The following is a 68997-nucleotide window of genomic DNA, read 5'->3' as shown; positions in this document are numbered from 1 at the left end:
GTTCTCTCTACAGAACTTTGTCATATGATAGAATGTCTATGAACCGTCGCAAACCTCTGTTGGACTTGCTTGTTATAGTTTCTCTTGAGTTGATTACATTTCAGAACGGAAAATAGGCTAACAATTTGTGTTCTTGACAATTGTAGATACCCTTCTGCGTAGTTGTGGGGTGGATCATGGGACAGCCAATGGACTTGAATTTTCAACTGTTCGAGACTGCCACACTTTTTATTACAGTGTTAGTCGTGGCATTTATGTTGCAGGTTTGTGATCATTTCCTTGTTTGTCTTCCTTTTAACTGTTAAGAGTTTCTCTAAATTTAACCAAGAACTTATTTGGTCCCCATCCAGTCTTCCTATTACATAATCCGAGATGAATTGTGATGCCTTTTATTTTGTTTCTGTTCAACTGTACGATATGACTAAGTGTTTCTTAGTTGCTGTTTTTTGTTTACATTCAATTTTGCTCGATGTGAGATTCACTGCCTTTATCTTTGTAGGAAGGGACGTCAAACTATTTTAAAGGCTTGATGCTTATTCTGTGCTATCTCATAGTTGCAGCCAGTTTTTTTGTACACGTCGATCCTTCAGAAGGTGAGTCACAAGAAACTTACTGAGTTATACATTTTCCCAAGCGTTCTTACCTGGGAAAAGTCATCTTTATTCAAGAGCATTATGGGCCTTTTTATTGTATTGTTCTTTCCTGAATACGTAGCACACACAAGCGATATCAGCCAGTATATGTGAAAGTAGACGGTTAAAAGACATGCTGAGTGCTTTTTCTGTTATTGTATCTGCTTTTCCTAGTTGTCTTGTAAGATAAATTCCTTGCTGAAATCGAAACTGATTGACTAGCACATCAGTTACATTATTGACTCGATTTTCGATTAACATATTTGTTCTTAAGTATCTGTTTTTGGGATTCGTTGCAGATGGTAGTTAAACGAACCATTGGAGTGGCGGCAGAGCATGTAACAGTCTACGTAGTATCTGCGATTCTTCGTGCAAAAAGGCATTAGGAGATATACAGGAAGCTACCCTTCCACGAATCATCAAGCCATGTGATCCGTTCAATTTTGTTTTATTTTTTGTTCTTGATCATGTAATGGAAAATCCATGTGATCTCCCAGAGCATCAAAAGTTTGGAAACTTGTTCAGCTTTGTATAACAGAGCAGTTTGATTCTCTTCAAAGGCATGAGCATTCAGCTGTAACCCCTTGTTTTTCACTTTAGCTATAGCTTTTCACAAATTTTGTTCCTTGATATTAGGTATTCCTTCTATCCCTATTTGATTTTCTCTCTTTTGTGTCCTCTCTGAATAAGTTTCAGTCTAATCCGTCTTTTTCAAGATAGTTTTGTTATTGACAAAGAGAGATTTAAAACTACTCGAATCTACGAAGAAAAAATTGAATTTGGATGCAAGAAGGCTAGCACGCTGCTCATTAGCAAGTGTCGAATCAACTCTTAAAAAGAAAATTCTAAACTCATAGAGTATAATTAACAGAGTTGAGAGTTTGAAAACCAAGTTAATTAAAACAATTTATTTTCTCTCACTTAAGTTTGAATTTTCTTTTCAGTAATTCAGATTATATTGTAAATCTCTTAGAACAAAGGAATTTCATAAAAAATACCAGCAATCGACTCCTCTTCTGCTTGTTCACTTCGAATAATGCAAAAATTCAACAATTCTATGCGAATTCCTATTTTTTCCTTCATGTTTTAACTGGGACAACTTATTTTTTCCCTTAAAAAAACCATTGTTTTTAATAAATGGATGTATCATAAAGAGTTGTGCTAGGAAAGATTTCACAGCTTTATCGGTAGGTGGTGCAACTCAAACTCAAACTAGGAGAAATTTTTTATAGGATTGATTGACTCGAACAACTCTTTAAATATAATTATTGTGAAATCGGATTCTACTAAAATATGTAAGATCATATTTTTGTGAAAAGTTTCTTACGAACATGTGGCATTGGCAGCTCCACTACGAATGATTGGTTGGACAACTCTCTTCAACATGTGGCATTGGCAGCTCCACTACGAATGATTGGTTGGACAACTCTCTTCAACATGTGGCATTGGCAGCTCCACACTGGAAGGAAACAACCGTGAGATATGGAAAAGGATCCTCGCCGGATCCTTTTTCTGGGGATCTTAGGAATCCTGTGATCGTGATCGTGTGGTCAGTTTTCGTTAGATACTATTTATATTTAATTTTAAAATTTTCAATTTTGAAATGATTTTTGAACGCACGATGTACGATGAACGGTCACGATTACGGAATCTCTAGGATCCTCAAGAAAATAATCCTTTTCCGTGAGATATGATCTTGCTTTTAGACCATCTCCAAAGGAGATATCAAATTTTGAACCTAAAATTTAAATGTGAAGGCTTACGTGGCACTATGACATTTTTTAAACTTTTGTTTTCCAACTGATATGTCAAATTTTAAACATAATATAATAATTCATATGTATTTTCTTTGCATTGGGAATGAAAAGAAACAAAAGAATAATGCTTTAAACTAATAAAAAAAATTAATAAAAAGCATTTAATAATTAACTAAGAAAATTTGAAGGTTCTTTCAAATTTGGCAGCAAGGGGGAGATATGTCAATCCATGTCATGCCACATCAGATTGGCTTCTCAGTTGGAAAACATTAATGTTGTCTTTTGTTACTGTTATTACTGATTTGGACAATTTAACATCTTATTTGGAGACGCTCTTAGTGGTTTAAATCGTATAATTTTAGCGACAGAGCACTTATTTATGTGAATGAGAAATATTAGGGCTTAAATATGCATAAAAGCATATGGTAGGGTAAGCTTTTGTTTGCATGTCATGGAGGTGGGATTTTGTTCAAGATAGAAAGACCTTATATCATGACATGGATCGTCTTGTTGCCTATCAGGAAGCGTTAAAAACTTGGGCACGTTGGATGGACAAATTGTTGATACTGAGAAAACCAAAGTATTCTTCCAAAGTATTTCACTGGGTCATTGAAAGTAATTTAAATCCGTTAAGCATTAGTCCCACATATTGATAACTTTTGAGCTATACAAGGAGAAAACCCACCCTTCTATCAAAAGGGTATTAGTTCCTTTTGTTTATGAGATTAGAATTTAGAATCTCCTTCAAAATTAAACAATAATTGTTGGATCGATATACATGTCTAAAGTAATGCACTACTCACCAATGTTATATTATTCATTGTGCATGAATGATGTGACAGTTTATCATTTATCTAGACTCACTTTTGAACCTTATTTATTAACAACAAATAAAGTGTTAAGAGATGTAAATATGATAATTCATCATTTTATGAATAAACTTGGTATGAAAACTTTGTAGCTTGTGTGCTTATGTTAATCAGCTTGTTACTAATCAAAATTAATGGTATTAATTTTGTGATTAACATCAGTGCAAGTCATTGGGGGTACCCGGAAGGGAGGAACTGCACATCAGAAAGAGAGCCACTCGTAGAAGAATCCGAATTCTCGTCATATTCTATTTGTGAGGATTTTAGGGATCTGTGAATTATATCAGTTCATCTACATTGTGCGGTCAGAAATCATTTTAAATATTACATGAAACGGTTTCACCGCCATCTGACATCTCGATCTCATAATACATTGTCATGCAGAAAAAAAACTTACACATGACAATGCATTATTAGAAAAGAGATATCACGTGACAATGAATCTGTTTCATGTAAGTTAGGCAGTACGGATTGAATTATCTAGATTTCAATACAAGTAGATTTTAATATCTGACAAACAAATATCATACCAATCAACTTCCATATACGTTCAAGAATGTAGTTTTCTTTTCTAATCATGTAAAGTTAAACAAATTATTGGAGTGTGGTCTTATATTTTTCTCTATAACGAAGTATTTATAGATGAACGAGATACAAGATTAACTTAAAAACAAGAAATAAAATCAGTTTTAATTAGACAATTAAACCTAAATCCAGAAAAGTAACCTAACCAAGATATTATCTCCTCTCAAAAAACAACAAAAAGAGGAAATGGGCTGCAACTAACCAAACTATAACAAAAAAAAGCCAATTAGGCCCATTCTACTCATATTGAATAAATAATATTTACATGCGCAAACAATAAAACTCCCGCGGGTGGCGTGTTGGGCATATCGCTTCTCAGCAACATTTTCGGAGGTCTCGGGTTCGAGCTCTGGCAGCGCCTCCTTCTACAGCCTCTCCTTCATTTTAAAAATTTTCAAGTTTCAACCAGGTACGTCTGTTTACCTTTTTAATTTCAGTCAATAAATTCTGATTTTTATATCTAAATTTCTTAAACCTGTAAAATTGAATAATCAATTGGGGATGATTATGTTAAAATTAGGGTTTAATTGTTCCAGTGAAATTTTTCTGATCAAACAATTTCTTAACGATTTTTGAACAATTTTTAAATTATGGCGTTCTGCAATTTTGTTATTTCTCCCAGATTTCGCCCCTCCGCCGTTACGATCAAACAACACGATGAAATCCGCCAATGTCAAAACCCTAGATTTCACCAGGCAACCCTTTATCGAACCCAATACGCACCGTACAGTTAAGGAACTGAAATTTATCGTTATGTCCCCGGCAGAGATTATGAAACTGGCGGAAGTTCAAATCTACATTGGCACATATTACAACTCCGGTTGGAAACCCATCGAATGCGGCTTACTGGACCCGCGGCTAGGCCCGGCGAGCAAGCGGTTAATCTGCACCACTTGTGGAGGGAACCACGTCAAGTTCCCGGGGCATTTTGGGTATTTGGCCCTCGCCCTCCCCGTCTACAACGTCGGGTATCTGGGCACGGTTATGAACGTCCTGAAGTGTATCTGCAAGAATTGTTCTGGGTTTCTACTGAAGGACGAAATGCGGGTGGAGTATTTGAGGAAGATGAGGAATCTAAAGGATCCTATGAAAAAAATGGAACTGATGAAAATTGTGGTGAAGAAATGTACTGCATTGTGTGCCGGTAATCAGCGGACGGAGTGCTGGAAATGCGGGTATGTGAACGGGACGGTGAAGAAGGCGGTTGGGATGATCGGCATTCTTCACGACCGTTCGAAATTTGAAGATGTGATGGATGAGTTGAGAAAAACAATGGCGGGGACTAAAGTCTCTGCAGCGGGGTTGAGCGTGGAAGCTATGTTAGACCCCACAAAAGTTTTCACTTTGTTGAAAGAGATGAGTGATAAGGATTGTGAGGTGCTTTATTTGTCTCCTAGGTCGGAGAATTTCTTGATAACCACTTCTAGTGCCACCTACTGTGATTCGCCCTTCAGTTTTGGTTGGGGGAGAAGTGAGCAACGAGAATGACATTACGGTGAGGTTGAAGCAGATCATTCAGTCGAATGCGCGCCTTACGCGCGATTTGTTTGATTTGAGGCTGGGGTATGCCCCCAGGGTTAAGCGGAGTTGGGATGAACTTCAGGTTGAGGCTACACAGTATATAAATAGTGAGGTTCGTGTGCCTTTCACGATGCAAGGTGGGAATCCGTTGAAAGGTTTTGTGCAGTGGCTCAAGGGGAAGCAAGGGCGTTTTCGCGGGAATTTGTCTGCGAAACGTGTTGAATATACTGGAAGAAGTGTTATATCTCCTGACCCTAATCTAAAAATCAATGAGGTTAGAGTCCCCATTGAAATGGCTCAAATCTTAACGTACCCCGAATGGGTTACATGTCATAATTGAGAAGTTGAGGAAGTGTATGTGTAATGGACCTCATAAGTACCCCGGTGCCAGATCTTTGCATCGTGATGGTGAAGAATTCTCCTTGGCGATTACGAGGATCAGTAAAAATCTGGCTGATGGACTCCAATACGGTGACATAGTTGGACGCCATCTAGAAGACGGTGACATTCTTCTTTTCAACAGACAACCAAGCCTGCATAGGATGTCTTTCATGTCTCATTGGGCTAAGGTTATGCCTTGGAGGACGCTGAGGTTTAATGAATCTGTTTGCAATCTGTATAATGCTGATTTTGACGGCGATGAGATGAACATTCATGTCCCGCAAACAGAGGAGGCGCGGGCAGAGGCTGCTCTGTTGTTGGGGGTGGAAAACAATTTGTGCACACCCAAAAATGGGGAGATCTTGGTTGCTTCAACTCAAGATTTTCTGACATCCTCTTTCCTTATAACGAGGAAGGACACATTTTATGACCGTTCATCATTTTCACTCATGTGTTCATATATGGGGAGTGGAATGGATCCAATTGATCTTCCAACACCTGCCGTGATTAAGCCAGTAGAGTTGTGGACAGGAAAGCAATTGTTTAGTGTTCTCGTACGCCCGAATGTAAACCTGAGAGTCTATCTGAATCTAATTGTCACAGAGAAGTCCTACACCACCACCAAGACCGAAGATGGGAGAGAAATTGAAGCAATGTGCCAGAAAGATGGGTTTGTTTATTTTCGTAACAGTGTGCTCATAGCCGGGCAACTTGGGAAGGCTACATTGGGAAATGGCAACAAGAATGGACTTTACTCTGCTCTTCTCAGAGACTATAAACCTCAGGCAGCTGCTGCTTGCATGAATTGCTTAGCTAAGTTAAGCGCGCAATGGATTGGTAACCATGGATTCTCAATTGGGATAAGTGATGTTCAGCCAAGTGGCAATTTGCGCGAAGAGAAAGAGAAGATAATTAAGGAAGGCTACGAAAAATGTTATGGCCAGATAAAGTTGTTCAATGAAGGGCAGCTCCAACTTATACCAGGTTCTGATGCAGCATAGTCGCTTAAGTCGGGGATAACTAGTGTATTGAACAACATCAGAGATCAAACCGGAAAGTTGTGTATGCAAAAGCTGCATTGGAGAAATAGTCCCTTGATCATGTCCCAGTGTGGTTCTAAAGGATCAGCCAAAAATATAAGCCAGATGATTGCTTGTGTTGGCCAGCAATCTGTTGGTGGTTGTCGCGCCCCCAATGGGTTCATAGACCGAAGCCTTCCACACTTCCTTAGTGGTGTAAAAACCCTTGCCGCTAAAGGGTTTGTTGCTAGCTCATTTTACAGCGGCTTGAGTCCTACAGAGTTCTTCTTCCATACAATGGGAATGTGAGAGGGGCTTGTGGATACAGCTGTGAAAACAGCTGACACTAGGTACCTGAGTCGTAGATTGACCAAAGTTATGGAGGATTTATGTGTTCAGTATGATAAAACAGTGAGAAATGCGAGTGGATGTATACTTCAGTTCTGTTATGGAGATGATGGTATGGATCCTGCAGTGATGGAAGAAAAAGATGAAGCTCTGTTGGACTTGCCCCGATTGTTTCTGAAAGCGAAAGCCACATGTCCTGCCGATAAAAATAAGTATGTGTCTCCTGATTAAGTGTCTGAAATAGTGAGAAGAAGGCTTTCTGAACCAGATATGACTCCTGAGGCCGGGTGCTTTGCCGGTTTCAAAACTTCTTTGGAAGAATTTTTGGATGAGTATGTAGAATCATTCATAAAAAACATGAGATATTTATGTTTAATGATGATCAAATCCCTGCTTGGAAGGAGAAGATTGTGCAAAATATTGCGGGTGTTACTTCTAGACAGTTGGAGGTTTTTCTTGATACTTGCATTTCACGTTACCATTCGAAGAAGATTGAGGGCGGAGCTCAAAGTATTTGCGAGCCTGCGACGCAAATGACATTGAAAACTTTCCACTTTGCTGGAGTTGCAAGCATGAACATTACACTCGGAGTCCCCCGAATCAAGGAAATATTAAACGCGGAAGAACATCCACACGCCAATCATCACTGCAGCGCTCGAATGTGATACTAATGAAAAATCTGCAAGGGTGGTAGCAGGGCGAATTGAGAGCACAAGTCTCGGGCAAATTGCTAAAAGTATACAGATTGTAATGACTGCAAAATCAGTGTCTATAGTGATCACGCTCGATATGTCCATGATTCAAGATGCGTACTTGTCTATGGATGCTAATATGGTGAAAGAATCGATTTTACAAATTCGGGGAATCAAACTGAAGTCAGAAAATGTTAAGGTTTTGGGATATCAGAAAATTGGAAGTTTTTCCTGCAGAGACTGACAGGAGCAAACTTTATTTTCGCCTTCACAGCTTGAAGAACAGGCTCTCATCAATCACACTAAGGGGCATAAACACAATCAAGCGTGTCATGATTAACAACGAAAAGGAAATGAAAACCAATCATAAGAAGTACAAGTTGTTCGCCGAAGGCAGAGGGCTTCTAGAAGTGATGGGGACTGAAGGAGTAAACGGATGCAGAACCACAAGCAATGACGTTCTGAAAGTGCAGAGGACGCTTGGGATCGAAGCGGCACGAGTCTGCATCATTGAGGAGATAAAGAGCACAATGAAACAACATGGGATGAACATAGACTGCCGGCACATGATCTGCGTTGGGGATGTGATGACATACATGGGGGAAGTGCTTGGGCTGACGCGATTTGGAGCGAAGAAAATGGAGAATAGTGTGATTACATTGGCGTCATTCGAACAGGTGGCGGATCATCTGTTCAATGGCTGTGTGAATGGGAGAGTTGACGCAGTTAGAGGAGTGAGTGAGTGTATAATTATGGGTGTGCCAATTTGGGTTGGGACTGGAATGTTCAACATTAGATAGGGAGGATTTTCTGGTTCTGGAGCTCATGATTCAAATGTAGAACTGCAGTATGGGCTAAGCTAGGTGGTTCCAATTACTTGAGTTGAAGAAAGAATGAAGAAATTATGATTTTGTAGAACATCTCATTTCTGTTTTTGGGTAATTTGAATTTCCTTTCTTTCTTTTTTTTTTTGGTAGTTTAAGGGTTCGTTTGGTAACTAACTCGTTTTTCTGTTTATAGTTTTCACATTCTTTTTGTTGCAGTCCTATTGGAATAGGAATATGATTGTGTAAATCCTAATAGATATGTGAATGTATCTTATATTCCTATTAGGATTAGATTACCTATTAAATGTTGTAATCCGAAAGGGTAAGGAATTAACCTTTCCTACTACTATAAATAAAGGCATAATGGGGTGGAATAACACACACCCACAATTACACATCTCTCTCTTTCTCTCTACTATTGCCGCACCTTTCTCTCTCTCTATGGCCTCCATAATTGTTCAGTAAATTATGCCTACAACACGTTATCAGCACGTTCTTGACGCTGCGCTAACAGGAGAGTTTGATATTCAATCAGGGGAGTATTACATTTTAATCATTCTTATTATGATTAATTTATTATTTTATTGAATTGATCTACATGTTATTGATTCAATTTATTTTTTCTTTGTTGAACGTGATACAACGCATTGAAGATGCAATTCCGGCTTTCCGAGAAGGATCTTCTACAAATTCAAAGGCTTTTGTTGTTTTCTGCCAATCAGGTACGCTTAAAATAAAGTAAGATATTTGAAACAACTATGAAGCATGAAAACATTCCCAATGATGCATGAACCCCCTATGTTTATATTTTCCTTCCGATATATATATATATATATATATATATATTGTATATGTTCATATATTTGTCAATATATATATATATATATATTTGTTTCATGCATTGCATAATTAAATTGTTATGTGGAATATGTGCATCAAAGTATCAAATTAAATTAGAAGCAATTCTAGGGTTTCTTAAACCCTACATATGTCGAAAAAATTTGGGAATGGTATGGCACCATCCTTTGCGGCACAAACTAGGCAGTAGCCCTTGGGGCTTTGCTGCACCCACATGGACCTTTATTGCAGCTTTGCTGTGAGCATATACAAACCCCAGGCCTTTGGTCTGGTTGGGTTATCTCAGGTCCGTAGTCCCCAACCATCAAGGAAGCATGCATCTTTCCTTTTTGAACCTCCATCTGCTCTCGGCCCATGCCAGCAAACTGTCATGCTTGCTGGGCTACTGTCCGACGCGCACTAAAGCTTATAGCCTGCTCTGGTATCAGCCCATATACATGGGTTTGGTCCTTGCATGATGCCAGCCCACTGTGGCTGGGCTCCCGTGCATTAACAAGCCAGAAAATTTGCTGGGCTTTGTCCTGTGCCATCCCCAAGGCCCAACCTTGAAACCCAGTTGCGGCTGGGGTTTCTTCCTCACCCCATGACCTAAAGTTCACACCTGAGGCCATTTTTTGGGCCATGCTTTTTACTCAAGGTACCCCACTCGAGCCCAATTATCTCTTGGGGCAATTTTTTTCGACCTACATGCTATTATTTTAGCATTCTAAATAGTATTAACCCGTATGTTAATATTATTTAGTTTTTACAATCGACCCTATTTGGTCCCAGTCTATTGAGTTAACTAAAAGTGACATGCAGTCCATTAATCTGATAATGAATCCAAAATTATTGACCTGAAGATCACGTTTGGACATTAACGATTCAATAATTTATTTTTAAACTTTGAATCGTTGACATATTTTCGTAGTAACGAAGCTCTCACACTTGAGTACCCTAAGAACCTCAAATCCACTACACTTAGTTGTATATTGCATTCTGTGTTTCTTGTAGGAACCTCTCTTTTATGAACTAAACGTTCATAAACTAAATTGAACCTATAGTTTCAAATTTAGTGCCTTTGAAACCCGAAGTTTTCGTAAAACAATACACCCATGAAAACCCGAATTCTTCATGAAAACCATGTCTTAGAACTCGAATGTTCTAACTTTGATGCTTATGGATGATTTATTCCCATAACACCAATCACAATCTTGTTCCCTTCAATTCAATGGATTGTCGAATTGTCACAAGTTCGATTTCCCTGATTTGAATGTTTATATTAGAAACCACTTTATGTGGGTACAAGACGTGAATCTCTACTTGACTATCAAGAAGCTGAGAAACCATTATAGCCAACAATGGCAAAGAAGAGCTGAATAAGCCTTCGCCATGATCGTCATTTGTAGACTTGTGCCCGAATCATTACAAATGGAAATACCTCATGAACAAGAATTCCATGGCTCTTTGGCTCGCTTCTATGGACCGTTTAATCATGAAAGACATTGCCTGAAGCACACCATGATTACGTCCATGAATGAGTACAATTTTGAAGTTTATAAATCTGATCAAATTTTGACTAGAGAATACTTTTCTCGTCCTTCATGTTTCTAACTCACCCCTGAAGTAGCAGTGTAGAAAGAGGAAGTTTACCAAATTCTCAGATCTGATTACTACCACAAATGTGAGAGAAAGGTATGGACCCGATTCGGCTGGAGTCTACCGAATGGCTCGACCTAGTTCGGTTAAAGCCTAATCGAATGGTGATGCACTGCTTTGGCAGGGATACACTGAATGGCATACTCTCTCACAATCCAATTTGGAGTTTATTTTTACAACTTATGGTAGAATCAGGGCCTGCCAAGGTGTGGCATCATGCCCGAAGCGTGATCCTTGGCACCTAAGACCTAAAACTTCCAAAATAAGGGATAATATTCCTAAACCTTAACCCTGCATAATCTACTTCCGTCTTTATGAAATAAATCATTGGTTATGCACCTGTCTGTGCCCTTACCAATGTTGTTAAGGAGTACCATTCTAATAGTCAATATGTGAGACTAATTTTGCTCTACCAAACATAGTTGGAAAAGCAAAATTTTGACATGGACGGCCTTGTTGGCCGAATCCACCTTAGTAACTTTGGTTTACTTTGTGAACATTTTTCCATGTTCTTGGATTCAAGTTTGGTGTATGTTTTCCTTATGGATAATCTTATTGATATTGTCCTCGAATATGAGTTAATTGAATCATGTTTCTTAATACATGTGACCAATTCAATTAAACACGTGATTAGGTAGGAATGTGGGAAAGTTAGTTGTCTAGATGAATGTGTACTACGCATACTAACTTTACACCTAAATCACATCTCTAACAACAACTTCAGGTCTATCCAACCTAATTAAGAGTATTAGCACGCTCCTCGTTGTATGAATGGTACTGCATCACCATTTAAGGGACCTTAAATTCTCCCTGACGTTGAGTTTTTAAGGATATTCGAGATGAAAATGATCGTAAATGAACACTGAAGAATATAGAGTGAAATATATTTGCACAACCTCTAAAAATGAGCCTGAAGCTTTGATTTGGGGCTAATGGGTTGTCTTCCAACTTGGAATACACCATATGTGGCCAACCTGGAGCCTAGTGATTGAGTAGTTTACTTGTTTTGGCACGACCTTTTGGGACACTTAGGTCGAACAATGATGCTACAACACATTTCCTTATCTGAAGTAAGGATAATGTGCCTACAAGCACACTTTGCCAAGCATACTTATTAAGGAAATTGATTTTCTATATCATTCCTCGCAAAGATACGACACGACTCTCTTTTCACAGTGGATTCAAGGGAATATATGTGGACTAATCTATCCAAAATGCGGACCATATAAATACTTATGGTTTTGGTTGATGAATGGACAAACTGGTCACATGTTTGTCCATACACATTACTGCTAAACCTCCTGGCTAATTAAGGGTTCACCACCCTACTTATCCCTTAAAGTCCAGGAGACTGGATAATGCCGAAGAGTTTATATCAACGGTTTTCGATAAAGTATTGCATGTATTTTGGGTTTCTAATTGAACACTGAATTCCCATGTTCACTCCAAATAGCCTCGCCTAGCGATCATAAAGCACAAATTTAAATGATCGCCCGAATTTTGGTAAAAGTACCAAGTTTTCGATTTCTGCCTAGGGTTATGCAATCCTTATATGCAGTTATGTTGATTCGCCTTGAGGCCTATTGCCACCCAACCTATATGACATTATAGTTGGTTACTGGGTACAAACCTGATGATTTTCGTATTTACGCATTTGGATGTGCATTCCATATGCCAAGTTGTGCTGCCGCAACGTACCAACATGGGTCCTCAAAGAAGGATGTGTATCTTTTATCGATCATGATTCTCCTTCACACTAGCTCTCTTAGAACCCTTGCACATGATCTCTTTATCGCTCATTTGCGGATTGTCACTTTAATGGGATAGTCTTCCCGCCATTAGGGGGAGATAAGAACATCAATGTTCCTAGATGTGAACACGAAAGATTCCTTGAAACAAGAAACCAGAATAACGTGTACAAAATAATATTTTTGTGTTTATGATTTTGGGGTTACGATCTCTCTCAAATTTGGTCCTCTGATTCTATCTTCGTAGGGTGTAGGTTTGTGGATGAGTTGTTGATCCAAAGGGCCGTCGGGGCTTGATCTAAGGATGAACAGTTGATGAACGGATCTTCAAGGGGCGTTGGGCTTGATCTTGAAGAATGGGTGTATGGATTTCTTCAAGGGGCTTTTGGGCTTGATCTTGAAGGTTGATGGATGAGCAGATCTTCAAGGGCTTTTGGGCTTAGTCTTGAAGAACGATTGGATGTGTGGATTTGTTTGTGCTGTTGATCCAAGGGGCCGTTGAGGCTTGATCTTAGGATGAACGATGAACAATTTCTTCAAGGGCCGTCGGGGCTTGATCTTGAATAATGGTTGTGTGGATTTCTTCAAGGGCTTTTGGGCTTGATCTTGAAGGTTGATGGATAAGCGGATCTTCAAGGGCTTTTGGGCTTAATCTTGAAGAACGATTGGATGTGTGGATTTGTTGAGGTTGTTGATCCAAAGGGCCATTGGGGCTTGATCTTAGGATGAACGGATGAACACTTTCTTCAAGGGCCGTCGGGGCTTGATCTTGAATAATGGTTGTATGGATTTCTTCAAGGGCCTTTGGGCTTGATCTTGAAGGTTAATGGATGAGCGGATCTTCAAGGGGCGTTTGGGCTTAGTCTTGAAAAACGATTGGATGTGTGGATTTGTTGAGGTTGTTGATCCAAAGGGCCGTTGGGGCTTGATCTTAGGATGAACGGATGATGAATGATGAACACTTTCTTCAAGGGGCCGTCGGGGCTTGATCTTGAGTTGGTGGGAGTTCTTCAAGGGGCGTTTGAGCTTAGTCTTGAAGAACGATTGGATGTGTGGATTTGTTGAGGTTGTTGATCCAAAGGGCCGTTGGGGCTTGATCTTAGGATGAACGGATGATGAATGATGAACACTTTCTTCAAGGGGCCGTCGGGGCTTGATCTTGAGTTGGTGGGAGTTCTTCAAGGGCCGTTGGGGCTTGATCTTGAAGGAGGATTTGACGAAGAACGAAGAGTGCTTTCTTGATCCTTCGGGATTTTCTTGAGAGCTTTAGAACTTTAAGGCTTCAAGGTTTTGGTCCCCCTTGATGGGGAGTATTCTCTTCCATTTTTGGAGTAGAGAAATGTATTTGTGAATTGGTTGATGCTTGATACCTTGATGGAGAAGCCTATTTATAGGCTTTGAGAATGAATCACCACCACAAAATATTTTTTTCCTTTCCAAGCACCATTGCCTAATTTTCCCACTTAATGCAATATTGAAATTGAAGTGGTGTAACTTATGGCCTAATTTCCCACTTAATACCATTTTAAACTTGAAGTGGTCTAACTTATGGCCTAATTTCCCACTTAATGCAATATTGAAATTGAAGTGGTGTAACTTATGGCCTAATTTCCCACTTAATACCATTTTAAACTTGAAATGTGTATGCTTTGTCATTGCCCAAATGAGAAAAACTTGCTTTGATCCGTAATGGATTGAAGTGTGCTTGCCTTGTCATTGCCCAACATGAGAAGAAAAACTTGTTTTGATCCTCAATGGATTGAAATGTACTTGCCTTGTCATTGCCCAAAATGAGAAGAAAAACTTGTTTAATCCTTCAAGGGTATTTCTTCCTATTTTGTTGAGTCACACGCCATGTGTACAATTTGTACAACACGTGGCGTATGCCATGTATGCCTTGACACGTCAAAACTTTAATGCATTGGTGAACATTTTTTTTTACTGAAATTTCGATGTCTACAAATGCCCCCACTTCAAGGCGCGTCGTAGACATGTGCTTGTCACGTGTAGAAGATGCGTTTTGAAGTCCCTTAATGTAGATGTCAACCCAAGGGCCGTCGAGGCTTGATCTTGAATTGGGCTGGAAATTTCTTCAAGGGCCATTGAGGCTTGATCTTGAGTTCGACTGGAAGATTTTCTGGTTTCCTCCAATCGTTGATTTTCCTTTGTGCTACTCTTGAACTGGGCAGCAGGATTCTTTTGGTCTCCCCCGAAGGTCTGAGCTTTACTCCTTTTTTCTGTTTCTTTGTTCAATCTCTCCAATTCGTATTGAAGAGGGTTAGAGGATAGCTCAGCATATACAGTTGTTGCTTGTCTCCACATGCTTTAATGTATCATTTTCACTTGCCTTACTTGCTCCCCTTTGCAGAAGTGGTCCCTTCTCTGGAAGTGTATCAACCGTTGAAGATGACTACTCGAGAGCAACGCTAGGTAAGCAACCAGGGAATAGATTCCAGGCAGTTGGTTCCAGATCGGAAGACTGATTCCAAGTGCCGGCTGATTGCTTCTTTCACTTTGCCATGCGAGTAAGAACAAGGACAAAGGAAAGGACATGGAGAAGGCATGATATGAGATACCTTTGCTTTTGAAGAAGCAGCGAATGAATCAGCACATATATTTGTTGTGCTTGTCTCCACATGCTTCGATGTATCATTTTTACTTGCCTTACTTGCTCCCTTTGCAGAAGTGGTATTTCCTTATGCAGGTGTGGCATCTTCTCTTGTAGTATTTGTCCTCTGATGCAGGAGTTGAATGCAAACCTTGCATTTGAATGGACCCTCACTTCTTGGTGGCAGCGCAAGTTTGAGTGGAGGTTCCGACATATTGCTTTCTCTGTCCTTGTCTCGGCAGGTGAGAACAAGGGCAAAGGAAAAGACAGGGAAAAAGCATGATATGAGATACCTTTGCTTTCGCCCTTGATGATATGAGATACTTTTGCTTTTGAAGAAGCAGCGAATGAATCAGCACATATATTTGTTGTGCTTGTCTCCACATGCTTCGATTTACCGTTTCCTCCTGCCTCATCTGTATTCCAGGCATCTGGTATCTTCTTTGGGGAAGAAGAAAAAAATTGAGTATTTCGAGAGGTTTTGCTGGGAGTGCGCCCTCAGAGGTGAGGAAGAGTTGGGCATTTTTTTTTTTAGGTCTGCCTTGCCATAAAAGATGAAGGTCGACATATATAGGGATTTCCCAATAGCAAGTGGTGGTTATGTTCTTTTACCCTTGTCGACAAACGTCTCTTCGATTTTTTAACAGGCGTCTCTTCGATTTCTGAGCTAGCGCCTCTTCGAAAAAGTAGTCACGGGTGCGGCTCTGTCACCACGCTTGTTGGCAAAGGCGCGTAGTTGGGATGATAACCTTCACGTGTTTTCAACTTTGTCAGAGATCTTTTGACAAAGTTGAACGCGTTATCTGAAAAGCCGCGAAAGCGTCGCCGAACTTCACGCAGGAAAATCCGATTTTTTGAATCGGTGGTCGTGTAGCCTTGGCTTTTTATAGAGGTATCGATCACCTCCAACATGCACACTTTGAAGATCGCCCGTCTGTGAAAATCGTCTTCGGCCCTTTCTGATTTTACTCCATCCACCTTTCTCTTTTAACCTTTTGACAATGGCTAACCCGTCTAACATTTGCTTAGATTTGAGTCTCAGCAGTGATCCGAGTGCGCCGCGTCAGGTAAATGTATGGTGCCCTTCTTTCTTATCTTCTAATGGTCCTTTGACAGGTGAAGATTCTGTGATGAAGGACGCAACAACAGCTACGATAGTAGCTAGGAACTTCCTCACTCCAAAAGATAGCAGGCTGCTTTCAGAACGGTCCGATGAGTTGGCCGTTCAAGAGTCCCTAACTCTCAGTGTTCAGTGCGCAGGCTCTGTGTCCAACATGGGCCAACGCCTACTTGCTCGATCCCGCCAAGTGGAATCATTGATGGCGGAGGTGGAAACTCTTAAGCAAGAGATCAAACAGCTTAAGCACGAGAATAGAAGTTTGCATGTGCTTGCAAATAACTATTCGACGGGCATGAAGAGGAAGCTTGATGAGCTGCAAGAATCCAGTGGTCGAATTCAAAGTGACCGTCAAAGTGACCGTCAAAGGCTTGCTGCTTTCTTCCAGAGGCACCTTTTTCCTGGCTCATCTAGCGTTCCACCAAGTATTGAGGCCTCTTCTTTGATGCCTCCCGCTTCTGTAGTTTTCCCAAGTAGTGGGGCTTCACGTGAACAACATTTATGAAAGCTCCATCTTTTTTTTTTTTTTTTTTTTTTTTTTTTTTTTTTTTTGTACGCACTTGTAATTTCTCGGAGATCAATGAACATGCTTTATTTTATTTAGTGTATTGTGCTAAATACAGATAAAACATATACATCACCAAGATGTGTTATTTCCCTTTTTTTTTTTTTTTTTTTTTTTTTTTTTTTTTTTTTTTTTGATGATGTGACTGTACTTGAAGTTTTGAAGTTTCAAGTTGCCTACGTACCCTTGGTTGAGGAGGGATCAAGTCATGACGTAGTTCAAATGAGTGATGGTTTTTTTTTTTTTTTTTTTTGATGATTTTGCCGTACACAGTTTATGCTCTTGCGGGCCAGGAGCTTGGTGCGTTTGTTTTAGGGGTAGTAGCGCTTCAAAAATCTGCCGTTGATGGGGCCGATCTTCAACCCGTCTTCTGCCATGATTAAGTAGGCGCCATTGGTGTAGATCTCTTGTATTACGTAGGGTCCATCCCACTTTGATGTGAACTTGCTTTTTGTCTTATGAGTTGTAATGATAGGCCTACGCAATGCCAGCACGAGATCTCCGGCTTGGAAAGACCTTGGGCGGACTTTCTTGTTGAATGCCTTGGATAACCGTGCTTGGTAGCATTCCAAGTGTTGTTGAGCTTCGAGCCTTCTCTCATCCAGCGCTTCCAACTCCTGAAGGCGCAACTTTGCATTTTCTTCATCAGTCAAGCCTTCTTGTATAGCCATCCTTAGTGAGGGAATTTGACTTTCGAGCGGTAGAACAGCTTCTACGCCATATACGAGAGAATAAGGTGTAGCTTGGGTAGGAGTCCTATGTGTAGTCCTATATGCCCAAAGTGCTTCACTTATTCTTTCATGCCAATCTCTCTTTGTTCGGCCGATTACCTTTTTCAGGAGGTTGCACAGCGTCTTGTTGAATGCTTCTGCGAGGCCGTTGGCCGGAGCATGATACATGGAAGACTTGTGCTGCTTGAACTTGTATTTGTCGCAAAGCTCGTCCACGAGTCGGTTGGAAAACTGCTTTCCGTTGTCAGTGATAATGTAGCGAGGCACCCCATATCGGTGGATGATATGCTCCTTAATGAAACGAACAATAGTTTCCTTTTTTACTTCCCTTAAAGGGATGGCTTCAGCCCACTTGGAGAAGTAATCTGTTGCAGCTAGGATGTAAGCTTCCCCTGCAGATGACTTTGGCGTAATTGGTCCTACAACGTCCAATCCCCATGCGTCGAACGGCCATGAAGCAACTGTAGGGTGTAATGGTTCAGGCGGTTGATGTATGAAGTTGGCGTGGAATTGGCAGGCTTGGCACCTTTTGGCATGTTCCAGGCAGTCCTTCACCATGCTCGGCCAGTAGTAACCCATTCTTTTAAGCCGGAAATGTAGCTTTGGTCCAGACTGATGTGCCCCACACACACCTGAATGTGCTTCTTCCATGGCTAGATTAACTTCTTCCTCACCTAGGCATCTCAGGAGCACTCCTTCAAAAGAGCGTCGATAGAGTGTTCCTTTGTAGTAAAGGAAGCGAGGTGCTCGTCGACGTATTTCGGAACGGTGTCTGAGATCATCTGGAAGCTTTCCGTGCTCTAAGTAGTCGATCAGCGGCTGTCTCCACTCTTCAGCATCGACTGGAAGTACTGAGATGACATTTGTATCATCTAGTGACATTTCACTAACGAGCGGAATCACCCATCTTTGGCAAACTGGCACGTCTGCAACTTCATCTTTTCCTAGTGTCATACTCGAGGCTAGATTGGCGAGAGCGTCTGCCATTTGATTTTCCTTTCTTGGCACATGTTCTAGTGTCACAGCTTCGAACTTTTGTAGCAGTTGGGTCGCTAGCCGAAAGTATGGGACGAGATCATCTTTCCTCACCTCATATTCAGTTAAGAGTTGATTGATTATGAGCTTGGAATCGCCATATACCTCAAGAGCTGTGATTTCCATGTTAATCGCCATTTGGAGCCCGATGATCAATGCTTGGTACTCAGCAACATTGTTGGAGCATAGCTCATTCAGTTGGAAGGAGTAAGGTAGTATTTGCCTTTGTGGCGACATGAATACTACTCCTGCCCCCGCTCCGTCTGCTCGTGCGGATCCGTCGAAGAACATCGTCCATGTTGGGAAGATGTCGATGTAGAACACCTCCTCGTCAGGCAAGTCGTCTGAGATTTTCCAATCAGCCGGGATTGGATGATCGGCAAGGAAGTCTGCTAGCGCTTGTCCCTTGACGGCTTTAGCTGGGACGTAGATGATCTCATATTGATTAAGAAGCAAAGCCCATTTAGCGAGTCGTCCTGTCAAGACTGGCTTAGTCATAACGTATTTGACAGGGTCGGCTTTAGCAACCAAGTGGATGGTGTAAGCATGCATGTAATGTCTGAGTTTCTGAATGGCAAACACCAAAGCGAGGCACATCTTTTCTATTGGGGAATAGTTCAACTCAGCGCCGGTGAGAGTTCGACTGAGGTAGTAAAGTGCTCCTTCTTTTTGGGATTCATTCTCTTGTGCCAAGAGTGCTCCGATTGAACTTTCCTGAGCAGCAATATACAATATGAGTGGTTTCCCGGGCACAGGTGCCCCCAGGACAGGTGGACTTGACAAATATTTCTTTATGCTTTCAAAAGCATTATGGCATGCTTTGTCCCATACGAATGGAACATCTTTCTTCATAAGGCGACTAAACGGTTGACAACGCCCTGCGAGGTTGGAGATGAAGCGTCTGATGAAGGCTAGCCGTCCTTGTAGACTTTTCAGCTCGTGCAGGTTTCTTGGCTCGGGCATGCTTTGAATGGCCTTGATCTTTGATTGGTCTACTTCAATACCACGGTGCTTGACGATGAAGCCGAGGAATTTTCCAGAGGTGACGCCAAACGCACACTTTAACGGGTTCATCTTGAGGTTGTATTTTCGCAACCTTTCGAACACTATTCGCAGATCCTTCAAGTGGTCTGATCTTTTCTTCGTCTTAACCACCACATCATCTACGTAACATTCTACGTTTTTGTGTAGCATGTCATTGAAGATTTTCTGCATTGCGCGTTGATACGTAGCTCCAGCGTTCTTTAGACCAAAGGGCATCACCTTGTAGCAGTAGATACCTTTTGGAGTACGAAAGGCTGTTAGTTCCTCGTCTTCGAGGGCCATGCGAATTTGATTGTACCCAGAAGAGCCATCCATGAATGATAATGCCTCATGGCCAGTGGTTGCATCCACCATGATTTCAATGATTGGCAAGGGGAAGTCGTCCTTTGGGCAAGCATCGTTGAGGTCCCGGAAGTCTACGCAAACACGTATTTGTCCTGATTTCTTAAGGACAATGACGATGTTGGAGATCCATTTGGGGTATTGCACTTCTCGAATAAAGCCTGCTTCGATTAGCTTGTCGATCTCGACCTCGATTTGTGGGATAAGCTCAGATCGATAGCGTCTTTGAGTTTGCTTTATCGGTCGTGTTCCAGGCCTGACCGCAAGATGATGAACAGCGATGATAGGGTCCAGGCCGGGCATTTCTTTGTAGGTCCAGGCAAAGACGTCTTTGTACTCTGACAACAGCTGATAATACTCCTCTATCTCATTTGTACTTAATAATGCACTTACGAAGATAGGCTTTGGTTCCTTGCCTGTACCTAAGTTGAGTTCCTGGAGATCATCGACCGTGGCTTGCCCCCCATCTTCGAGCTGTGGTGGTGCAGCAGTGACATCTTCCTCGGGGATTTCGTCTTCTTTACCTTCTTGTACCGTGATGTGGAAAACATCTTGGATCTCCTCTTCAGTGCTGTCTTCTCGAGCTTGTCGGCATAAGGATTGTCTGGTGTTCTGGGAGAGGCGTTCCTCACAATCTTCATAGGAAGGAGCCTTGACCGAGTAATTGAAGAAGTCTTCTGGGAAGAGGTCGCACATTGTGATGGGGATGGACGATCTTTGTGTCGAAATTTCCTTATCTCCAACACTTTCACATTGTTCTGGAGGTTGACAAGAGCTGTTTTGCCCCCTTTCCGACTGATAAACTTGTGGGCAAGATGGTTGCTTCTTGTCCAATTTCTTTGAAGCGATCTTCGAACTGCATTCCTCACAATCTTCATAGCAAGGAGCCTTGATCGAGTAATTGAAGATGTCTTCGAGGAAGAAAAGATCCCGCATGAGCGATCTTTGTGTTGTAATTTCATCATCCTCAATATTTTCGTGTAGCTTTGAAGGTTGACGGTAGCTGCTTTGCCCCCTTTCCGATTGGTGCACTTGTGGAGAAGACATATGTTTCTCGTGCAGTTTCTTCGGAGTGACATGAGTCCATCCTTCAATTTCACTTGACTTGGAGCATGCCCCCAACAGTCGAGGTGAAGACTTTGAGTCGAAAGAGCCAGAAGTGACATCTTTCTTAGGGATTTCATCTTCAATGCCGTTCTTTTGGGTTTGTTGGCATGAAGATTTGCCAGTGTGGACGATGATGCGCCTCCTTACCTTCAGTGGTCCTTTTGTGTCGACCTCTAGGATTGCTTGGCGCTTCATCCTTGAAGGAATCAAGCTTCGAACGTCGCCTTTTTCTGCTAACCCATCGAACTTTTCTTCCTTTGGTGTTGTCTTCCTCTTTCCAAAAGGCTTCTCATTATCTTCAAATCTTTTCGAAGCTGATCGTCGCAGAGGAGAGAAAGTTGTGTTGCTTTGTTTCTTAGGCTTTAACAACCTTTCAAAAACAGAGCTTTGGGATGTTGGCGCGTTAAGCCTCTTGAAGACAGAGGTTCGGCCTTGATTACCAATGCGATTAAGCACTGAAATTCTGGAGCTTGAATGGCTCATCCTATCGAAGACCGACGTCCGAGGGGCGGGTTTAGGCTCTTTTTGGTCTTGTTCAATGCTCACGCTGATGTGTTGAGCGCTAGCTTTCTTCACTTGGCTTGAAATCATCACGGGTGCATTTGGTGTGAAGCCAAGTCCAGCTTTGTTGTTGTCAACTCCGTAACCATGCTCCTTCAACTTCTTTTGAGTTTTGGTGAGGTTACGTTCTTTGTCATTGACAGTGTTTGAAACCCTCTTTCCAGCCGCCTCAGAAAAAGCGAAGTCGTACCCGGCCTTTGACATGAGTTTGTAGGCGTTTGGGTCGAAACCTTCCTCGGTCCTCTTGGTTGGAAGAAAGCTTGATTCCACCTTCTTTGGTAGAGCTTTTATGAAGCCTTGTGGTAGTCTTGCGGCCTTAGCACCCCCTAGCTGTGTCAGAGGCAAAACTGCATTCGTCTTGAGCAACTTTACATTATCTATGTGCCACTGTGTGTCGGCTTTTCTTGTTCCAGTTTCGAATGGAGATTGACCATTCTTTCTTCTTGACATCGGGATATACCGGAATATGGGTGCGTTCGGTCCTTCTGACGGCATCCTACTCCCTTTGGTTGTTGCAGGTTTAGCAAACTCGTCATCGTCTTTGCTTGAAGATGGCACGGCCTGCTCTTTTTGCTTTTTAGGCATGGCTTGCCACTCCTGCTTTTTAGGTGTTGCTCTGCCCGTGGATTTGATCTCTTCCGGAAGGGCTTCGGGTACCATCTCTTCATCCATGTAGAACTTGGCATCTGCAAAGTGTGATTCGGCTTCGGTGAATGGCTTGGTGTCACCTTGAATCACCTTCACTCCTTCTCGGTAAAATTTTAGGCATTGGTGAAGAGTGGACGGCACTACCCCATTTGCGTGGATCCAAGGTCTTCCTAAAAGCAAGCTGTAGGAAGTTCTTGCATCAATCACGTGGAATATCGTGCTTGATTTGAGCTCACCAATGGTCATTTCTACTCGGATCATGCCCATCGCCCTTTGTCCTCCTTGGTTAAAACCCTGGATCAGCAGACGGCTCAGGGATAGTTCATTCACCTTGATGCCGATTATGGTCATTGTTGATTTTGGCATGATGTTTATGGCCGACCCACCATCCACAAGCATACGATTGACTTTATATTCCCTTACGTACCCTGAGACGAAGAGAGGACGGTTGTGAGGCTTTGATCCCAGCAGTAGGTCTTCGTCAGTGAAGTTAATTGCGTCATGGGTGGCACAACATGTGGCACATTCATGTGGCTGAAGCTTCGAGCCTTCGTCGTTACTTTCTCGCACTTCGTGGTCGCCGGGACCTGCCAGGACTGCTGCTAGTGCTCTTCGTATCTTTTTTGGCAATGGTAGCGCTTCCTCGATGCTAAAGTGTGTTGGTAGACCTTCTTCGGGTGTGAGGGTATTTTCTACCTCAGTGGCGATAGCTTTGCCTTTTGAGGGCTTTTCTATTTCTACTTCAACCATGTGACAGGCCACAGTAGTGCACTGTTGGAAAAAGTCATTCGGGAAGTATTCACGCAAGGAAACGGGAATGCGTGGCTTCTGCTCCGTAGGTTCTCCAGCATATGTTGTCTTATCATGCTTTATGTTTCTTTTAGGCTTCGCATTGTTGCGGCCGTGGTGATTTCTTCTTTGTTCCACCTTTGGCTGTATGACTCGTGGTCTTGGTTTCCTTGTCTTTTTGTAGGTTACCAATATCCATCCTTCTTCATCATCAGCATGTGCATCTTGGTCGCTTCTCTCCAGTGATGGTTGTGTAGGAGGTGCCGTGCAACTTGAGCATTCACGGGAACGGTCAGGTGTCGTTTGGAGAGGCACAGGATTAAACGATCCAAACGCAATTGTAGTGGTATGCGTTGCGGCCGTGTCCTCAAGGTCGAGCTCAATTTGCCCTTGTTGTGCTAGCTTCATGATGAGTTCTTTAAGAACGAAGCACTTGCCAACAGGATGGCTCACGATACGATGGTACTTGCAGTACCTAGGATCGTTTGTGCGATTCATTTCTTCAGGACGCTTGCATTCGGGTAGCTCAATCACCTTTTTTTCCAGCAAGTCATCTAACATGGCAGCCATGTCAGAGTCAGGAAAAGGGTACGTTTTCTGTTCCAACTCTCTCAAAGTGCTCTTGTATCTGTCTTGGGTGCGAGAAGGCTCACTTGTCTTTATCTCCTTCGCTTTCTTCTTGGAGGAGATCTTGATGGGCGCTGAGGAGGTCTTGATGGGTGCTGAGGAGGTCTTGATGGGGGTAGTGTTGACGGTGAAAGCTTCCTTAGCGGGCTTCTTCCCAGTCTTGTCTACATTTGGGGCGAATACTTTATCCTTATTGAAGTTAGTAATCGGCTCCTTTTTCCCGTGATTAGCGATACTCAGCTCCATGTCGTGGGAACGAGTTGCTAGTTCTTCGAATGTTCTTGGTTTTATGCCTTGGAGGATGTAATGTAACCCCCAGTGCATGCCTTGAACGCACATCTCAATGGCAGAGGTTTCAGAAAGCCGATCTTTGCAATCCAGACTTAAGGAGCGCCATCTATTTATGTAGTCGACGACAGGTTCATCTCTCCATTGTTTCGTACTGGTCAGCTCTAGCATGCTTACAGTACGACGAGTGCTGTAGAAACGGTTGAGGAATTCCCTTTCTAGCTGGTCCCAACTGTTGATAGACTCAGGTTCGAGGTCAGTGTACCAGTCAAAAGCATTACTTTTCAGCGAACGCACGAACTGTTTGACGAGGTAGTCTCCCTCTGTCCCAGCATTGTTGCAAGTTTCAATGAAATGGGCGACATGTTGCTTCGGGTTGCCTTTTCCATCGAACTGCATGAACTTTGGGGGCTGATAACCCCTTGGCATTTTCAAAGCATCAATCTTCTTGGAGTAAGGCTTTGAGTACAGTACGGAGTCATGCGAGCTTCCTTCGTACTGTGTCTTGATAGTGCTTGCGATCATCTCCTGTAGCTGCTGGATAGAGAAAGATCCCATGAATGCCGTTGCTTGGTCTAGCTTCGGCTTCTCTTCAACATTCTCCGCTGGTGGCTCCTCTTCTTCGTCGACTTCTTTCTTTAATAGGCCAACATTTGGGTCGACTTTCACGTCGGGCAGCGCATCTAGTTGGTTGACAAGTGCGGCAATCTGCAAGTCCTTCTCTTCCACAGTCCGTGTGAGCTTTGCGATTGCTTCATTCATCTGAGCTAGCTGCTCCTCGATTGAAGTTGCTCCAGTGGTCATGACTTGCATGGTTGTACTGCCGCTCGAATCAGCGTCGGAGAGTAGGGACTCTGAGTATTTCCTCGGGCTTTCTCCCCTTGATGCCCTTAGCGAGGCTAGGGTGATCACAGGCTCGTACCTCAGGTGCTCTTGTTCCTTTGACAGAGTTAATGCAGGGGCGGAAGCCGCGGCAAACAGAGCTCTTGCCTTACTTCGGGTTACGATGCCCGAAATATCACCACTTGCGGCGATGATGTTCTTGTTCTTTGCTTTGATTGCAGGAACAGCTTGATCCTTTCTTGATGCCATTTGCGTTTTTCGATGATTTGAGGATAGAGATGAGAGGTAGAGATGTCCCACTGGGCGTGCCAAATTTGTGAACACGAAAGTTTCCTTGAAACAAGAAACCAGAATAACGTGTACAAAATAATATTTTTGTGTTTATGATTTTGGGGTTACGATCTCTCTCAAATTTGGTCCTCTGATTCTATCTTCGTAGGGTGTAGGTTTGTGGATGAGTTGTTGATCCAAAGGGCCGTCGGGGCTTGATCTAAGGATGAACAGTTGATGAACGGATCTTCAAGGGGCGTTGGGCTTGATCTTGAAGAATGGGTGTATGGATTTCTTCAAGGGGCTTTTGGGCTTGATCTTGAAGGTTGATGGATGAGCAGATCTTCAAGGGCTTTTGGGCTTAGTCTTGAAGAACGATTGGATGTGTGGATTTGTTTGTGCTGTTGATCCAAGGGGCCGTTGAGGCTTGATCTTAGGATGAACGATGAACAATTTCTTCAAGGGCCGTCGGGGCTTGATCTTGAATAATGGTTGTGTGGATTTCTTCAAGGGCTTTTGGGCTTGATCTTGAAGGTTGATGGATAAGCGGATCTTCAAGGGCTTTTGGGCTTAATCTTGAAGAACGATTGGATGTGTGGATTTGTTGAGGTTGTTGATCCAAAGGGCCATTGGGGCTTGATCTTAGGATGAACGGATGAACACTTTCTTCAAGGGCCGTCGGGGCTTGATCTTGAATAATGGTTGTATGGATTTCTTCAAGGGCCTTTGGGCTTGATCTTGAAGGTTAATGGATGAGCGGATCTTCAAGGGGCGTTTGGGCTTAGTCTTGAAAAACGATTGGATGTGTGGATTTGTTGAGGTTGTTGATCCAAAGGGCCGTTGGGGCTTGATCTTAGGATGAACGGATGATGAATGATGAACACTTTCTTCAAGGGGCCGTCGGGGCTTGATCTTGAGTTGGTGGGAGTTCTTCAAGGGGCGTTTGAGCTTAGTCTTGAAGAACGATTGGATGTGTGGATTTGTTGAGGTTGTTGATCCAAAGGGCCGTTGGGGCTTGATCTTAGGATGAACGGATGATGAATGATGAACACTTTCTTCAAGGGGCCGTCGGGGCTTGATCTTGAGTTGGTGGGAGTTCTTCAAGGGCCGTTGGGGCTTGATCTTGAAGGAGGATTTGACGAAGAACGAAGAGTGCTTTCTTGATCCTTCGGGATTTTCTTGAGAGCTTTAGAACTTTAAGGCTTCAAGGTTTTGGTCCCCCTTGATGGGGAGTATTCTCTTCCATTTTTGGAGTAGAGAAATGTATTTGTGAATTGGTTGATGCTTGATACCTTGATGGAGAAGCCTATTTATAGGCTTTGAGAATGAATCACCACCACAAAATATTTTTTTCCTTTCCAAGCACCATTGCCTAATTTTCCCACTTAATGCAATATTGAAATTGAAGTGGTGTAACTTATGGCCTAATTTCCCACTTAATACCATTTTAAACTTGAAGTGGTCTAACTTATGGCCTAATTTCCCACTTAATGCAATATTGAAATTGAAGTGGTGTAACTTATGGCCTAATTTCCCACTTAATACCATTTTAAACTTGAAATGTGTATGCTTTGTCATTGCCCAAATGAGAAAAACTTGCTTTGATCCGTAATGGATTGAAGTGTGCTTGCCTTGTCATTGCCCAACATGAGAAGAAAAACTTGTTTTGATCCTCAATGGATTGAAATGTACTTGCCTTGTCATTGCCCAAAATGAGAAGAAAAACTTGTTTAATCCTTCAAGGGTATTTCTTCCTATTTTGTTGAGTCACACGCCATGTGTACAATTTGTACAACACGTGGCGTATGCCATGTATGCCTTGACACGTCAAAACTTTAATGCATTGGTGAACATTTTTTTTTACTGAAATTTCGATGTCTACACTAGAGAACGGCGCGAATTTGTGTGGACGTTGCCCACTATGTCTCATCTCAATCCCCATGCTGCACAAGTGTGATAAGCAAGTGCGATGAATTCTAGTTTTCATAATGTTGCTTCAGACGCATTTCTCTGATCTAGCTAAAGTGACGAGATCATATATCAACTGCAAACATGCCTACAAGGATAGACGTACATAATGGACGTCGAGTCAACATCCCTGGAGGATGTGCCGCCTCTGTTGGACGGTTTAAACACCACTGTTGGACAGTCCGGTACACTAGCGAATAGCCAATCAATCTGTCTTGGCCTGGAGCACAACAAATCATTCGGTTCGTAGGATTCACTTCTCTAGAAGATGAAGACACGACACAATAATGAATCTAAACTCGATCGCTGTCTCAAATCATTTCCATCTCATGAGATTAATCCGGATTACTCCCGAGACTTAAAGTTCTTGGTTCAGTATACTAGTTTGGATGAGCTAAATGGAATTGAAATGAGATTATCATCGATGATATTTTCACTTATATGGTAACTACCGACATAAATGAAAAGCGACCATATCGAACTGTGTTCCATTGATTAAGTGGCAACGTAGAACTGATTGGACAACTGAAATTACAATTCAAGTCAAATAAGTGTGTATTAAACCTGCTGTTCCTACACTACCCAAGGTAACCCTGTTGTGTTACAAGTGGGAAATGAAGCGTTATGAGATGAATGAAATAGTGTGATATGATGCACGCCTTACGGCATAAGGTTTCTCTCAAAACGTCATGTGATTGATAACAGCATTATGAAATGTGGTTAGTGTTTTCTCCATGGGGATATAGATATGGAGATTTACATGTAAGTTCCCGAAGAATTACATGGATTGGTTCAAATAGTTTTAAAACCACGAAACACCATGTTAACTCGTTTTAAGGCATTCACTTGCAATCTGATGGATGTGGTATACCCGTGTAAGTGATTATTTGATCAATCAGGGATATGAATTATGCCCTTGCATGTTAAACTATGAAGTCTTATTCTAAATTGCTAGAGTTACAGTTTATGTCGTTAACACGAATCTCACTAAGACTCTGGAAGAGCTTGAGAAAACTACCTTGTACCTGAAGATGGAATTTGCGATGAAGGATCTTAGGAAAACTCGTTTATGCCTTGACCTAAAGTTCAAGCATTGTTCTGACGATACCTTGGTCTACCAGTCGAACTACATCCCGAATGTGTTACTTTTGAGTATACCTTTGATCGTCCATACTTTATATGCAAATGAGACCCTTGAAGAAGTTATGGAATCCGAAATTCCATATCTAAAGGTCAAATTTGCGCTTCATTGTACTTAGTTCATTGTATTTAGACAGGACATCTCCTTTGATGTTGATCTTGGTAAAGATGCAACACCACGCCTACACGCAACCATTGAATTGGTATTAAAGACATACCCTGAAGGTACTACGAGGGCAAATCCCAACGCATCTCGAGTGGATCCAACTCCCTGATCCTTGAAATGATGCTTGCCTTGTTGTTATGCTGACATAGGTTACTTATCAAACCCACATAAGGTAAAATTCTCAAATGGTTATGTCTTTATTGTTAGGGATATCGCAATATCTTGGAGGTCCACGATATGACCTTAGTTGCGAAATCTTCGAATTGTTTCAAGACTCACCTCACTTCACTACGCCACAAGTGAGACATGGTTAGGAGTTCTTTTTAAGCATATTCGAAGTACTTGTTGTGTTTTCATCCCTTGTTGAGTCCCGACGACGATCTATGAAGACTATGCCGCATGTATCCACCCAACCAAGTCATGATACATCAACAAAGTCAACACCAAAACATATTGCGTCTACATCTACATCAGCAGAGCATCAGGAGATTGAAGTCATGCAAGCTGATCCCAGACAACCTTGCCGACCTCTACACGACGTCACTGCCGAAGTCAACCTTCCAGAAGCTTGTCCGAGGAATTGGTATGTCGAACTATCATATGCAATGCTTGTAGTTCTCATTTGGAATTAAACTCAGGGTGAGTATCCAGAAGTATACTCACTTGAGCTTAATGTACTCTTTTTCCCTACGATTAGGAGCTTTTTGCCCACTGGGTTTTTGCTACCTAACTAGGTTTTAACGAGGCACCCATCCTGGGCTGATCATACCCTTGAGAGCTTTTCTACTTGTGTTCAAAAGACATATAGTTTTGACTTAATGCAACTTCTTACTTTTCTCCTTAGTCTATGGGTTTTTCTTCCACCTGGGGTTTTACCATAGCAAAGGTTTTGTGAGTTTTATTTTTTATGCATTCTTCCGTTGATTTGAGACTCGCATTCGCTCATTGTGTCAACGATTTCATCAACTATACTTGCTTCATCACTAAAAACCTGATGCGCCATTTACTTGAGTATTTACATACTCAAGGGGGAGTGTTGCAATCCTATTGGAATAGGAATGTGATTGTGTAAATCCTAGTAGATATGGGAATGTATCTTATATTCCTATTAGGAGTAGATTACCTATTAAATGTTGTAATCCTAATGAGTAAGGAATTAACCTTCCCTACTACTATAAATAAAGGCACAATGGAGTGGAATAACACACACCCACAATTACACATCTCTCTCTTTCTCTCTGCTATTGCCGCACCTTTCTCTCTCTCTCTCTCTCTATGGCCTTCATAATTATTCAGTAAATTATGCCTACAACACTATAATTGTTTTTTTTAGTTTTTTGAAACACACATTACTGTTAATGCTTGCATTCTCTCTTGGAGATGACCTTATCAGTTATTCTCCAATTTGTTTATAACATATCGTTACCGTAAATATCACCACTACAAAAAATTATTCAATTCGGCTATTATTTAGTCATCTAAATGTATCTATTAAAGTATCATTATCACAGCAAGCCTTAGTCATCTAAATGTATTTATTAAAGTATCATTATCATAGCAAGCGTCAAGTTCATCGAATGTAATTATTAAGTTATAGTCACATACCATGGACTTGAATTGAACATATCAATTATCAAGTCCTATGAATGTAATTATTAATGTAGTTATTAATGTGATATTGTACTATATAAGTGCAAAAGCACTTATGATTCAATCAAGGAAATATATTTCAACGGTTCATTATAAGGGTGTGTATTGGAAGGATTAGATTGGAAACAACGTTTCTACTTTTTGTTCTGAACTTTCAGAATCGGATCGCAATTTTCAAATTCAAATTTTCGGCATATTCAGAAAATTTAGAGTAATCTCGGAAATTTCGGAACAAAAATTTGAGATTCATTCATTTAGTGAGTTTTTTTTTTTTTTTTTAATGTCGAAATTGAGTTTTTGAATATCCTTTAATTTTTCCATACATGCAATTTATTGTTGTTTCTTAATATTTGGCAAATTTTCAGCATTTTCAAAAAAATTGGAGTAATCTCGGAAATTTCGGAACAAAAATTTGAGATTCATACATTTAGTGAGTTTTTTTTTTTTTTTTTTTAATGTCGAAATGTACATTTAGTGAGTTTTTGAATATCCCTTAATTTTTCCATACATGCAATTTATTGTTGTTTCTTAATATTTGGCATATGCTTATGTATAAATTCAATTAATTTGGAACTAATATTAACCTACAAGTTGATTACAAAATATATAATTTGAATAAATAACTATAAATAATCAAAATATTTTGGAAGTTTTTTTTATCATAATAAGTTCGCAACACTTCATAAAAATATTAGAATTGGAAATTCAAAGTTTTTGTAAAATACACAGATTAAAAAATTCTATTGTTGGAATCGAAAATATTATTCAACCTTACATCCGTAGTTCATCATAATATGTCACTTAGTACTTACAATGTTGATTTTTTTGATACATTTGAATAACTAAACGATAACCAATTTAATAAATATTTGTATAGATGATCTTCGAATGAAGATTAAAAGAAATTATTCGAATTTTTAAAATTTCATAATAAAAATACGTTATTTGTAAAAAGAGAATGCAAGTATTATCCATTTATACAAGCTCGATTTCAAGTTATTTGGTGTAAGTAAACTTGTCATATTCATTGCCACACAAACTTGCCGACCATATTGATGCGCAGAGACAAATAGCTGCATAGTCTCATAGACTCGTCTCCTTGTAAAGAACTGTAGCATAATTAGTTAAGCGCATTCATTCCGTATTTTAGGTTCTTTATATATGATTCTCTTCTTCGATATCGCTTGTCCTCGCATATGTATATATAATATAACTATATAAGTAGAAGTCAAACTTAAAAATTCTGTAGTCAAATCACAAATCCAGCTGGTAACTAGTGTTGTCATATCACAATTAACATGAACTCTTGGCTTTGTTCTAGACTTGTATATGTATGACCTTTGTGAACCAAAGGAGGAGGAGCCGCCTCCATTGACGTCCCCAAACGGCGGCTACTTTGTCACGATGCACCCTCACAAGTCAGTCGCAATGGAAATGGATTCTTTCTTTTTAATCTACTAAGTTTAGGAATTCAAACCATTAAAATTTGATTAATCGAATACAAAAAGAGGCTCACTTTAAAAGTTATAATAAATTTAGCCGTTGAATCAAATTTCAATAACTCGGATTTCCGAACTTGATAGATTAGGAGGAAGAGATCTGGAGCGGATCCCCTTCCAATCACAATATTGGAGGTGTTTGTTCTAAACTTGTATATATATAGTTATACTGCACAAACCCTTGTGAACCGGAGGAGGAGGAGCCGCCTCCATTGACGTCCCCGCACGGTGGCTACTTTGTCACGACGCACCCTCACAACTCGGTCACAATATTGGAGATGCTTATCAGCATCATGCATGCGTGCTTTCAATATGTTGTCTATTACCATACAGACAATGCTCGAATGGGACTTGTGGCCCACGTCGATGGTACCAATATTGGTCGGTCGAACACATGAGCGTGCCGGTGACTCAAGTTATTAGAAGTAGAAGTAAGAGTGGATTTATACCCACAATGAATATTTGATTTATAATTATTTCATGCATGTGTAAACGATATAATGATTAGTGTATAATTTTTTTATGTATAAATAACTGATACTAACATAATTCTTCACAAAATACAACGGTTTATATACGAAAGTCGGGTCCTTATATTTTAGACTTTGCGGGTCGTAATCCGAGTGCTTGTTTTATAGGGCTAATGGTGATAGTTAAGTTAACCTAGCTTGGAGGGCATGTAAAATGCAGTACCCTAGTGACTTAAATAGACATGTCTTGATGCATGACTCAAACACTCGTCCAAAAAATTATTAAGGACAGAAGAACAAGGGCGAACTCACCATGGGACGGTGATAGATAAATATTTTAATACAATACATATCAGAGTCGTCTCTGACATTTTGAGCCATGATCAAACTTAATAAAGAGGCCCTCTTTATTTGAAAAAATAAATAATAATAGTTTTCTAGACAATAAATTCATGCGAAATTCAACAATAAATATTCAAACTTAATTGAAATTAACATCTCATTTTTACTAATTAAATAATCTCCAACTGTCATGAAATTATGATTTATGGTTCATTTATGAAAAAATGGAATACGACTGAAACACAAATATGAAAATACATTTGTATTTGTGGAAGAAAGTAATACACATGTTTGGTTTTTATTGTTAAAGAAAATAATACACAGTTTTTTTATTACTAAAGAAATTTTTAAGTATAAGCTTTCCTTAATCAATAGAGATAATATCATAATATGATGATGTTCTTTTAATTAAATTTTTTTTGTTATAAAATCAATATAGATAATATACATATGTGATATTGTTGACCCTAAAAATTACAAAGCCTACGTGGCGCGCAGGTTGAGTAACTAATGAGCTAATTACATCTTTCAGTTGATGCGGGGGCGTGCCAACTCGTCAGCCAAGCTCGGCCAAGGAGTAAAATTTATTGATGTTGTGTTGAGCCCGTTGCTGACTTCTTTATCTTGCGACTGCGACCGAGGAAGGAACACGTCTCGGCCTTCGGATTCTCAAGCCTGAAGACAAGGCTGCTAATTCTGCGAAGTTCACAAATCGTTGGCGCTGGATTTGGTCACAATGATTATATTCGTAAGAGTATAAGCGCGTCGAATCGACTCCAAATTATATGGACACAAGTACTCAAAAGAGATGTATGCCTTGATGGTAAATGTGGTTCGACCGTCAGAATGCCGAACTCTGAAACTCACTTGTGAGTATCCAATATAAAACCACTCGACGTTCGATGTGCTGAATGGGGCAGCTTGTAACACCTTACTTCGCCGAGAAGGCTAATAAGATGACCTCTGCCAATAAGGATTCGAAAACCCTTCTCGACCGAGACTTGGATAGGTAACCAGTCGGCCTCGACACAGTGCTGTTTATCCAAACTGAAAGTATTCCTTGGTCGGCTGATTTTACGGCAACAGTGTTGTTTATCCAAACTGAAGGTGTTCGCCGGTTGCCTTCACAGTGTTGTTTATCCAAACTAAATGTGTGCTGGCGGAAAAAGAAAATAAAAAATCTTAAGATGTTTGAGAGGTTTGCGCAAGGCAATTGTGTGTTGAATTAGAGAGAGCCTGAATGATGCACTCTGCTTTCTATTTATAGCAACAAACCCTCCTTACGATCGAGTTGAAACCACACTCGGATTAGGACTCCTTATTCTGATCTGACTCTATCTCGACCAATCCTACTCTTATCAGGACTTTGAACTCACCCCCTTTTTTAGGCCGTATTCATTGCCCGCCGAGAATCCGTATTGCATTAGGACCCCTTATCGCACTAAAACTTCGACCCATCACTCCTTCTTGCAATAGGACTCGACCACCTTCACTAAACGACCCAGGACCGCCAGGCAACCTATAGTATACTTGAAAAAATCTTGGGCCGAACATAAATCTACGCTTGATCCAATAATATTATTTTGGACCCATACATATATATAGAAAGATCATAATTTTGGCCTCTTTAAAAATTCGAAATCATGTACCGCTGCACCTTGCATCTTTTGCACACTCTCAATTCCCGCTCTTGTACGTTCTAGACTAGTGTTTCTGCAAGTTGTTCCCATCCCATTCCATGCACTGCTTGATTGATTCGAACGCGTAGAATTTAATATAGGATGTTTATTTTGACATTCTGTCGTCACGTGAAGAATATCATAATCAAGTGGCCACTCCTGTCCTGTTCTGCTCTGCTCGATTGGGATTCGAAGTTAGAACCGATAATATGAATATATATATATATATATATATATATCTCTCTCTCTCTCTCTCTCTCTCTCTCTCTCTGTCAATATGTGCTGTGTTCATCGAAGACTTTGACTCAGGAAATGTCATAATTTATACGAAAAGATCGGATTTTTATAATAAAAATTTAAATATAAGCCACATGTTTGTAATAATACGCGAAAAGACAGATCAAGCTAATCTGCTCTCTCCCTCCGAGTTAAGCACATCTTTGCGATACAAAATCTTCTGTACTTAAAATAAATACTAGCACATATTTATAAATTTTAATAAATATTGACTCATATTTATAATTTACTCACAAATTATTCTTCATATGCCTTCAATTATAGAACGATTTTTTTTTCTAGAAATATACGAGTCAGTATATTAGGTGTCATAACATAAATAAATTTTTCTTTTTAAGTATTCTTTCACTTATATCATAACCAATGATGTAGAATACCGTATTCTTAGTACCCTAAAACAACACTCACGATCCTGCACCTGATTAGAAAATGATATGGAGAAAAAATCCATCTTTTGGAAGCAGACAAATTAAACATGCCAACTGATTTCCAGACTTCATACTTCATTTTCTATTATTGATAGTAATGATCCTTATTTCACTTGTGGTGGTGGTGGTGTGGATAATAAATGCTACAATAAACTCTCAACCAATAACCGTATGCATTCTCATTCTATTACATAAGTTAGATGTAAACTTAACATGATTTTCAATTGTTACAATGGATTTTTAGTCCAAACATATCAAACTTTAACATTTATAAATATAAATGAAGAACAGTTACTAAACAATATACAAGAATGATAATGCAGAGACATAAATTAACCACATCCAATAGGCAGAGACATAAATTAACCACATCCAATAGTAAAATGACACTTGAATTATATGTTCAATATGACGGTTTTACGGTTGGCGTCATAAACTATATCACATGATTACCTTAAGGAAATAAGACGTAAACTGCTCTAAGATAATTGGGCTTTTGATGCCATTAACGGACCATAGGCTCTCTAGACCCCCCCACCCCCCCCCCCCCCCAAATTGTACGAGTCATGGGCTCTCTGGGTCGCACATGACATACATTATGGACTCAACTACCCATAATTTGTCCTACAATTGGACCATATCCAGTCCAATGATGGCAAGACGCCAACTTTCCAGAGTATTCCCTTGGACGTCCGGCGCACCTTGGCTCCAACCAACAGGGACTGTAAGGAATACTAGTTGGCAGAATTGCTATGACTGACATGCATCATCAAGGATTGCCTAGTATGCTTTACAGCCTCTCCTCCCAACTGCCTACTAGGGTTTCTTCCCTACAAACCAAGTCAATCAGAGGAAGCAGTAATAGCCACTTACTACTCAAAGTTCTCTTTTCACTATACTACTTTTATGACTTAGGCATCGAAGGTCCTTTGGCAGACACCCTTCCCCTTTTTCAAGATGTTCATCAATTAGGATAGCGGTTTTTTGCCCTTTTGTAGGTTAAATTTCGTCAAATCAACCGTGTATGAAATTCGCATTCACAAATTATATGAATGAATATCTTTCGAAAAGGGGAACCGTGTTTTCTTCTCGAAAGCAAACAAACTAAGTCTAACACCCTAGGTCTAAATGGAATAATTTCATTTTGTTTGGCAAATTGGTTTTACGCCATGTTTAGTGGCAAAGATGACCATTACATGAGAATACGATGGAATAAACTTCATTCATGATTAATCCATCTAATTCGTTCAACGTGGACAAAATTTGAAATTCAACCTTCATTTCTTCCCTTAACAACATACTTTAAATTCATTAAGTTTTCCAATCTGATATAATTCTAGGCATGCACCAAACATGAGAGAAGCGGGAAAGCATGGCTTGTAAAGTCACTAGTTACCAATTGAAAAGAAACAGAAGAGTACTGAATAACTTAATTATTAAGTTAATTATGTGTTCCCTTCCTCCCATCCAAATTCCAACATGGTTTCCCATCTCACTTATACTTTTTTATTTTCACATGCTTAAAAAAGAAAAAGATGAAAAAAAGAAAAATATCTTTCTGGTAATACAAAAGTCCACAATGTCCACACGCAAAGATGTATTTGTATGAAAAGGACAAATGGTCGCATATCAAACACCTTAATATTATTGTTGATTAACATAATGCACTTTAATCTAAATTCCCACAAACTCTCTCTCTTACCTCTGTCCAGTCTCCTCTTCCACTCTCCACGCTCCTCTCTCTCTCTCTCTCTCTCTCTCTCTCTCTCTCTCATTTCTTCATTTCTCTGAGCTTCTTCAGGAGCAGCTGCAACTCAGAGTTCTCTCTCTCTCTCTCTCTCTCTCTCTCTCTCTCTCATTTCTTCATTTCTCTGAGCTTCTTCAGGAGCTGCAACTCAGAGTTTGAGCCAAATATGGAAAGCCATCAGCTTTCATTCCCAACGTTGCTTCTTGCATGTCTCATCTGTTCCTCCACAGTTTTGTTCTTTGCAACTTTTGGTCAGTCAGCCACCACCGCCAAGCTTCACACTCAAGACGGTAACCTTAAAAACTTCAATTTTGCAGTCCTATTTTATTTTATAAAGGCGATATTCTAAACTACACTAATTTATTGAAAGTGAATTCAAACTCAGGAATAATAACTGACGACCATTTGGATTGAGTTCATTTCAACTAATCTGAGTTGTTCTGCCAAATAATCAAATTGGCTATCAACTCAGCTTAGCTAAATTGAGTTCTTGTAGTATTCAAGTTTTCTTCATTGCATTCATTAATTTAATTGGTTGGTCTTTTGGGGAAGAATTAAATTAGTTATAGAGAGAGATTTGGAAGATTAACTAATTATATTTTTTTCTCAAATGATTTTTAATTACGAAAGATTGTAACATTAATGTAAAATGATGTGCTAGATATCTGTTAATTTGCTTTTGCTGCAGTGAATGTGTTGAAAGTGATAGGGAAAAAGTTGGGGAAGAAAGACTGGGATTTTGGAAAAGATCCATGTACAGGAGAAGGGAATTGGACGATCCCGATTAGTAGGGGGAAGAAAGGCTTTGACAGTGCTGTCAGATGTGATTGCACCCTCAACCACAATTCCTCTTGCCGCGTCATCAGAATGTACGTCTCTCTCTCTCTCTCCCCCTCTCTCTACCTTGACCTGTAAAACGTTGACTGCACACTGTACTCCGATTGCTGTTCTGTTTACGTTGACTGGAGCCCAAGCATTACTACGCAAGCATTCTGATTTTGACTCATCCTCAATTCAGTTCCTCAAATTATCGAAATTACGGATTAGTAAACATGTCATAAGCCGATCAGTAACTAATTATATGTGAAGCCTTAATGCATGGTCATGAACTGCAACTAGAATAATGTTGTCGGTGGGAGTCACTAGTTTGTTAGTTCTTTAATCTCGTAAGAAAAAAGAAAATTACACTGTTGTGTTAATTCCAATGAGGTAAGTTGCAGCTAATCTTCTGACATGCTGCTACCATGATTTTACTTATCAGTGTCACTTGGCTACATTCTTGCTAAATAGGGTTTCGGGTTTTCGTGTGAATTGGCTAGCTTCCTGCTTATTAGGGTTTAGGGTTTCGGTTTTCCGATGGGTTTTATCATTTATGTTGTGAGATTTTTTTTTTCAGAAGTCAAGGATCATGTGAATGACACAAAAAAAGTATTGAATGAGGAACTCAGCCTAAAGATTGTGAAATTCTGCATTTTATTTTATGGATTTTTGTGTTGAAATATTTCTTAAGGCATGATATTAGTAGAGAGCTCTTCTGATTCCTCCAGTGAAATATTGCAGATTTCTAAAGGCCCAGAATCTTTCAGGGACCGTGCCACCAGAGTTTTCGAAGCTTCCTTACCTCCAAGAATTGTAAGCAAAATATTTGCTTTGCATTTATTCTGCACTAAACCTTGTTGGTGTGTCTTCACTGATCTTGCAATCCTACTTCTTTTACAGGGACTTGAGTCGAAATGTCCTCAACGGTACTATACCTTCCCAATGGGCTACCATGCGCTTGCACACGCTGTAAGCACCTGATCTCTCATCAGTTACTAGTTATCTAATCAAATTGCAATCGGTCAAGTGCCTAACTTTTCTATTGGATATGCAGGTCTTTTATGGGAAACAGATTGTCGGGACCATTTCCAAAGGTTCTTACCAATATCACCACCCTCAGAAACTTGTATGTTGAATTATTTCCTGAATTCACATATTGATGAGTATGGAGTTTTGATCTCGAATGTATTTATGAGAATGTAAAATGGAAAATTTATTGTGTTTATGTCAACATAAAATTGGAAATATGTATTTATAACGTATAATTGTATCTGGCTTTTGTGGCTGGTGAATCCAGAGAAAATCCGTTCCTGATAGTAGTCGAACTCAGTTAGACTTTGATGTCTCTGTACATTGTCTCAAAGACCAATGGTTCTGTATGATTTTATACTATCTGCAGGAGCATTGAAGGAAACCATTTCTCAGGACCCATTCCGCGGGAAATTGGAAAGTTGATCAAACTAGAAAAGCTGTAATTTCTAATACCTTCTTCATGCAAAGCCAATTATTTTGTCCAAGATTTTGCATTTTAATTCTCAACTAGCATTGACATTATCACTATTTTCCTTCAGCATTCTGTCTTCAAATGCCTTCACCGGAGAATTGCCATCAACACTGGTAAAGCTGACGAACTTGTCTGATATGTAAGCAAGCTTACCTTTCTTCGGTTCTTCCTAATCTGTGGGTTTTCCAACCTATCTAAATAACCACCAACTTCGTAATTGCATAATATAATGAACCTACTGATGACCTAGTGTAACAAATTTTACTTTTATATTGTGCATATCAATAGTCTGTGTTGTAATATCTTTTGAAATTTGGTGTCCTTGATACTTGTAGGAGGATAAGCGACAATAATTTCTCTGGAAAGATACCTGACTTCATTGGAAATTGGACGCGGGTTTCAAAACTGTAAGCTTTGCGCTTGTTGTTTTATTGCTGCAGTCACAGTATAATCTTTTACTGATTTTAAAATTTTCTACTCTTATGTTACAGGCTTATCGAGGGTAGCTCTCTTGAGGGGCCTATACCTTCTACCATATCCGCCTTAACAAGTTTAACTCATCTGTATGTAATTCTATATCATCCTATCTTTTTCTCCTGTCAAACGAGAATGTGAAGCTATAGTTGTACCTTGATTATTTTTTAGGAGGATAACCGACTTAAAAGGAAACAGGTCTCCTTTCCCGCCATTGAGTAAATTGGAATCCTTGAAAATATTGTGAGTTGGAATCCTAACCAGTTTTTTCATCTCCTTTTATTACTTGCTAATTAAGCTCATAGGTAGTCAAATGTTTTTAATGCAGGATACTGAGGAATTGCTTGATACACGGAGAAATCCCAGATTACATTGGGGATATGGAAAACTTGAAAAACTTGTAAGTATTTCAACGAATGGCTTTGTTCAGTTTTTCACTTTCCATGACTTGTATAAGTTTCGGTGAGAAACTAATCTGCATTTTTCTGAATATTTCCTCAATGCAGAGACCTCAGCTACAATGAGTTGACGGGTGAAATACCTGCATCTTTTGTCCAACTGGAAAAAATTGAAATTATGTAAGCGGATTTCTAGATGACATTTTCATCTTCAGATAATTCACAATAAGAGACTATTGTTTAATTTGTTCTGCTTTAGGTATTTGACAGGAAACCAGCTCACTGGAACCATACCGGGATGGATCCCGTCAAGTAACAATATTGTGTATGTAATACAAAACTACAGCAATAATCTTGTATGGCTCCGATGATTAATTTTTGGTTTTGATCAGTTGAAATTTCGGTATACAGGGATATTTCTTACAACAACTTCACTTGGGAAGGTTCAAGTCCTAATGAATGCCCTAGGGGAAGTGTGTGAGTCTGATATACACCATACAACTTCTCTTTAATTTCTTAACTAGTTACTTTGTAGACTGATGAAACAATGTTTTTGTTCTTCATTCCAGCAACTTAGTGGAGAGCTACTCCTCGTCAGCTGATAAATTGTATGATTCCTCGTCTGTTTGATATGAATTTGAACTACAAGAGAAATTTGTCACTTCCTCGGGGTTATGATTAAGGCTGCAGCCTTCTTATCACGTTTAGCTTCATGATATAAGCTCACATTTCTTCTCTGTCGCAGAAACATACAACTGTGCATGAAAAGAAATTTTCCTTGTCATTCTCCGAAAGATAAGCGTAAGACTCTCAATTGGCCTCAAAATTGATCTGGGGCTTGATGATTTATTGATTAGTTAATCTAATTGTAAGTCAATTTGAATTCACGTCTTAATTTTTTTTTTTGCCTTTCCTGATGGAAAACAGTTAAACATTCACTGTATATTAACTGTGGCGGAAAGGAAGTAATAATCGGTGGCAAGAAGTATGAAGCTGATAGAGAACCAAAGGGTGCATCAATGTATTACATGGGTCAGAACTGGGCTTTCAGCAGCACAGGAAACTTCATGGACAACGATGCTGATTCAGATACCTACATTGACACCAATACATCTGCACTTTCAAAAAATGTCTCTGCGCTTGATTCAGAACTGTACACAACAGCGCGGGCATCTCCCATCTCGCTCACATACTATGGTCTATGTCTCTTAAAAGGAAACTACACCGTGCGTCTCCACTTTGCTGAAATTGTTTTTACTAATGACAGAACATTTTACAGCCTTGGCAAGCGTGTATTTGATGTCTACATCCAGGTAAGTAATCCGCACCATATAAACAATGAAAAGCCATGTTAACTATTACCAATAAGTACTTATTCTGCAGTATATTTTGCATGCAGGATAAGCTGGTCCTGAAAGATTTCGATATAGCAAGTGAAGCTGGGGATGCTGGCAAGCCGATTGTTAAAGCGTTCACTTCAGTTGTTTCGAGTCATACATTAAAGATCCATTTTTACTGGGCTGGAAAAGGGACAACGGGCATCCCAGACAGAGGATTTTATGGTCCTCTCATATCGGCTATATCAGTAGATGCTAGTAAGTTGTTTAAAATGCACTCCAACCTTGCATTTGTCCTAATTAAATGGCCTAAGCATTAGAAACTTACTCACATCGACCATGGGGTTACGTCTGGTTCTGACCAACTACTATTGAGAAATCCGCACGATTTGTTAAACTGGAGACTAACTATATTTAAGTATGCTCAAGGGAACTTAAGCAGTTTTTAATTAACTAACTGATAAAGCCTTTATTGATTGCATTTCGATCACATTGTTAAAATGTGAAGTTGTATCTGTTGTGGTTTAAGTTTTTCTATAACAAAATCAGGATTAAATTTCTAACAGGATACGTGACATAAATCAATATAAATTTGTTGCAGATTTTAAACTTGTTGATGGCCACAAGAATCATCTCGTTAAAGTAGTTGGGGGAGTGGCCGGAGCACTAGTACTTCTTCTGCTACTGGTCTTAGGCATCATGAGGAGAAAGGGCTGGTTGGGAGGAAAGATCGCTGCAGATAAAGGTGTGGTTTCTAATTTATTGTCTCTCTATATTCTCCAGAACTACATAGTTTTCTTTTTTCAACTTATGAATGAATGCTGGTGTACGGTTTTACTGTTGTATCTATTTTAGAAAATTAGAAGTAACAATTTTCAATATCTTCTCTTGACCAAGCAGAATTCAAAGATTTAGATCTTCAAACAGGATTATATACTTTAAGACAGATAAAGGCTGCGACAAAAAACTTTGATGCAGCAAACAAACTCGGGGAGGGCGGATTTGGTGTGGTCTACAAGGTAACTTTTGGTTTCTTTGTATTCGTCTCTCTTTTTCCTGGTTTATTCTAACTGTTCCATGACTGGGAATCTGCCTTCTGAATAGGGTGAATTATCAGACGGCACAGTAATTGCGGTGAAGCAGCTGTCCTCAAAATCAAAGCAAGGAAACCGTGAATTTGTGAATGAAATCGGCATGATTTCTGCCCTGCAACATCCAAACCTTGTGAAGCTTTATGGGTGCTGTGTTGAAGGGAACCAGATGCTGTTAATTTACGAGTACATGGAAAATAACTGTGTGTCACGTGCTCTTTTCGGTGAGAATAGGAACTAAAATGTTAAGGATTCACATATTTAAACGGAAGGCAGTTTGGACTTTTAGTATGAAAGAGATTGACTATAATTCTGATCAATACAGGAAGTGACCCGACTTGCAGACTGGAACTCGACTGGCCTACAAGGAAGAAGATTTGCATTGGTATTGCTAGAGGCTTGGCCTATCTCCACGAAGAATCAAGACTAAGAATCGTGCATCGTGATATCAAGACAAGCAATGTGTTGCTTGATAAGGACTTCAATGCTAAAATTTCAGATTTTGGCTTGGCAAAGCTTAATGAAGACGACAAAACCCACATCAGCACGCGGGTTGCTGGAACTATGTAAGTTTTCTGCAGAATAAACAATCTACACAGCCACCTTTTTTTCTCTTACTAAATTAAGTTGGAACATGAACTTATATGTTGTTGTGCAATTTCTCGTTACAAGATTGATTGAAACTGTACTTTTTTCAGTAATTTGTTTTGGCCTTCAACTCTGCAGTGGCTATATGGCTCCCGAGTATGCAATGCGTGGTTACTTGACTGACAAGGCAGATGTTTATAGCTTTGGAGTTGTTGCACTTGAAATCGTTAGTGGAAAGAGCAACACGAACTACAGGCCAAAGGAGGAATTCGTCTACCTTCTTGACTGGGTAACTAAATTAAAAACTTCAAAAACACTCGTTTCCTTTACTTCTCTTCGATATCTGCAAGCATCACGCACAATCCCATACCTTTCAAACTTAGGGATTGTAATCTGTGTCTAGCTCTTCAATTTTCGCCGGTTTCACCATGCGATTACGCTTCCTCCATCTTAAATTTTTGCTTTTTCTTCAGGCCTATGTGCTGCAAGAGAGAGGGAGTCTATTGGAGTTGGTTGATCCAGCCTTGGGTTCAGAGTACTCATCAGAAGAGACCATGGTGGTGCTGAATGTTGCTCTCTTGTGCACCAATGCATCTCCCACCCTTAGGCCCACAATGACCCAAGTAGTAAGCATGCTCGAAGGACGAACGGCGGTTCAAGACCTGCTTTCGGATCCCGGGTTTTCAGCCATCAATTCCAAGTTCAGGGCCATCAGAAATCACTTCTGGCAACAGCCAAGTTGTACTCAGAGCATGTCAACCAACGGTCCAAAAACTGATACTTCCGGTTCGTACATTGAAACAGAAGAGAGTGCAGATCTCTTGAGAGTTGAATCATTGACTTCAGTTAAATCTGATGAGTAAAACTGTATCAGAATGTAAAGGATTAGTAGTTAAAAGTGTATAATTATAATTAAATATAAGATGTAAAATATGTATTTACAGTCCAAATATAAGGCTGCATATTCCATATTTTCTGGTGATTTTATTTCTAACTTTGAAGTTCTTACTGCTCCGTTACACATGGAAGCATTCACGACATGCGTGCCGGAAACCGATTTTTTTTTTTTTTTTTTTAATATGGCGTGACATGTTATGTTGTTAACTTGTTAACGTAAATTGCAAATACAAATAAACATTCGTCAATCTCTGTGGAAGTACCTATTTAAATTGTTAGCTGTCTAAACATGATAATGTGTTGCACCTAGAAAATATCATGATTTATCAAATCCATCATCACTTGGTTAACATCTTTCATTATAAGCAAAGCAATCATGGTCATAACTCATAAGGAATTATTTTGTTCATTTTCGGAGAAACTTATTTACACTTGGACTTGGAGAGTAACTATCGTAGTTCCTTAAGTAAATAATTCAATGTCACGTGATAAAATAAAAATACCTAACAATAAGTTATTAAGTTAAGGTACTAATACAGTAACGTGCCAAATATAAGTATGTCTCTACTTTCTAGAGGTCCCCCTTAAATAATTTTTACGCCTTATCCGCATTCTGGTTTAACTTCTCACTTTTCCTTATGCAATTGTACTCAACTAGCACTCGAGACTATAATTTTAATTATATTAGAATCCCGTTATTATTTTTTCCTTTATTAGTGTAATTAAAATTTTAGTTTGTCAACTAAAAAGTAATTAAATTTTTGAGTTTATGTGCTAGTGGAATATATGTGACATGAATAGAATTGAAAATATTAAAATAAAAAGCTAAGTGAGAAGGTTGTTGGCAAAATTTCCCTTGCTAATAAAGAGATCGTTTGGAAATACTTTTAAAATCATTGAAAACGTTTTTTATGATAATTGATTATAAGTTTTAAAAGCACTTAAAGTACTTTTTGAAAGAAGCACTAGATGTATACTTCTTGCAAGAAACATTTAAGTTCTTTTTCAAGACCTATTTGAATTTTTACTACAAATTAGTATTAAAAATATTTTCATTAATTTTAAAAGCACCAACAAACGCAACTAAAATATGATATTAAAAAGGAAATTTTAATGAAAAGTTTTCAGTATTGTTCAATTTAACGAAAAACTATATTTTTACACTAAAAAGTCAATTATGTACTATTCATTTTATTGTTTATTTTATCGTTGTTATTATAACTCAAATTTTCAAACTATTTTTATTAATTCTCCTTATTAAAAAAAGCAAAAAACAGAAACAAAATATTTTCCCTATCTGCGTGAGAATTTGAGCTCAATTAATTTCTCAAACACGTGCCTGTTATCTCCATCTCCAATGCCAACAGAACAAGAGTGAGAAAGAAGGGAGGAATAAAGCTCTGGATCTGATTTCAAAGCTTTCAGATCTCCACCCAAATTCACACTCAAACAATCACATTCCTCTTTGATTCCGTGCAAATCCCAGCTCTTCGAACAAAATTGATAGGAACCCAGATTGAAATTTCCGCTGCAGATTTGGGAAAAAAAAAGCTTCGGTTTTCCTCTCCGCCGCTGAAGATTGAAACAAAGAAATGGCGGCGGTGGAAGTTCACAAGTTCGCTCAGTGCATCACTTGCCACGCTTGGAGCCGTGATCGCTCCAGTAATGTTTCCCACCCTTTCTAATCATTTTTCTTATTCTGTTTGGTTGCTCGGAAAATATGGGATAACCGATGGGAAAACAAGCATCTAGTCTCTCGTTATTTTTTTTTTTTAAAGTTACATATTTTAATGCTTTTATGTTTGTGGGTCCGTGATGGAAAATTGGAAAGCTCGGAGCTTGGAGCGATTATAGTTCATGAACTAAAGTGAAGATTTTGGGTTGAATATTTTGATTCCATTTTTCTATTTGCACTTTCTGGGAAGCCAAACAGAGGATTGGGGTTAATTATTGTGCTGTGAAGCTTCTATCTTTTTCTGCTTGTGCTATATCTTTACACACACACACACACAGAGCTTGCTGCTGAAAAATGTAATGTTTTAAAGAACTTTGGTAGTCAATGGCCCAATGGGTAATTTTGTCTAGTTTCTGAAAAATGGGAAATCTTGATGTTGCTCCAGACTATGATGGTTGTGAGCCCAGGTTTTAGCTGTGATTAATGTGCGGTCATGAAATCGTAGGATAATGTGTGCGAACCCCAGGTTTTAGCTGTGATTAATGTGCGGTCATGAAATCGTAGGATAATGTGTGTGTGTGTGTGTGTGTGTGTGTGTACATTTTTGTAGTTGCACTGTTGTAATTTGATAATTCCGATTTTCTGGCAGTGATCGCATTTTGTCCGAACAACAATGAAGTTCACATCTATGCTCTGTTGCAAGGAAAGTGGGAGAAGTTGCATGTTCTTCAGAAGGTACTTGGTTCAGACTCATCGTATAGAAATATTAATTGCCTAAATCAAATTGTACTATAATATTTCACTGCAACTATGATGTGAATTTGAGGAAATAGATTTTTTTCAGAAAGTAGAAACTTGCAACTTTTGAGGCGCGAAGTTTTCTGAGTTTTACTCAAGACAACTATAAGTAGTTTAAGTAGTAATGGAAGTAAAGGTAGAAAAGTACTAGAGGTATTACTTGGATATATCGAGCTGTTTGAAAACCTCCCTGTAATGTGATAAATGTGAACTGAAACTTGAGCTCTCCTTGGAAGGTCCTGCATTCCAACATGTGTGAAGCATTTGGTTTGAGGGATTTGTTATAATCTTTTTTTTTCTTTAAATTTGGATTTGTGGCCTGTTCTGTTTGTCCAAGATTATGTTTGTAAGGACATGACTCCAGGCAGAGGATGTTATTTGGGTCCTCAATGGAAGCATTGTGCGTAATTGCTGAATTTTTTCGTATTGTTATTTTGATTGATGTTTGCTTTCTTAGCTTTGTTGGAAGGGATTACGATCTGCTAACTGCCATTGAGTTTGCTTTCTTAGTATTGATATATTTTTCCGTCATTGATTTTGAATCACGCAGCTAATTCAACGGTTTTTTTTTATTTTTTTGTTGAACAAATGATATTATCTACACTAAGGGGGAGGGGGTGGGCTTAGCCTCACAATGGGCTAGCAATAATGTGGTTCAAATGCCTTTGGCAAGAATCGAACCTAAGACCTCTCACTTACAAGTGAAGAGGAATACCACTAGACCGTAGTACTAAGTGGTGCTAACTCAGTGGTTCTTGATTCATTTTATTATTATTTATTCACGTCTGGATGGTTGTATATTTTCTAAGATAATCTGGTGTTACTTAGCTTCTGTCAAGAAAATGCAATGCAATTAAGCTTTATTATTTTTCATCATGTGGCAGCATGACCAAATTGTATCTGGGATAGACTGGAGCGCGAGGGCAAACAAAATAGTTACTGCATCTCATGATCGGAATTCGTGAGTACCTATGTGGTTTGAGATATTATTTTGTTATGTTATTTATATGGGAACTTTATCCATGAGTTTTGTTATGTCTTTCTCTCTCTCTCACACATGCGCACACTATGTTTCTTTCTTTCACTTATTGACGGATTAGTTCTGTTTCCCGAACTATCAAATCTACCTAGTTATGTCTGGAATCTAGAAGGATCAGAGTGGGTACCAACCCTTGTTATCCTTCGGCTAAATCGCGCTGCACTTTGTGTTAAGTGGAATCCAAGAGGTATTGATGTGCCTTTTTTTTTTCTTTTTCTTTTTTTTCTTTCTGAATGCAAATGTAAAAATAGTATATCCTTCAGTGTGAAAATGCTATGCCAATCTAATGTGTGCCTTTCTTTGTACTAGAAAACAAGTTTGCTGTTGGAAGTGGGGCAAAAACTGTTTGTATATGCTACTACGAGCAAGAGAATAACTGGTAATTAGCCTGTTACTTGCAGTTGTCTGTTTGTGGTTTGTCCAAACTGTTGTGCTTGACTAAATCTGTTCGATAACAGTGTAATGATTGGAATTACATTTGAATTCAAGTTGCTGTCTTGCTGGTTAATGGTAAAAATTTGAATCTTTTTCCAGGTGGGTCAGTAAACTTATCAGAAAAAGGCACGACTCTTCTGTGACAAGTGTTGCTTGGCATCCCAATAATGTACGTATTTTCCCAGTATCACATTTTGTTTCTGATTTTGGCACGCATTCAAAGCAATTGCATGCATGAGATGTATTTAGGTTTGACACAGGCCACCTTGTTCTCCATGATAGTTATTAATAAGTACTGTGGCCCAGTGCTTGTGAGTTTGGGGCATCTGTGTGCACCTGGGGTCGCCCTACACCTCCCAAAGGTGGGAGATCACAGTTTCATAACTTCCAATAAGTTATTTTAAGGATGTTAGTCCTTTATTTATTCTTGGATATTTTCTGAAGTTGAATGTCTTCTCCTGAGCTAGGGAGTCAGGCTTGCAATACATAACTGTGTTTTGAGAATTGCCACCACTTTAATTATATTTATTTCATATCAATGTATTTAATGTGATTTGTATGCGTAATCAATTTATCTAACTTATTTTTATATTCTGTGATTACTTTACCTTTACATCTGCTTTCGCTGAACTGTTGCAATTCATTATCATGTTCAAGGGTTAGTTTTGATGCTAGGTAATTAGCCATTTACCTTTGGTAAGTGTTAACATTGTGCTCGTTTGCTACAGATTCTTCTAGCAACAGCATCTACAGATGGAAAATGCCGTATATTTTCCACTTTTATTAAGGTCGTCGATGCAAAGTATGTTTAAAACCGTCATTCTTCATATTTAGTCTAATTCTTATGTTATATGTCCTATTATAATCTTAATTGCTCATGAAAATTATCCAGGGAATCAAGAACAGGCCCATTTGCTGATTCAAAATTTGGAGAGGTGAAAAATCTTCTCTTGTAGGAACAAAATTTTTTTAATGCGTCTATTTACATTTGAATATATAATATATAACAAAAATCTCTTTCCAGTTAATGGACGCTGCTTGATTTGTTTACCTTATATATAGTTGTTCATAATAGTTACACGTAGAAACGAAGCACTGTTCTAAATCTAGAATAAAAAATTAACCACTGACCTATATATGGTATTATATCTTTCTTGGCTTACCTTCAGTTTCATTTCCCTTTAAACATTGTAACAGTGTTCTAAAAGTTAAGATATATGTAAAACTGTAGCTCGTCATTTCTAGCAAAGAAGAATAAGCAATGTCAGCCATTGTTAAGATAATAGTAAGTGTAGGAAAGTTTAGTAGTAATATGCTTATCTAATTTTTGTTTGTACTGATTTAAACTTGTGGCCTTCTAACGTTAAAGCAAAACCACATAGTGAAAATTTGAGTATCATTTTCTGTATCAAAACCCATAAGTAGAGACCCTGGTTTGGAGGGGTTACAGAGCGGTATCATTTTGTTTTTATCCATTCACACATTTCCCTTTTTCTTTTCCCCTTTCGGTGGGAGCAAACCTTACATGGTTTTCTTTCTGGTGAAACAGCAAATTCTTCAGCTTGATCTATCATTTTCTTGGTCATTTGGCGTGAGGTGGTCACCAAGTGGCAATACCTTAGCATATGTAGGTCAGACAAATTTCCCTTCTGTGCGTTCTTTACAAAGATAAGAAGTTTTTGGCATAGTATATGCTGCTAGCTGATAGGCAGTATTTCAAATTGCCAGGTTGGCGGCTGGCTTGGGTAGTTTTTTTTTTTTTTTTTTTTTCTCTGTTATCATTCTCCACTAATTGGCTTCCGGATTGTGGAATTATACAGGCCATAGTTCTATGATTTACTTTGTTGATGATGTTGGACCTTCTCCTCTGGCTCAAAATGTTGCATTCCGTGATTTGCCTCTCCGTGATGTGGGTCAGCATCCACTCTTGTTAACTTTTTGAGACTCTAAATATCTACTCTACATCTAATCAACTAAAATATTTCTATCTGGATATTGTAAATCAATATGCGGCACTTTTCAGGTGTTATTTCTTTCTGAAAGATTACTTATAGGCGTGGGGTTTGATTGCAATCCAATGGTGTTTGCGGCAGATTTACATGGAATATGGTAAATTCCTTTCTTGATGGCTTTATTCTTTGAAGGACTGGCAAAGTAATAGTTTTGTTCTTTTCTCTGTAGGCATTTTATCAAATTTCTTGGGGAAAGAAAGACAACATCTTCAGGTCCGAGATATGGTTCACAGGTAAATACCTGGTTTTCTATGTGCTATGTATGTGTTTATGAACATTCCAGTGCTATCATCCCATGGTGGTAAACGTGCTGAATAGGATGACAATGGATCTTGCATTTAAGAGTTGCTCCATGTCAGCTGAAATAGATTTTTCATTACTTCTTTTTTCACCTCTACAGTTTTCTGAAGCATTCGGAAAGCTATATGGCCAACAAAAACATGGATTGAACAATGATGCAAATGAACATTCAAGATCACGAGGAGGCGTCCATGAGAACTGCATCAAGTAAGTCACTGTTGCTTCTCATATGTCATTCCTTGTCTAGTAGCCCCAGTTCCATTTCAAACATTACATATCCACCCTAACTGAGCGGTTTTGGGGCTGCTTTTATATGTTTGGAGTTGAGTTCATGACAATATTTCCTGATTACTGTAGTTGTATCGTGCCGCTTGGAGAACCAGGGAGTTCTAAAGTAACGCGCTTCAGCACATCAGGTTTAGCAAGTCAATGTTAAATTTCGTTTTCAATCACTTGTGTTGTAAAACCTCCTATTTCCCACCATAATCCACTATCTTAATCTCGTAACACCTTAACATTACAGGATTGGATGGAAAAGTAGTTGTGTGGGATATGGAGAACCAAGCAGATTTGTCGGAGTATTTGTAGTCTGTCACCAATCACCATAGGCATAAAGAATATCGTTGTGTAATCGGAATGTTCATTGTATATTTCATGTGACAGCAATTGGTAATATTTCTGTAGAAGCCTAGAAGAAAATAAACTGCAAATCGTGGCGATTTTAGCTTTGTATGCCTCTTGGCTCGTGTACCGCTTCATGTAATGTATTTGGCCTCCGCAATTTTCTCGTGTACTCGCTGGTCCGAAAAGGAAACTTCTTCCCCATTCGATGTGATCAAGCAAAAAGTTTGTTTTATTATTACTGCTACTATTATGTTGAAGATTTGATTTGCGTCTGCAATCCTATAAGAAGAGTTATCGAAGTTCATTAGCTTGTGCCGCCATTTCAATATATCCCCGCTCCGCTTATGAGAAATTTTATCTTTAGTTTCCTGATATTCACGTTTGGATTGATAGATTATTCTGAACTATTTTATGATACTTTGTTATTGTGTATAATTGATCCATTGTCCCCCACACTGCCACCATTGCCACCGCCACTTCCCATCTCCTCCACACCCCTCCAACCACCACCACCACCATCAACACCGCCGCTGCCACTTCCCCAACGCCCTCTCCTTTGCCATCGTCCCCCCATTATGCCACCACCAAGTTGAAATCTTCTGCACCCAAAATCCTCTATGATCTCTCTTATGTGCTATCTATTTGAGTGAGACGTAGAGATTTGAACTCGCCGCCACCTGCCCGACAAAATTCTTTACAATATACCAGATTAGCCATACGAAATTCTTCATAGAATCCAGATTTCCAAAAATGGTAACAAAAATTTTTACTGTACTTTATATTTGGGTAAAAAAGGGAGGGCCAATCAAAAGCTCAAACAAAGATACTAACAGATAAAACAGTTGATCATTTCACTTCATCATCATCGCTTGTCCATCAATTTCTCTTTCAACCCTTCATTCCACATATCACAGTTGCAGAAAAAAATCCATTCCCAAAAAACGATGCTATCGACACTCCAACCGCCGCGCTCGCTTTCCCACTTCCGCACAAACCCCACCCTCCTCCTCCGCTACACCTCCCTTAAACCCCTCTCCTCCTTATCCTCACAGCCCGTCACCCACTCCACCCTAACAGACCAACCCCGCTCCCCAAACCTACTTCCCCACTCCCAAATCCTCTCCACCCGCCACTCCCTCCTCTCCCGCCACCTCACCGCCGCCCAACTCGCCGACTCCTTCCTCGCCCGCCTCCGCCTCACCGAGCCCCACCTCCGCTCCTTCCTCCACGTCTCCGACTCGGTCCTCGCTCAAGCCCGCGAGCTCGACGAGAAGATTCAGAGGAATGAGGAGTTGGGTCCCCTGGCTGGGGTCCTTGTCGCCGTCAAGGACAATATCTGCACGGCTGAGATGCCGTCAACCGCTGGGTCTCGTGTTCTGGAGGGCTATACGCCGCCGTACGACGCCACTGCCGTCAGGAAGATTAAAGAGCTGGGTGGGATTGTGGTTGGAAAGACCAATTTGGATGAGTTTGGCATGGGTAGCACCACTGAAGGCTCTGCATTTCAGGTTTTGCTCCTGGGTTTTGGTTCTTTTATCAATTTGCTTTCTGGGTTCTTTGCATTTTTTTCGTCCTTGTTATTTAATTTTGTGTAAATGCACAAAAAGTTAGTCACTTTTAATAAAAAATCGAAAACTTGATGGGAATGGAATTTTAGTTGGATATTAAGGAAGTTCATTTTAGTGTTTCATGGAACTTTTAGAAAGTGAGTTAAATTTTTCTTGTGGGTAGTGAAACAGCTTGGTTCTTAGTATTACTACTAATAAGAGACAAAGAGTCAAAGGGAGTGAGGTTGTGTAAGTTCGTTTCTTTATGTTTCGCACTCGTAACTGGGGTTGGTTTACTCAGGTGGTGCATCTGTTCATTCATTAGGTGACTGCGAACCCGTGGGACGTTTCTCGGGTGCCAGGAGGGTCATCGGGAGGCTCCGCTGCAGCTGTGTCTGCTAGGCAGTGCATGGTATCCTTGGGAAGTGATACTGGCGGAAGTGTGAGGCAGCCCGCATCTTTTTGTGGTGTTGTTGGATTGAAGCCCACGTATGGGCGTGTCTCAAGATTCGGACTTATGGCATATGCGTCGTCGCTTGATGTTATTGGCTGCTTTGGTACGTCTGTTGCTGATGCTGGTATTCTTCTTCAGACAATTTCTGGTCATGATAGACTTGATGCAACCAGCAGCAAGCGTGTAAGAAAATTTTTTACGTCTTGATTTTATAAAACCACCTTATCTTCTCATTACGTATCCTGAATGTGAACTCTGAGTTTTTTTAACAACTTTTGGTCCTTTTATGTGAAGACTAGTAAGGACTAATATCACAAATTATTTGCTTGACGCATACATTTTAAATTCTCCTTTCAGGAGGTTCCCGACCTTGCAGCTGAATTTGTTTCCATAAGTTCACCAAATTCTAAACCTCTTAAAGGATTGAGAATTGGTCTGATCCGGGAAACTCTGGATGGTGGGGTTGATACTGGAGTAACTTCTGCAGTTCGTAATGCTGCTTTGCATCTTGAAGAATTAGGATGTTCCGTAACCGAGGTCTTTCTATCAATAATTGTTCCTTTAATTGCTCGTATCTGTTCCTTACTCCAAAATGTCATGTGTACCCTTCTTATGTCTTGATTCATATATTCTTGAAACATTAACTTGCAGGTCTCATTACCATCTTTCTCACTTGGGTTGCCAGCCTATTACATTCTTGCTTCTTCTGAGTCGTCTTCAAACTTATCACGTTATGATGGTGTCAGGTAATTCACCCAGAAGTTTGTTCTGATATATAAATAAGTTTTTTCATTTGTATATTTAAATGGGAGAAGAGAAAATGTGTGAGGAGAAGCTTGTTTAGATCCACTGTGAATAAAGATAACAAGTTATTAAATGTATTCATAAAACTCGAGATGGTATATCAGAATGATGAATATGCTTACATTCGTTGTTATTTGTTTTTCCTCCATATCCAGGTATGGAAACCATGTTGCTGCTGATGAGTTGAACTCACAATATAAGGATTCCCGAGCCAAGGGTTTTGGTTCTGAGGTACACTATGTCTAGGTGGCTGGTTGAAACTTACAACTGTTATGAAGTTTCTATTAGTTGGAACATTGCTGCAGTGCGCTTGATCTAGTTTTTTTTTATTTCTTCTTAATTTTGTTTTACAGACTTATACCAGTTGGTGAGTTGATTTAATGCTTTTGTTGTTTTCAGGTTAAAAGGAGAATTCTAACGGGAACATATGCCCTTTCAGCTGGTTATTATGATGCATATTATAAGCGCGCCCAGCAGGTACCATGATGTTGGTGTTAATTTAAAAGGGACTTTTGGTGGCAGGAGTTGATCCTATTATCTATATTTTTGTTTGCATTCTAGTAATTCATTCTTGGTTACTTCACTATGTTATGTTCTGAGATGCTTAATCCTATCAATTAGGGTGTTCAAGATGGCATTAATGATTCTTATAGTGTTTTAGGTGAGGACTATAATTCGGAAAAGCTTCAAGGCAGCACTAGATGAACATGACATCTTAATTTCACCTGCGGCTCCATCTGCTGCTTATAAGATTGGTATGCCGGTTTCCATGGGTATGTATGCTTTTCATATGTTATATGATTTTTCAGTAACTCACCCGTTTAATTGTATATATTCAGGTGAAAAGAAAAACGATCCTTTAGCAATGTATGCAGGTGACATAATGACTGTAAGAACCTTCTCACTTTCTCTGAGTGCCCAGATTTCTTAATTTCTGTTCATTATCTGCATGCATGGGGTGTGTCTATGTGTGTACTAGGAGTTGATAATTGAGCCATGATGTGAATATGCATTCATCAATGTAATGTTATGTACCATGTCGTAATCTGCGGGAAAATTGTTCAGATTTTGTTTCAGAAAAAAAAAAAAAAAAATGCTGCGGTCATATTAGGGCGTGGCAGAGTATAAGGCCTTTATTTCTGTAGTTAATACTCACACTTTTGACACATGCACTTCAACCTGTCGTGCAGTTCCATTTTGTGCTCGCAATTTTGTTGTCTTTCAAAAGAGTCGATGGTTAAATGTCACACCCTTGTTTTTGGAGTTTGTAGTGAGAAGTTTAAGGTGGTCTGAGATCTCACTTTGGGGGCATTCGGTTGGTTCTTGTTTCTTGAGCTCTACGTTGCATAAGTGCTTGTCCTCCTTTAAAACTTTTATTGCCTGTCATGTAGTTTCTACCCATAAGATGACTAAATGACTCTAACCTGTTCCGCTTGATTCTGTATGCAGGTCAATGTTAACTTGGCAGGTCTACCTGCACTGGTTTTGCCATGTGGATTTGTTGAGGGGGGCTCTGCAGGCCTTCCTGTTGGTCTTCAAATGATCGGTGCAGCATTTGACGAGGTATTGCCTTTCTACCTACCTACTACATTGCGACATGTTGATTTCTATCAGGAATTAGTATTCAGCTTTTCTAGTGTTGTACATACTGAAAATGAGTAAAAGTTGCTGCATTTACAGATTAGACTAAACACGGAATGGAGAGTCGCCGAATTAATGAAAAGTACGGGATTGTAGAGTTGAGTATCTGATTGTTGATTTTAAGATTTTTCTGGTCGATTTTGCAGGGAAAGTTGCTTAAGGTGGGTCATATATTTGAGCAGACTCTGCAGAATTGCAATTTTGTTCCTCCATTGATAGCAGATGAGCTCACATCCTAGCTACTCCCGGGATCGATGTCGATGTGCTCAACTGAAAGTGGTTTTGGAAATGTAATCGATTAGTTAGAATTGATCAGAACCTGACTGGTTTGGTTTTAGACCGTAATTGTTAATTAAACCGGTCGTATTAGTAATGATTTTTGGTGATCTATTTACAATATAAATGAGGAAAGTTATGAGTTTGCAACAACACACAGATTACTTGCTTTTTTCGTGCAATCATGATTTAATCTTAGTGATGTTACTGTGAATAAATATCTGTCACTCACATGTACTGTGTGCAAAAATTGCGTTGCTTGTCTAATAAACGATTGTTAAGCTTCAAAAACCAAGGGTCAAAGAGCATTTTACACCCCCGAGATTCGGGGTGTTGATCGAAATAGGCCACGACCTTTTGTTTTTATCAATTTACATCCTAAAGTTTTTAAATTTCATCACTTTAAGCCCATGTCAGTTTGACTGTTATGTGTGCCGTTAAGTTGTTATTTGGGGATCCATTTTGTGCTAACATGTTAAAGAAGACCCAAGTCCTGGTATCCCTCGTCATCTTCTCCGGATTTGGATCCCATCTGAGTTTAAATTATGGAAGTTGTAGGAATCCTTATATCTTAGCATTTATCGTATATGGTGCGATTATCAATTATTTAATTTTTTTTATGTAAAAAATATAAACAGTTAGGTCAGAATTTTTTTTTTTATGTAAAATTAAATATAAATAATACCAAATGAAAATTAATTTACGTTAAACCGGTAGAATGTAAAGATCATAGGATCTTCCCAAACAGAATCTGAAGAAGATCCTCAATCATCTCTCCTGGACAAAAAATGTCGAGTTCCGCCAGCTAAACTTGGCACGCGCGGCACAAGTTAGCGCAAGTTGCCTTTCATTACAAAGGATCACCAAAAGGGAACGCGAATCTCTTACTCCATATTAATTAATTAATATCTTTATTCAGTTACATTTAAACCTGTAATTCACCTTCGTCAATCGGCCTCCTCCCGTATCCGATCACTCGGTGAGTCCCTCTGAAACCAATTTATTTGTCAATTCATATATTTTCTTCTTATTTCGAAATTGCGATTGGGTATGTTCGGATTGAGCTGTGGATTTCCGTTGATGAATTTGAGTTAGGTGGTTTTTTTTTTTTTTTTTAAATTTTATTTTCCAATTTAATCAGATTAATAGCTAAAGGTTTGATCTTGTACTGATTCTGTAATTCATTGGATAATTTTTATTTTTTTATGATGGATTGTTGAGAAAACTGTGAGGGATTTATGGATTCAGCTGAATCCAACTAGTAGTCAAAGTTGCATGAGTTAAAAGTTGACCATCTGGGATGATGATGATGATAAAGTTCTAATCTTTTTTATTGAATTTGTATATTTGGTGATGATACATGATAAATCCTACAATCTGCCATAAGAAAAAATGGGTCTAACTTTATAAATTTCCAGGATTTCGAGCAACACCCTTTTCGGGTTTGCTCGAAATCCTGGAATTTCAGTGTAGATGAGTTCTATTTGTTCAATGCAGAATCCTAACTACTTCAAATAAGTATTTACGATGATGTAAAATTTAATTTGCTGCTTAATGTATTGATCTTAGGGACACTACCGGGTTAGAAAGTGACCAGGCAATATGGATGAGGATTATTCAAGTGATGAAGGGCAAGCAATAGCGCCATCTTTGGTTGATCTGTGCATTAACACAACAATAGATAATTTAAGGCGCCTTGGGGATGTTGGTGAAACCGATTCTCATCTTCTCAAGAGAATTCTACCACATTGTACGGTGGACCAGTTGATGCATATAGAGAAGAGTACCAAAGTAAGTTGATCCAGATTGTTCTTATTTGAATGATTTTTGTGATCCTTAAGTGCAAGTTCTGAAATGTTTTTAAATTAATTCTTGTAGGGTAGAGATTTGACTCCAATTACTGATAAGTTGTGGAAGAAATTCTATGAAAAGGAATTTGGTACTAAGAGGGTGAATGAGGTGATTGAAAGGATGAAGCAAAAGAAAGTCGCGTTCAGATGGATACAATTGTATGAGGTGCGTTTGCTACTCTCCTCAAGCTGTCTGACCAAATTTGTTTTCTTTTAGCTTCCGTAGTCAAATCCCATTAATTTTGGGTACTTGATGTAGTATTTCTCGATCTGATTTATGCTTGTTTCTTTTAACTTGTAAGGGAAAAAGGATAAAGAATTAACTGTATCACTTGCAGGCAAAGTTAAGGGAAGTTGATATGGCTGAAAATTTAATGGCGGACAAGTTGAAGAGTCGATATCAAGAGGCAAATGCTCGTAAGTTCACCTCCGCAGCGTGTTATAGCAAACTGAGCAACAGCATACTCATTCATACGTGATTAACCTTACTAACCATTCAAATTTTCTAGGAAAACAAAGTCGGCAAGTTCAAATTTGCACGAAGGTTCCACCATCAAGTAATAAAAGAAGCTGGGGTAATTATTTCTGTTCTCATTTTAGATTATCTAAGACTAATACATTATTAAATAGGATGAACAATTAACCGTTTCATTTCCGATAATTCTTTGTAGGCAATGGGCCTGGCTACAATGTTACTGGAAAGAGCAACTTGATGAAGAAAGCGAAACTAGATTTTCTGAAAAGGTAATTATGTATTTTAGAATGATGCCTGGTATGGCATGTCGCGGGCACCTTGGGCTTGTGAACTGAAATTATACCCTTGAGTTTTCCTTTTACTTCATTGTTTTAATTTTCTTATACTGTATTTAGCGAATCATTAAATGGTTTGATACTTATCTCAGAAGCCTATGCTCGAAGATGTTGGGTACTTGATTAGTCTTGTTGAGGTAAGACTTTCAAGATATTAACCTTTCTCCCCTGTCCTTTTCCTTTGAGCAGTAATGAGGTGAAAAATCTTGCAGCAATGAAGAGAAATGCACTCCAGAAGAGTTACAGGTAAAATTTCGGATAAACTGGATGTTCTATTCCTGTAGTTAACAAAACTACGTATAAACTCACCTCCCGCCCTGATCGTATCTACCCTGTACATACAGTGCTCCTCCCGTGAAGAGGCCAGATGCGTTTTCTGGGAAAGCTTCAGCTTCAAGTTCTAAACCAATCAAGCCCCCAAAGCGCCTCCCTTTCTGAATATTGCCATCTGTGAAGACAAGGGTGTCAGATGGAATACTCTTTGAGTTCTGCAACTCATGTCTATTGAAGTGTGGCTCAATTTCTAAGAAATCATGGTGGCTTCAATCTTCTTAGCTTAGGCGTTTCAGTGGTCCTCATTTCAATTGTGTCAATCGGTAAGAATTGTTTTCGTTTTTTATTTCTTTGTTTGTCTTCAACCATCTTCCATCGTAGTAATATTTCACATCAGTGACGAAAGATACCCCATCATGTTATTGTGCCTTCATTTTCCCTTGAAGATGTGTATTTCCCTGAAATTCTTTCTATGTTTGGGTAAAGAAATTTAAGATTACTAAGGAATTTAAAAATGACGAAAATTGAAATGACGAGATTTTATTTTCTAGAATTTGTAAATTTTCTTGTTTGGTTAACCTAAAATAACAATGGAATTGAATACAGAATTTGTTATTTTTAAACTCTCAATCATAGAAATTGAGAAATGACACCTATTTACATGGAATTTGAACTTGGGATTTGGTGGTACCAAATTCCAAGTTTTTTTTCCACGCGGAAATTCTAAATTTCTATATTTATGAATCCAAACAAGAGAATTGGTGTCTGTCAATTTATAAATTCCAACTCTCATATCTGTAGCAGCTCAAACACCACCAGCCGGTCTAAAATTGGGGTTGAGTCGGATTGGCCACCACCCCTTTATGAAACTCTCTCGGCATTAGCAATTCATTTCTTACTAGTGATATTCCTCTTCACTCGCAAACGAGAAGTTTTGATTCAACTCACGTGGATGTAAGGGACATGTATTACTTGTGTTGAGTTCGATAACTAGTTATGATCTCATTGTGTGACTTAGTCCAATCTCTCATCTCGAATATCGTTCGTCCAATCTCCCCTCCCGAATAAATGGTGCGGAGATTAATTACAACAAACCAGAGATCTTATAATCAACAAATATTTCAAAACCTTGAACTGAAGTAAGTTTTGGTACAAATAATTCACAATAAATAGGAACACACATGAACAGAATGGAGCTTTTATTCAGAATATAAGACCGTCCGGCTAAATATTAATAGAAATCCTCTGCAGAACGAAGTAAGCACAAGCATATAAAACTAGCATCCGAATCAGAAAATGATGTCGTCGTCCTTCTCCGCAGACAACAAGTTCTGAGCTGAATTTAGGGAAATGCCCTTCTTCAGCGATAACTTTTCCGCAACCTGCTCGTTGGCAAAGTTCCTGGCTGCTGCCATTTGTCTCTCAATTTCTCGCTTCTTATAACCCTGTATCTTTTTCAGCCTGAAGAAGTCCTCTCTTTCGAGCTCATCCAACTCCCCCTTGATATAGCTTATTGTATTCTCCAACCTAGGCTTCACAACGTTCTCCAGAGCATTGACACGACGGTTTGTGGTCTTGATTGCTTCGTCAAGGGTTAAAAATGATGTTTGAAGTGAAGCAAGCTCCACGAGAACCTCGATTGCTTTCACATAAGCAGCACGGCAGAGCTGGACCTGTTGTCCACCTCTTGCCAATCCAGTGAGGTCGTTCTTGGCCTCACCTTCGGTAAAATAGTCGAACTTTGGGAGCTTTACACCAGCAACATTCTCTTGCCTTGATCGAACTTTAATAGTGGCATTGTGGACATTCTCGAGAACGATGTGCTTGATGTTCTCGCCAGCAACGTACTTGGCTTCAGTAAGGGCAAAGGAGGAGTTTTTCATGACATCTCCCATGGATTCTTTGGTCGACACAATATTTTTAAGAATCTGACGAAACTGCACTGTTAAAGCATCGCTCTTCTTCTTGAGGAGAGCATGACCTCTTGTTGCACCAACAAGGCGAGCTTTCATAACTCCAAGCATAGTAACGGTAGGAACTACATTCAAGCGTTGGCTTTGGCCAGACATGATTACCAAGATCTAAGCCAAGAAGAATATACATAATCAGGGTTCGCGGATATCATTTAAAAAATAAAAAATAAAAAAATAAAAAAACAATTAGTACATAGCAAAATGCAAGTAAACACATCATGCATATAATCAAAACCTCCTCGTTCAAGAGGATGGAATTAATAACAGAAATACACGCAAATCTCTTCAAATTTAATTTGAAGGGAAAACATACAGCACACACAGCCTCCCTAGTAACCTTACACCCATAACACGATAGGTATGCCTAAAAAAACTTCACTGCTTCTAGACCCTAAAATGTCCAACCCTCCCCAATCCATTAAACATAAAAACACTAGGAGTGAATTTCTTTTTCCGGTAAGAAATATATTTACACAATCGCGACATGGCATAACCTCTGCAAACAGAAGTAGACAAAACAATGCCGAGTATGGAAAACTAGTATCTTCCCTTTGTCAAATGCCTACAGCATCAGAGATCGAAACAGAAACAGTAACAAATCTTCAATACATCTACAGAATCTAACCCGACAGCAAAACCAAACTAGGACAATCTTCAGCGAACCCACAATAATAAACGCTAACAGGAGGCATTACAGATAAACAAATTGGGCGAAAAAGTTTGAAACCCGTACATTCAACTGTTAACTGAAACTGTGTGTGCTAGGATATCGCCGAGGAGTGACTAGGGAATGAATACAACAACAACAACAAAGCGATTTCCCACTAAGTGGGGCCGGCTATATGAATCCGAGAAGTGAATAGGGAGTGAATGACAGAAAAAAATGAGAGACAAGAGAAGGGCTGGAAGAGAATGAAAGATTCTGAGCGGCTGGAACTGAAATTCCAGGTGAAATTGCACCCTCTGAAGCTAACCTATGATCAATCAAACCCAATACAACTATATGGGTCAGTCCATGTCAAAATTTCTTCATGATTTGATCACAATCCCCTGATTCTGTGTGCACCCAGATGCTAAAAATCGAGATCACATTCAAATTTATGATTTTGCAAAACAACAATAACTAAATTCCAAGTCTTTTAATTTGGGTTTTAACATATTTTCCATGATTTTCCAAGGAAACAAACCAAATCCAAAGCAAATAAGCATCGTAGATCCAAATCAGAGTGAAACAACAATCAAAGGAGAACAGAAGTGCAATATAAAGATGAGAAATCGGACCTGGTGTTACCGGCTTCAGCTAATGGCGGGAAGAGGTATCGCCGGACCGAAAAATGGCCGCCGGTGAGTGGAAGAAAGAGAGGCCAGGTGTATGGAGAGAGCAGTTCAAATGTAAATAAAAATAAAAATGATTGATGGAGTTGTTCGGGTATTGTCAGTGTATGCGTCAGCGGGCGAAACTTGTCTTCTCTTATATTAATGGATTTCGGATCTTCCGTATTTGGGTTAATAATGGAGTCCGCTCCAAAGTGGTTTCCCGCTTTAATTAGGCACGGGAGAATAAGAGAAAAAAACATGAACCATATGCTAAAAGTACAACGATTTAATAGTTTTTATTTTTTTTTATTTTTTTTTATTTATATATATATATATGTAGCTGACATATGGTGTGATTTAGCTCAAATTTCTCTCTTTAATGTAAACATATTGATGGAATTAAAAAAAATATATATACACACATATATATATATCATATTATCTCGGATTGTAGGTTAACTCAGTTGGTCATAGTCGTATGCTTATTTAATTGTTCTCAAATTATCTCATTGTCCAAACAAAAAACATATATCATATTTGGTTAGTCATATTCTAGAGGTGCTCTAGGGTATCTTTTTTTTCTTTAAAAATGAAAACAATTGATGGCAAGTCACGGTTATCCATCACTTTCGAGGGCTGGGAAGACTCACAACGAGATATCAGCATCTCCCTGGCCACAATCAAGCAAACTCACGCGGAACCTCCTTGTTTTTTTTTTGTATTTTAGAAATCGAAATCTGCACCCTTACCACTGGAGCACTTGCTGTGGTTGGTGTTCTAGTATCTCAAGGCTTAAACTATTGAAATTATCGATGTCAAAGGGGCTAATCAAAATTATATGTGCCATATTTGAAAGGAGGTTGAAGGGGATATTATTTGTCTATTTGTTTTTCATAGAACGAATTCAAACTTCGATGTGACTTGAAATCTAGATGCTTCGGTTAAAAAATGCTACATGAGATAGCGACTTAGGATAAAACAGATAGAGGAAGACTTAGAAAGAAACTTTGAAAAAAGACATGGAGTACTTGGGACTAACGAAAGACTTAGCACAAAACTGAGTACAGCAGCATTCTAGGACTAATACACCAACGCCTTTTAAGATAGATTGATGCCTAATTCGCATGGGATGCATGGTAAAAGTGCAATTGGAATTGGTATAAACCCCTCTTGATGAATAAATTTTTTTTTTTATAAATTAGGGGTTCAAAAACTGTTTTACTTTTATTTCTGTCAAAAGAAGTGAGTTTGACTGCCTACTTAGTGTCATTCTCCAGGTTCGGATGAGTACTAACAAATAGAAGGGCAACACCAAGTTAACAAGACTCTTCGCTTTGCGATGGTCAAGAGGATCGTCTATCATATGCAGCCTTACAGTTAGAAAACTCATTTGGTTGCAGGATTCTGCAATGTTTACTCCTTCCACGATTTTAGAGGTAGAGGACTGTTATAAGAAAACACAAACACCAATGGTGCGCATCATTCAATATTATATCTATTTTAGCCGTTAGATTTGATTTGCAAATTTGTTTAGATCTTCCATTTTTAATCTTAGCCATTCATTCCGTATCATCCAATGATGCGTGGTATTGATGGAAAATCCAAAAATATATAAGAACTACACATCCATTTGAGGACTACTGAGCTAAAAATCGTAAATAACATTAAACCAGATGACTGACTGGAAATTTCAGAATTCGACACCACCAAAGTGTTGTTATTTTCGCTATATAACAACACTTCTGCTTTCACTGAAGGCATAATTTAATGCAGAAAGATGAAAAGATACTTCTTTCTCCCCTAGGTATATTGTGAAATTTATTTTTATTTCTGCGAAGTTTCACACAATTCCGACTGAGTGCCTAAACACCAGTTCCAGACAGACGACGCCTAGAGGCATTTGATACAGAAACCTGAGAGAGCTTGTCTACATCACCTGGTACTAAGCGTTCTCTTGGCGGTATGTAGTGGCGCAGCCAGTTTCCAGTATACACCTGAATAATCACAAAGATTGGCAAAATAAGAGATGGGATGAACACAGACGTATCAGCAATTTTAATAGAAACACCAAAATTGCACATGAACAAGCAAACTCTTAAGTATGAGCAAGGAACTAACCTGTTGGGGTCTCATGATCTTAGTATCAGGATCATCAAGGGATTCTCGCCAGTGTGCCAACCACCCAGCCATTCGAGGGATTGCGAACAAAACCGGGAAGAATTCCGTTGGAAATCCCATTGCCCTGATTAATGGAAGTTAATACATCTTCACAGTTACAAGCTCGGCAAGGTAAACTTAATCTTACATCGAATGAAAAGTAATGAGAAGTACCTGTAGATTAATCCAGAGTAGAAATCAACATTTGGATACAGCTTTCTCTTAACAAAATACTCATCTGAAAGTGCAGCCTTCTCCAAAGCAACAGCTACCTGCAAATGACATAGGAATCAGGATAGATGCACTCAAAACTTAAGAATTCCATCAAATTTAAGTTGTGCTTATTCATTAAGCTTTGTCTCCTGCGTTTCCTAACTTTTAGGTGTATTAGAAATGCACCTCAATCAGAGGATCCCTTCCAACAATGGAAAATACTTCCTCAGCCAACTTCCTTATGACCTTTGCTCTAGGATCATAGTTTTTGTACACGCGATGCCCAAAACCTGACATCTTTCGCTTCCTGAAGGGAGAACCAAAAGCTCAGTTTGATTCATAAATCTTTCACCATGAATCCTGTTCCCCAGACTGTGACCTACCAAGATATAGGAAATTAGATACCTGTTCTTCACACCCTCTATGAAATCTGGAATGTTCTCAACAGTTCCAATCTCATTTAACATCTTAAGCACAGCCTGCAATAATCCAGGCAGCAACAAAAAAGAAACTTTAGTTGCAATTAAACACGAGAAGATTAATGAATAGAAAGTCTCAAGTATATTATTTCAAATTAAAAGTGTTCTTCCAGTTGTTTGCATGAGAAATGCGTGAGGAAAATGCTTAAATAAATGAGAACATGGACTATTGAAAATACCTCATTTGCTCCGCCATGAAGAGGGCCATAGAGAGCTCCTGTAGCTCCTGCAAGAGCAGTGTAAACATCTACACCACTGCACATAAAGGGCCAGACATGTTATAAAACGGAATCGAATCATTTCAATCAGGTTCTACGATGCTTACCTTGATGCCAGATGCCGGGCAGCAGCTGTGGAGCAATTCATCTCATGTTCTGCATGCAATATGAAGAGAACATCTAACACTCGAGCCAGTCGAGGATTCGGTTTGTAAGATCTATTGCCTCTGTAGATTTGCAAATAAAAATCCTTAATCAGGTAAGAGGGAAACCAAATTTCATATTTCCACAATGAATGTGCATATACTTTATAGAACAGTAAAAGCAACGTCAGTGAAGAGGGCAAAAAGATTGCCAAAGACGATTTGGAAAGTTATGCAGTAAAATGCCTTGATGGAGTAAAAGTATAACATACAAGGAATCTAGCATGTATAAAAAGTTCTCTGAATAAGAAAGGTTGTTAGCAGGGAGAACTGGAGGTCTTCCGGCCAATCTCAAATAAGCTGCTGCTGCAATTGTTGGTGCCTGGAAATAAAATAACAATTTAATATCACCTTAATCATTCCAAATAAGTGATAGAGACCTAAAAGACAGAAAGTAGCCATAGGCTGTGGAGGTGGAGGTGGTGGCAAACGCCTCTTTGGTACTTTAAGGGAAGTATCCCAATTAATTATATAGGCCTATCAATTCCTGAACAATGGGTTCTTGGAGAGGCGTGGTAGGAGAAGGTAACGGCTATCACCGCCTGATGGAGGCAGAAGCCGGCGTCAAGGGGGCTATTTGTTTGGAGTGTATTGGTTAAGATTTGAAAGAGGAGGGAATAAAACTCAACATAAAGAATGGCATCATATATAACATTCACACCATATTTTCCAAGGCTGAAAGTCCAAGTAAAGAACAAAAATAAACATACCTTCCCAAGGATTCGTGCTATTTGCTTGTCTCTCACTTGTTTCGATTTGTAAATTTCTTGCCCCTGTGTTAACATAATATATATGATCAGATATGATATGATGCCTCAAACAATGGATCCCTTTAAAAGTTTAGAATGACAAAATTCATGTTCTGCAAAAAGCCAATAAGAATAAACTTACTCTCAGAGCCGGATTAGCATCGGGATGGAAAACGGAAAGAGCACTCATCGCACTGACAAGTACGCCCATTGGATGTGCATCATGAGGTATTGCCTGGATAATGTCCTACAATACAAAAGACACCATTGTGTATAAGGCTCAAATTAACAATAAAAAGAAGTTTATCATAATTATTAAATTTTACTCGTACATTTTTGCAAGGCAAAAAAGCCTCCATGAGTCCAGAGGACCGGAGAATACGTATTTGTAGCATGATTGTTAGAAGATACATTAAAAATCTCTATTATATGAAGAAAAAGGTGATATGTAGTTAATCACATGTAAAATTCCAATATTGTGATCCAAGGGATAATCATTGGATTTCTATAAGAATACCAAAAAGAAAATGTACCAAAATTCCCTGCGGTACAGCTGAATGCTGAGAAACGGCAAATTCCCAATCCGCATATTGACTTTCGGAAGGCAAATTCCCATACACTGGAGAAGAAAAGGGGCAAAAACAAAGCAAAGTAGTTCAAAATGAGAAACTGAAATGGAAGATATGACAACGACATGGAGAGATTACCTAATAATAAATAATTCTTGATAATTCAATATTACGGTTCGGGAATCAGATTATTTGTGTAGTACTTAATTATAACCACAAACAATTTTTAGTTGTATAAATTCTTCACATGGTTGTCAAAGTAATGGTATATCTTCCTGTTGAAGATGAAAACTTTCACTTCAAATAGGCCACTACCAAGTGAGGCTACTTACTCAAGAGATAGGCCACTTCCAAAAAGGTACTGCTCTCAGCCAATTCCTCAATTGGGTAGCCTCTATATCTAAGAATCCCCTCGTCACCATCGATATAACAAATCGAGGATCGAACAGGGGCGGTATTAAGATATCCTGGATCATACAGCTTCAGCCCCTTGTCATTTTTCCCTGTTGTGATCTGCATAACAACAAGAACCAATTTTTCTCCCATTAACTTAATCGAATTCAAAACACAGAAAACCCATCACAAAAAATTTCACTTTCCTTCCACTTATTGCAATTTTCCGAGCAACCAAACAGAAAATGCACCAGCAAAGAAGAAATAAAATAAAAAAAAATCGAATACCCAGATAAGAAAATTGAAAAACTAACAGAACCCAGATTAGCAAATTGAGCGATAATTCTAAAAAATGATACCTTCTTGAGATCAGTGGCTTTGACGGTTCCTTCATCAGAGACCTGGACCTGATACCTCTTACCGGTCCTCTCGTCGACGATGGTCAAAGGTCCCCGGAGGTTCCCGGGCGGTGGTACGATGTTCTGAGCGGACACGCATTGCGGCTCGAGAGCGGGTCCGAACTCATAGGGCTCGATGGTCGCAGCTGCCAGGTGCGCTGATAGCACAGCTAAGCGGGCGCGAGCTGTCACCGGCAATTCCACCACCCTCGACATTTCAGTACCTTCAATTTTCAAACTTCTGTGACAAATTTCAGATTTTGATCGATGATTTTCCAGAGAGAGAAAGATTTGAGGAAAAATGGTAGAAGAGAGCTAATAGAAGTTGTAGACAGCTTAATAAAGAGAGACGTCTCTTCTTCTTCCTGCCTTTTTTTATTTTATTTTTAATTTATATATATATATATATATATATGTTTTTTTAATAAATCTTAGGGATTTGTTATTAACATTCTAAAAATCTCATTTGAAATTTCTCACAAGTGTATTTTTATTTCTAATTATAGAAAGTTTGGAGTGTCAAATCAGATTTTTAAAGTGCTAATAACAATTTCCTAAATCTTATTATTTAAAAAATAGTTAATAATTTTGACTGGGTGAATAGGATCCGGCTTCTTTGTCTTCCCACTTCTCATACACTCCTATTCCATCATATTTTGCACGATCACGGTTAAGCCACGTTAACATTTTATATTGATTTTTTTATAAAAATAATAAAACAAAAAATAATATTAATATAAAATATTAACGTAACTTAATCGTAATTGTACAAATAAAAAGGTATAGGAGGAGGGCAGAGAAGCCAGGTTAGCAAGCAAATTAGGAACTCAAATGATTGGTAAAAGCTGGGCGACTTATGCGGCATGCAAATAGTTAATCTGAAATCAACGGCAGTGATTGACTCGAGGTTTCATGTTAACGGGTTGGAACGGTTGATTTGGGAAGTGAATGCGATGGCGCGAAGGATGATAAGTGGGTCCCTCGGTCTGTTTTAATCCGTCTCGGGAAGCTCAATGCGTTCTGAAAATTAGATGGTGGGAACACTGGACCTGGATAATATACGACGACGTATTGATTATGTATACGATGACATATTGACTATGTTGATGCTTTCGGTTTCCAAGAGAATTTGATCGGCTTTAGGTCGTGTTTGGTCGGAAAAGTTTGGGATAAGTATAAATGTGGAAATGGAATGAAATTAATGAATTTCATGCCTTGATTTAAAATAAATTGACCGTATCACCATTGAATCATGAGTTATTACTATTTTGACTATTGAGGTGACATCTTTCGAGGACTTTCCTACTCCCGAAGACGTTATTATAGCATCCCATACCAACTATACAATGTAATTTGAGGAAGTTAAAGTCGCGCACAATAGTACATGAAAAAGATTTTTGGAATCCATCCTACACACAAGTATTGTATTACGGTACAGATTTTCTAAGGTTGCACACAAGAGTATCTAAAACGGGAATGTCAAAAGTAGCAGTGTGTCAAACTAATTATACAATGTCATGGGCTACTTTGACATCCCCGTTTCATGTACTTTGGTGCACGACCTTGCGAATGTTTGACAATGCTTGTGTATGACGCAATTTCCTTCCTCATAGATGCAGATCAAAAAGAAATTAGAAACATTGGAGACTAGGAAGAAGAACAAAATTTTCATTCAAGCAAGGGGGGGAGCATGGAAATTACTTTTTCCTTAACATTATAAATTGGATGTTATTGTTTTAGTACCATAAGCAATAAAATTTACACTAACATCGTCGGATAAAGACCATCTACCTGACAAAGGGTTGTACTCGAACCCAGCCATCTCTTGGACCTGCACAAAACCAAC

General features: G+C 39.2%; 8 protein-coding genes and 1 pseudogene across 9 annotated transcripts in view; 6 read left to right on the top strand and 3 right to left on the bottom strand.

Annotated features, from left to right (window-relative positions):
• The window catches only part of LOC137739448 (vacuolar cation/proton exchanger 2-like), a 5550-nt gene extending 4012 nt beyond the window's left edge, over positions 1-1538 (top strand). Inside the window, exons 10-12 of the mRNA XM_068479017.1 lie at positions 147-263; positions 500-593; positions 932-1538. Coding sequence (XP_068335118.1) covers positions 147-263; positions 500-593; positions 932-942 — 222 coding nt within the window. The 3' untranslated portion in view covers positions 943-1538. The remainder of the gene's footprint in view (positions 1-146; positions 264-499; positions 594-931) is intronic.
• Positions 1539-4500: 2962 nt separating this feature from the next.
• LOC137740518 (DNA-directed RNA polymerase III subunit 1-like) lies at positions 4501-8604 on the top strand (annotated as a pseudogene).
• A 28250-nt stretch (positions 8605-36854) lies between these two features.
• LOC137739142 (probable LRR receptor-like serine/threonine-protein kinase At1g07650) lies at positions 36855-44087 on the top strand. 2 transcript variants are annotated; one of them, XM_068478648.1, is made up of 24 exons: positions 36855-37126; positions 37525-37705; positions 38397-38468; positions 38556-38624; positions 38710-38781; positions 39055-39126; positions 39227-39298; positions 39495-39566; positions 39651-39722; positions 39805-39876; positions 39962-40033; positions 40140-40211; positions 40291-40356; positions 40443-40508; positions 40601-40639; positions 40777-40832; positions 40959-41344; positions 41431-41626; positions 41970-42113; positions 42269-42387; positions 42473-42683; positions 42785-43025; positions 43186-43336; positions 43521-44087. In XM_068478648.1, exons 1-24 carry the CDS (start codon positions 37003-37005, stop codon positions 43908-43910), a joined length of 3087 nt encoding a protein of 1028 aa, XP_068334749.1. In that variant the 5' UTR covers positions 36855-37002; the 3' UTR covers positions 43911-44087. The 2 variants fall into 2 exon arrangements, with proteins under 2 accessions (XP_068334749.1, XP_068334750.1); XM_068478649.1 differs by lacking the exon at positions 36855-37126 and having other exon boundaries at positions 37638-37705; positions 38710-38749.
• Positions 44088-45291: 1204 nt separating this feature from the next.
• On the top strand, positions 45292-51131 carry LOC137739955 (actin-related protein 2/3 complex subunit 1B-like). Its single transcript, XM_068479711.1, has 15 exons — positions 45292-45606; positions 46269-46354; positions 47302-47378; positions 47549-47643; positions 47766-47835; positions 47991-48060; positions 48620-48693; positions 48784-48826; positions 49441-49522; positions 49712-49800; positions 49915-50000; positions 50073-50136; positions 50304-50410; positions 50561-50619; positions 50727-51131. The coding sequence occupies exons 1-15, from the start codon at positions 45537-45539 to the stop codon at positions 50789-50791; spliced, it is 1137 nt and encodes a 378-aa protein (XP_068335812.1). The 5' UTR covers positions 45292-45536; the 3' UTR covers positions 50792-51131.
• A 542-nt stretch (positions 51132-51673) lies between these two features.
• LOC137739960 (glutamyl-tRNA(Gln) amidotransferase subunit A, chloroplastic/mitochondrial-like) lies at positions 51674-55702 on the top strand. Its single transcript, XM_068479718.1, has 10 exons — positions 51674-52335; positions 52700-53011; positions 53186-53365; positions 53480-53574; positions 53788-53863; positions 54032-54109; positions 54294-54387; positions 54472-54521; positions 55082-55195; positions 55420-55702. Exons 1-10 carry the CDS (start codon positions 51772-51774, stop codon positions 55510-55512), a joined length of 1656 nt encoding a protein of 551 aa, XP_068335819.1. The 5' UTR covers positions 51674-51771; the 3' UTR covers positions 55513-55702.
• A 579-nt stretch (positions 55703-56281) lies between these two features.
• Positions 56282-58946, top strand: LOC137739959 (elongin-A-like). Its single transcript, XM_068479717.1, has 8 exons — positions 56282-56528; positions 57119-57340; positions 57428-57565; positions 57738-57816; positions 57909-57974; positions 58071-58143; positions 58399-58455; positions 58554-58946. The coding sequence occupies exons 2-8, from the start codon at positions 57152-57154 to the stop codon at positions 58645-58647; spliced, it is 696 nt and encodes a 231-aa protein (XP_068335818.1). The 5' UTR covers positions 56282-56528; positions 57119-57151; the 3' UTR covers positions 58648-58946.
• Positions 58947-59583: 637 nt separating this feature from the next.
• On the bottom strand, positions 59584-61902 carry LOC137739958 (V-type proton ATPase subunit D-like). Its single transcript, XM_068479716.1, has 2 exons — positions 61737-61902; positions 59584-60563 (listed from the first exon to the last, which is right to left on the bottom strand). Exon 2 carries the CDS (start codon positions 60549-60551, stop codon positions 59772-59774), a length of 780 nt encoding a protein of 259 aa, XP_068335817.1. The 5' UTR covers positions 60552-60563; positions 61737-61902; the 3' UTR covers positions 59584-59771.
• A 1511-nt stretch (positions 61903-63413) lies between these two features.
• On the bottom strand, positions 63414-67474 carry LOC137739957 (citrate synthase, glyoxysomal). Its single transcript, XM_068479715.1, has 13 exons — positions 67113-67474; positions 66693-66873; positions 66325-66410; positions 65934-66038; positions 65753-65815; positions 65255-65364; positions 64947-65066; positions 64801-64876; positions 64548-64621; positions 64329-64449; positions 64104-64201; positions 63891-64014; positions 63414-63766 (listed from the first exon to the last, which is right to left on the bottom strand). The coding sequence occupies exons 1-13, from the start codon at positions 67365-67367 to the stop codon at positions 63635-63637; spliced, it is 1545 nt and encodes a 514-aa protein (XP_068335816.1). The 5' UTR covers positions 67368-67474; the 3' UTR covers positions 63414-63634.
• A 1350-nt stretch (positions 67475-68824) lies between these two features.
• LOC137740845 (ubiquinone biosynthesis O-methyltransferase, mitochondrial-like) overlaps positions 68825-68997 on the bottom strand; it is a 3173-nt gene continuing 3000 nt past the window's right edge. The window contains exon 9 of the mRNA XM_068480650.1: positions 68825-68982. Within this exon, the coding sequence (XP_068336751.1) occupies positions 68866-68982 (117 nt within the window). The 3' untranslated portion in view covers positions 68825-68865. The remainder of the gene's footprint in view (positions 68983-68997) is intronic.

The sequence above is a fragment of the Pyrus communis genome, chromosome 7 (assembly GCF_963583255.1).
Source record: "Pyrus communis chromosome 7, drPyrComm1.1, whole genome shotgun sequence".
In the NCBI taxonomy this organism is placed as follows: Eukaryota; Viridiplantae; Streptophyta; class Magnoliopsida; order Rosales; family Rosaceae; genus Pyrus; species Pyrus communis.
This window is presented reverse-complemented; position numbering and strand designations above follow the sequence as displayed.

Excerpts from the sequence above, each read along its gene's own strand:
- LOC137739142 (XM_068478648.1), top strand. The coding sequence starts at position 37,003 with ATGGAAAGCCATCAGCTTTCATTCCCAACGTTGCTTCTTGCATGTCTC. Across the intron at positions 37,706-38,396 it reads TCTTGCCGCGTCATCAGAAT|ATTTCTAAAGGCCCAGAATC; the intron begins GTACGTCTCTCT and ends GAAATATTGCAG. Across the intron at positions 39,299-39,494 it reads CTGACGAACTTGTCTGATAT|GAGGATAAGCGACAATAATT; the intron begins GTAAGCAAGCTT and ends TGATACTTGTAG.
- LOC137739955 (XM_068479711.1), top strand. The coding sequence starts at position 45,537 with ATGGCGGCGGTGGAAGTTCACAAGTTCGCTCAGTGCATCACTTGCCAC. Across the intron at positions 46,355-47,301 it reads AGTTGCATGTTCTTCAGAAG|CATGACCAAATTGTATCTGG; the intron begins GTACTTGGTTCA and ends ATCATGTGGCAG. Across the intron at positions 47,644-47,765 it reads TGTTAAGTGGAATCCAAGAG|AAAACAAGTTTGCTGTTGGA; the intron begins GTATTGATGTGC and ends TCTTTGTACTAG.
- LOC137739960 (XM_068479718.1), top strand. The coding sequence starts at position 51,772 with ATGCTATCGACACTCCAACCGCCGCGCTCGCTTTCCCACTTCCGCACA. Across the intron at positions 54,110-54,293 it reads ATTATAAGCGCGCCCAGCAG|GTGAGGACTATAATTCGGAA; the intron begins GTACCATGATGT and ends ATAGTGTTTTAG. Across the intron at positions 54,388-54,471 it reads ATCTGCTGCTTATAAGATTG|GTGAAAAGAAAAACGATCCT; the intron begins GTATGCCGGTTT and ends GTATATATTCAG.
- LOC137739959 (XM_068479717.1), top strand. The coding sequence starts at position 57,152 with ATGGATGAGGATTATTCAAGTGATGAAGGGCAAGCAATAGCGCCATCT. Across the intron at positions 57,817-57,908 it reads ATATCAAGAGGCAAATGCTC|GAAAACAAAGTCGGCAAGTT; the intron begins GTAAGTTCACCT and ends CAAATTTTCTAG. Across the intron at positions 58,144-58,398 it reads AAACTAGATTTTCTGAAAAG|TAATGAGGTGAAAAATCTTG; the intron begins GTAATTATGTAT and ends TCCTTTGAGCAG.
- LOC137739958 (XM_068479716.1), bottom strand. The coding sequence starts at position 60,551 with ATGTCTGGCCAAAGCCAACGCTTGAATGTAGTTCCTACCGTTACTATG.
- LOC137739957 (XM_068479715.1), bottom strand. The coding sequence starts at position 67,367 with ATGTCGAGGGTGGTGGAATTGCCGGTGACAGCTCGCGCCCGCTTAGCT. Across the intron at positions 65,067-65,254 it reads TTATACATGCTAGATTCCTT|AGGCAATAGATCTTACAAAC; the intron begins GTATGTTATACT and ends GCAAATCTACAG. Across the intron at positions 63,767-63,890 it reads AGATCATGAGACCCCAACAG|GTGTATACTGGAAACTGGCT; the intron begins GTTAGTTCCTTG and ends GTGATTATTCAG.